The following is a 72089-nucleotide window of genomic DNA, read 5'->3' as shown; positions in this document are numbered from 1 at the left end:
GAACCTTCTCCAGCTTCTACCATACTGACATCAGCGAATAGCCTCTCGAAACTCTGATTCAGGTCCCCATCCATACCAATCAATGGTCCTAGGATCTTCGGGACTGGCGACCCCTTGGCACTGGCTCTGACAAAGGACCTTGAGAGACGTGGCACCGGTTTGGGCAGAAACCAGACCCTCTTCTTCATTTTTCGCGCTTGCTTCCTATCTGCTGCAGTTGGTTTGAACCCCAATCCGAAAGTTTCCAGATTTTTAGGCAGGGTGACAGGTTGGACAATCCCCTGAAGCTCGACTCCCAGGCCTCTTCCCGGCACAAATCTATTACCCAGCATTTCCGAGACCATCATGACTGTCACGACAGCTACCCTAGGGTGCGGGATGATTTCTCCTTCAGAAATTTTGTTTGCCGACACTGTATCGAAAATCTGGTAGACCCAAGGACCTTTGTCATCATCGGTCTCTATGAAAGGTACAATGGCGCCACCCATGGTACATGTCGTGTCCTCGCCGTGTAGCACGACCTCTTGCCTTTCCCACTCGAACTTCACCATCTGATGTAGGGTGGAGGGCACTGCTTTGGCTGCATGAATCCATGGTCGTCCTAACAGAAGGTTATAAGATACTGTGGCATCTAGCACCTGGAATTCCATGGTGAACAGGACTGGACCGATGGTCAATTCAAGTACAACATCCCCTACCGTGGCTGTTCCATTTCCGTCGAATCCTCGGACGCAGATGCTATTCTTGCGAATTCTTCCGTGATCGACCTTTAAATGGTTCAGAGTGGATAATGGGCAGATATTGTCACTTGAACCGTTATCCACCAATGCCCGAGTAACTACCGAGTTTTCACATTTGACAGTTAGGTAAAGAGCTTTATTATGCTCTGTACCTTCCATCGGCAGGTCATTATCTGAGAATGTTACCCTGTTCACCTCAAAATTCTTGTTGGCAATGGTTTCCAGGTGGTTTACAAAAATTTCATTGGGCACATGAGCTTCGTTCAATATCTTCATCAGGGTCCGACGATGCTCCTCAAAATGGATCAGTAATGACAGCAGCGAGATCTGGGCCGGTGTCTTCCTCAGCTGTTCGACCACGGAGTAGTCCTGTACCTTCATCTTTCTCAGGAACTCCTCAGCGTCTTCTTCAGATACAGGTTTCTTGGTTGCAGCCGGGTTGGTTCTTCTCAGCTCCGCCGGAGCAAAACACCGACCTGATCGAGTCAGCCCCTGTGCTTCACAACTAACTTCCTCCACATGTTTTCCTTTGTACATCACTACTGCCTTCTCATATTTCCAAGGCACAGCCTTGCTATCAATCATTGGCAGCTGGGCTACAGGCTTTATAGTGACCAATTCTCTGTATACCCCCTTCAATGCAACCGTAGGTGTGGGCGGAGTCCCTAATATTACCAAGTTGTTTGGCTCGGGTTTGCTTGTTATGGAGGACGGGCTCTTTCCCCATATTACTACTGGCTTGTCGCCTTCTCCCTGCGACTGTACCCCCACTCCTCCACTGGCTGATCCTTCTTTCGGAGCGGCCTGGATCATCATCACTGTTTGCGAGGGCTTTCTCAACTCTCCTCCTTCATACACCAACTCGATCATATGCGTCTCGTGGTGCGCTGGCAGTGGGTTCTGATTGATGTTAGGAGCCTCCGGTGTCTGGACCTCAATTTTGTTAGTGTCAATGAGGTCTTGTATTGCCTGCTTCAGCCTCCAACATTTTTCAGTTTCATGTCCCAGCATCCCTGAGCAATATTCACAGCTTATCGTCCTGTTCACATTTTGAGGCGGGGGGTTTTGCTCTCGGGGTTCGACAGGACTTACCAAACCCAACCGTCTCAATCTGTGGAGTACTGCGGTATAGGACTCTCCCAGCTCAGTAAAGGCTCTATGTTTCTGTAGCCTATCATTTTTAGCTGCTTGACTCCCTCGAAAACCTGTCCCTGGAGGGTTCCTGTATGCTCTGGGCGGAGGGTAGGTATTTTGTGGTGGTGGGTAGTTATTATGTGGAGCTGGGTATGTGTCGTGGGGAGCCGGCGCACGCCATTGCGGGCGAACCGGAGTTTGGGCGTATGTCTGGGCTTGATGGACGGTGAAATGCGGTTCTTGGGGTGGATAGTAGTGATGTGGTGGGTTGTATGGGTAGTTTGTCCTGTGAGGTCTGGGTTGGTTGTAGTGTGGCCTACCAGATCCGGACCAACTGCCTGCCTCGATCGAGGCAACTTCTTCTTTCTTTCTTCTCAGCGCACCTCCCGTGCCGCTCTGAATAGCCTGGGTCGTTGCCTTGAGTGCCGAGTAGTTCAGGATTTTGTCAGACCTCAAACTCTCTTCTATCATGACCCCTATCTTGACCACCTCGTTGAAGGATTTTCCAACCGTTGTCACCAAGTGACCAAAGTAGGTTGGATCCAATGTTTGTAAGAAATAGTCCACCATCTCTCCCTCTCTCATGGGAGGATCGACTCTGGCCGCTTGCTCTCTCCAGCCGAAACCGAACTCGCGAAAACTTTCCCCGGGTTTCTTCCCAGTCCTCAACAATGTGAGACGGTCAGGGACTATCTCGAGATTGTACTGGAAATGACCTGCGAAAGCCTGCGCCAGATCATCCCAAGTGTACCACCTACTGGAATCCTGCCTGGTATACCATTCTAGTGCAGATCCGCTCAGACTTTGGCCGAAATAAGCTATCAGCAGCTCATCTTTGCCACCTGCCCCTCTCATTTTGCTACAGAATCCCCGCAAATGTGCCATGGGATCGCCGTGTCCTTCATATAAATCAAACTTAGGCATCTTGAACCCAGCCGGGAGTTGGACGTCCGGGAAAGGGCATAGATCTTTGTAAGCTACGCTGACTTGGTCGCCCAAACCGTGCAGGTTCTTGAAGGACTGCTCCAGGCTTTTGAACTTTCTCAATACCTCATCCTGTTCAGGGGCTTTAACCGGCTTTTCAATCTCTGCCGGTACCTCCAAGTGCGGATTGTAGGCCTAGGGCTCGGGGGCCTGGAATGTAGGCTCAGGGGGTAGTACTGCGTATCGTGGGCCTGAAACAATGGCTCACTGGTCGTTCTTTGCAAGGTGGCTGATGGGGTCCCACAAAGGTGGGAATATTTGGTGTTGGGAGAGGTTGATGGGGTGGTGGAGCTTGGGAATCATGAGGGATTCTTTCTTGATGATAACGGGGATTCGGGAGGCTTGTGGAAGGGCCGGAATGAGGGTATTCCGGCATGCGCCCCAATGGATCAGGACTCTTTTGTGCTTTGGATAAAGCTAGCTGCATTGCATTCATCTCTAGTCCCATCCTTTCAATCTTTTCCATCGCTTCTTTTAGCAACTGGCTCATCGGCCTCTCTTCCTCATTACTATTCTCTGAAGTAGTCATGCTTATTGCTACCGGTCCTTTGGATCTGGTTTGGTAAGGGTGTGTTGCCAGAATTCTTTAACAACTAACTGTCTTCATCAGACAACAACAAACTTCGTTAGCGTTAGAGTTTAACGGATTTAATCTCAACACATAGAGGATGCAATGCTCCTAGGCAGTTAACCGTTTCTACATGCTTTGCTTTAAACAACATGCGCCATCCCGGTTTGCTCATTTATCCCCTTTTCTTGTTTTTTTTATTATTTTTCTTTTTTTATTTTTATATTTTCTTTTCTTTCTTTATTAAAAGCGGTCGAATCTTATGGGGATTGCCTACGTATCACGTCCCCGCGCGAATCAGACCAGGCGTAGTTCTGCCTTAAAGTAAAGAAACACAAAATTCTTGTGAAATCGTTAAATTCATTCTCAAAATTTTGCTATTACAAATTACTTCAAGCAAGGAATAGCAATAGTACAGACTCCACAGTTCTTAACCCGTTTTGACTAAAAGAAAAGAAAACAACATATGGAAAAGCAACAAAGCCAAATAAACAAGACTCAACCAAAGATTAATTTTCCAATTTAGGGGCCCGCGAGGCATCATTCGGCCTTTCCGCGGCCCTTGGTGTGAGGTCCCTCTGCAGGCTTTTCAACTAATTCATGATTCGGTGGACGCAACCCATGATGGAAACAAGGAGGGTCTTCCGAGGCATTTGCTCGCATGCCAGGCATCTCATGTAGATGTAATGCCCAATCTCGTCGATCCTTCCTCGAATGTTGTCCCTTTCTGCGAACAACTGCCTTATCTGTCGGTTCTTCAATCCTAGTGTTTGCGCATTGTTGGCAAGCTGATCCTGGAACATCTCCATTTGTCTTTCCATTCTGGTCATTGCATCGTAACATCGCCTTCTGTCGGCTTGGGCATCTCGTGTTTGCTTGAAGATCCTCTCTTGAAGAGAGGAATTCGTTTCCCTTAATGTCCCGATGCTCTGTTCATAATCCCTTATGACTTGTTGCAGACGCTGCCTCCGGGCCATTGTACCCTTTGCCCACTTGGTCCGCTATCTTGTTGTGCTAGCCTTGGCTCTTTCCAAATCTTCCTGACATTCTGCAACTTGATCCTTTAACCCCGCTATCAATCTTTTATCCGCCCGGCTTCTCAGCTGGATATCAGCCTCCTTTTTCATCCTCCGGATCTGAGCTTTGAGGATCTCGCCTTCTCTGATTAATCTGTTCTTTTCTCCCTTGTGGGCAGCAGACTGTAATTGGCATTCAAACCTCATATCCTGAACTTGTTGCTTCAGTTTGCCTGTTTCGGCAAGATATTCCCGCTCTTTGGCCAACCAGCCCCACTGCTCTTGTGAAGATTTGGCAAATTCTTGCAGGTGAGGTCTTTTGGTCGGCCTTCCAGATGATGTCTCCCCTTTGTACCAGGCCTGATACCCGGGCGAAACTTCCCCTTTTGCCCGATTCATTACACAAGTATTTGCTTCTAAGTATTGACATTGGCTCCAAATTTGGCGAACCCTTGCTTCAGGAAACTGGCCGTCGGGACTGATCTCAATCACCTGGGTGCTTAGATCCTCGTCTTTCGGCACTATCTGACACCTCCCAAGTTGCCTTAAAACCCGATGCGGCGCGTATGGTTGAATGCTCTTAAGTCCCATTAAGAGAAAATGGGGCCTGGCTGCTGGCATGTATATGACTTCGTCGATCGGTAACCATCCTAGCGCCCACTGTATTTGACTGGCGTTGAGGGTATGGAAATATGAGGTCCATGCTGTGACTCCTTCCGGTAGGTAGGTCTCATTAACTCTGGTATAGAACTCCTCTATGCAGGTCTTTTCAGCGGATCCATGGCTCAGAAACTGGGCTCGGTGACATAGGTGTTCGGTCATCCACATTTGCAACAACAAACTGCAACCCTCGAAAAAGCTTTCTCCGGCTTTGCAAGACGTGAGAGCCCGGAACATATTAGATACTATCATGGGCGCCAACATACTATCTCTCTGTGTGAGCAACGTACTGACGACCCCTGCTATCTTTATGTCAATATTCCCGTCTTTTCTTGGGAATACTAGTAGTCCTAAGAAAGTTATCATGAAAGCAATCCGTCTATGTTCTTCCCACTTTTGACGATTACTTTTGCTGCACAACTGGTTTTCTGGCTTGTCGAATCCTCTTATGTGACCATATCTTTGATATATGAAACTCATGCTGCAACAACCTTTTGCCAAGTCAGGGTTATGAATTGTTCTGACTATCTTTAAGGAGTCCAAAAACCGGTGTATTGCTACAGCTCTTGGAGCAATCAGATATTTATGCCTCAAAGGAGTCTCAGCGCTGCCGATATACCCGGCTATTTCTTCTAAAGTTGGGGTAAGTTCAAAGTCCGAGAAATGGAAGACATTGTGCGCAGGATCCCAGTGGGGGACTAGTGCCCTTATGATATCTCCTCGTGGCCTGATATCCAACAAACTCGTGAGGCCTTTCAGATACTTCTTGATTTCGCCATGCCCTTCTTTGCCTAAATCATTCCACCAGAGCCGCAATTGGAGGGGGATTTTATTCATGATTGAAAAGGGTTCATTTGGAGTCGTGCTCATTCTGCACATTAATTAATAAGATTTTAACAAACGAAACTTATTCTGATAAAAAACAAAAATATATACGATTTTTCTCAAAAGGATTTCTGAACATGACCTCTCAGCACTTCATGAACGAAGATTTTTAAGGTTGTGTGAGGAAAAAACGAGGTGGCCGTCTGTACCAAGGCAGCCTTCCGGAGTTCCTTTCGGGAACATTTGGCCATTTTTGACATAAGCGGCATCACCCGGACTTGTTTATGACTCTTTTATCATTTTTCAAAAATAGAAAATTCAACATTGCAAACACGGCCTTTCAATGCCTCGGGGACGAAGATTTTTAAGGCTATGTGGGTCGACTGGACCAAGTCTTAAAATGACCCAAAGGTGGCTGATTATGCAAAGTCAGCCTTCCGGCGTTCCTTTCGGGAACATTCGGCTATGTCTTGATAAAACAGCGGCACCCGACTTCTTTATGACAATTAAAATTTGACATATTTGTTTTTGCTATTTTTTTTTTGTAAAAAGGAGGAAGTTACATCGCTAGACTTATTTACGACAAAATTAAAAATCTTTGACATTTTTTTTCTTTTTTTTTTATTTGTTTTTGGTTTTTTAGCAAAAAGGTGGGGTTGGACCCGATGAGGGTTGCCTACGTATCTCACACCCGGTGAGAATCAAACCCGCGTAGTTCGGGTAATCAAGAATAAGTAGATGAACTAACTTTTTTTTCTGAATTTGTGAAAGAACTACTTTAAAAGAAGAAAGGAAGTATATTTTTGATTTTTGATTGATTTTCTTTTTAAAAGAAACACTTCTAAGATATATTTTTTGAATTTTCATTTGCATTATTTTTTATTCTAAAGAAAAGAAGAATATATTTTTTTGGAATTTTCCCTTTAATAAAAGAAATGCTTCTAAAATGTTTTTTTTTTGAATTTTGCATTTTCTTTTCAATTTTGAAAGAAGAATCAAAATATTTTCGGATTTTTCTTCTTATTATACATTTTTTTTAAAAAAATAATTAAAAGACTTTCTAAAGAAGTTAATAATGGAAAATATTTTTGGATCTTTTTTTTTGTTTTTGAAAATTGGGAGTCTAAAAACTTTTCTAAACTTTTTGGCAAGACAAATATTTTTGCAACAAATAAAGACATATATATATTTTTTGGAAAAAAAAATTTTATATATATATATATATATATATATATATATATATACATGTATATATTTGTGACAAATAATGAAAGACTCTTTTTTATTATTATTATTTTTTGAATTTTCATAAAAAAACCATTTAAAAATAAGACTTTTTTTTAAAAAAAAAATTATTTTTATAACAAGACAAACTATATATTTCTATATTTTTCTGAAAAACAAAACAGAACAACGATTTTTCTATTTTTCCTTTGCTTTTAATAAAACAAACTAATAAGACGTTTTTTTTTTCATTTTCTCAAAATTTCGGCAGAGTTTTGACAGTATTTGGGTATTGGTTTCTTTTCAAAAATAAACCATCAATTCCTTAACCGTTATTTCCCTTTTTTTCAATTTCACAAAATTCATAATATTCAAACACCGGTCAGCATGCGGGTACGAGACATATAAATGCACGGAAAACAAATAGGATGCATCAGGATGGCCTTTTCATATCAGGTCGCTAGTCCTAGACGGACCCAACCCCTGTGTTGAGTCCCCTGAGTCAAATGCAACGTGATGCAAATAAGCGTTCCTACTAGGGATCCGGCATGAAGTCACGTTATTCTATGTTCAAAAACCTGGGTCGGTGTTCTAGACAGTGTACCCGAGCGGACAACTCGAGCTGAGGAAGGAGCTCCTTTCCGGGAACCAAAAGGCCAGCCGACTTAGAAACTTTCTGAGCCTCTTTTATTCAGGGTATGACACTAACAGAATAGGGAGTCTCAACCAGTAAGCACATCCCCGGAGGTAAGAAGAGAAAGGTTTCGGCACAATTTATATACAGTTCAAATAATATCAAAGCGGTAAAAGCAGCATTTAGCACATTAGGCTCAAACATGTAAAAATCAGATAATAAATAAAGCCAAATAATAACAATTATTCTAAGCTCGAATTCTTAACCCTGAACCAGTGGTTCTGGGTGTTTGTCCCCAGCGGAGTCGCCAGAGCTGTCACACCTCCTTTTTCCGCACCCGAGGGGGTGCAAGAGAGTTTTTTCCAATTAAAGGACAATCGAAACGGGATTTGTTTATTTATTTCAGAGTCGCCACTTGGGAGATTTAGGGTGTCCCAAGTCACCAATTTTAATCCTGAATCGAGGAAAAGAATGACTCTATATTATAGTCTGCGTACCAGAAATCCGGATAAGGAATTCTGTTAACCCGGGAGAAGGTATTAGGCATTCCCGAGTTCCGTGGTTCTAGCACGGTCGCTCAACTGTTATATCCGGCTTGATTATCTGATTTTATACAAATGTGAACTTATGTGCCAATTTTATCTTTTAACCGCTTTTATCATTCACTGTTATTTTTATAGGACTTGCAACGTCGTGAAAACATATCTCGAACCACGTTACATCAATGCACACGTGGTTATTGACATATCTCGACTCGGTTGAGATTTGAATTTGGGTCACATAAATGTGCACCCGAATTTAGGGAGATATCATTATTAAAGTCGCGCCTAAAGCAACTAGCGCATTATTATTTTTGGGATAGGGCCGTGAAATTTGCTAAACGGCCCATCCCGGAATCTAAGTATTTAATACATATATTTTGTGAGGGCCCCGCAGTTTGTCCCTTTTATTTGGCGAGGCTCGCCTCATCTTATTATTATTATTATTTTTTTTTTAAAAAGAATTTGCAACATTATGGAAATGCGTCTCAGACCACGTCACAATCAATGTACCCGTGATTAGAAACACATTTCGACTCCGTTGAGACTTGGATTTGGGTCACATAAATGTGCACCCGAGTTAAGAAGGTAACATTATTAAATACGCGCTTAAAGCAACTAGCGTATTGTTATTTTGGGAAAGGCCGTGAAATTCGCTAAGCGGCCTGTCCCGAATTCTAAGAATTTTAATAGGGTTCCTATTATTCCTAACTTTGCTAACGTATTGTTATTGTTATTAAACCCAACTTCCATTACTAACAAATGAGAAATAAGGTTTAAACGCTAGTAGTCATGATTTTTTCATTCAGATGTTCACATACCCATTACACCGAGAGTACATAATATTTGCGAGCACATATGTTCGCAACAAATCACTGGATGTCAAATTGTTCCCTTAATAAACACAAATATATGCATAGAAGTAGACATTCTCGTACAAAAACTTAAGTTCACAATATGTCCTCACATTTACTTTAAGCATATGCAGTAACTAATCATAAGATGAACATTTTTAACAAAAACGACAAAAATTGCATTGTTGACATTCATCTTAAACCATAATATGCGAATCGAACGAAACGAAACAAAGGACGAAGAACACTAACCTTCGAACCTCGACAAACCTAGAACGACAAATAGCGCCCCCGACGGAACTCAAGCCGGATCTCACTGAACAACGACGGAACCTCGGACAAACGCCTCGACGTACCGGACCTCGATGAACTAAAGACGACCTCGATGGAAATAGAAAGCTCGGACCCACAACTGTCAACAACCAAGGATTATCTAGATATGAGGAGGAAACAGCTATAGAGGGTTGTTTGGGGCTGTGGTCGACGCAGCTACTGGTTGCAAGCTTGCGAGGGGTCGTTTGGGCAGTGGTTCATGGCAGGAGGCATCGCTGGACTGGGGGTCATTTGGCGATGTCGGAGTTCAGTGATGGTGCTTGGACGTGAGGTTGGTGGCGATGGTTGGAGTTTGGACGTGAGAGGGTGGCTGGATAACGCAGCGGCAGTTACTGCTGCTTGACCTGAAATGAGGGGTCGTTTGGTGAAGATGGTGAGGCTACTGGTCGACGGAAGGAGCTCGTTGCGACGGGGGTGCGCCTGGTTTGGACGTGGTGTTTGGACGTTGGCGGAGGGTCAGTGACGACGAACAGCAGTGTCATCGGGGCAGTGGTCGAGGACGGAGCTAGTAAAGGCAACAATGGCGGATTCAAGGAGGAGGAAGGCGATGGTCGTCACTGTCGCGACTGGTTTTAGTTACGACGGGGTGAGGGCTGCTGACGGGTTGACGACGCTGCTGCCGGACTGGTTTGGGTAACAATGGTGGTTTGTCGACGGTGGTGATGGAGGAGGAAGAAGGGGTGGTTGTTTGGGTGGTTTGACGGAGGTGGAAGCAGGTGGTTAGGGTTGTTCTCGTTCTTCTTCTTCTCTTCTTTTTGAAGAAGAAGATCAACAGTGTTTTTTGTTCTTAAAAAATTCCAAAAGTCCTCTGCCTTGGCTTGTTTGTTCGTGCATTTGTATAGTTTTTGCCAAGACAAATGATCCCCACGCGTGGTGGGGTTCGAGACTTGTGTCCCCCACGCGTGGTGGTGTTCCCCGTGTATCGTGTTTCGTCCGTGTTCCCCACGAGTGTCCCCTCATGTGTGGTGGACTCGGATTATTATGGGCTAGGTTCGAAATTAGGCCTAAAAGCTGGTGATTTGAACCCGAATATTATTCTTTTGCCCGGACCCGAGAAATAGGAACACGTTGCTTAACTAGTCCTATGTAAGCAAAATAACTACCAAAAAATAAGACTAGTATTTAACAAAACTATATCTTTTTAAATATTTTTTCAAGATTTAAAATAGCTACAAAATATTAATAAAACTATTTTTTGTAATTTTTGTTTTTTAAATATTAAGATAAAATATGAAGTAATATATATTTTTTTTTGTATTTTTCAAAGTTAAAATGACAATAAAACATTAATAGAACTATATTTTTTTGTAATTTTCGAAATTATATAAAGTACAAAAATAAAGTGCAATTTTTGTATTTCTTTCAAATTTATGAGAGATACATAAACTAAAATTTATATATATATTTTTTGTAATTTTTCTTTTTGCAACGAAATAAAGTAAATATAGTTAAAATAGCTATATTAGACCTAAATTACATATTTATGCTAAAAATGTGAAAATTCTCGGGGAGGGTCAAAAATCCGGTGTCTACAAAGACAACCCCTGATTTCAATCACTAATGATGAAGTATTGGACTTGGGCCTCTAACGTTGGCCCATTTCTTGCGTTCGTATCTCTTGGTGTGTGTAGCAGTATGAATCCTATATTGCTCATGTGGGCTCACCCTTGGGCCCAAATGTCTCGAACAGACATTGGCCCCCCTTTCACTCTGTTTCCCAATTCCCTGGTTAACGGGACTTACCAACCAAGCCCCCTTTTACCGTAAGCTGAGTTCTTAACAATAGCCTGAGGTGAGCTGTTATAAGTAGAATAATTTACGGCCCTCATCAATTTAGATTGAATACCCCCCCTTGATTAGAATAATTCGAGGTGCGCCGCGCCAAATAAAATGACAAATGCGTGGCCCTCGTATAATTACTTCTTTTAAAATACTTAGAATTCGAGACGTGCCATTTAGCGAATTTTCAGGGTCCTCGCAAAGTTAATAACACATTAGTTGCTTTAGGCGCGTATTTTAATAATTTATCTCCCTAAACTTGGGTGCACATTTATGCCACTCAAATCCAAATCTCAACGATGTTAAAATGTGTCAAAGACCACGGGTGCATTTATGTGACGTGGTTCGAGAAGTGTTTTAATAACGTTGCAATTTTCTCTAAAAAGGAACAAAAACGGTTAAAGTTAAAATTGCACATAGGTTTAAATTGTTCTAAATCAGATAACTAAGCCGGATATAACAGTTGAGCGACCGTGCTAGAACCACGGAACTCGGGAATGCCTAACACCTTCTCCCGGGTTAACAGAATTCCTTACCCGGATTTCTGGTTCGCAGACTGTTAAACAGAGTCATTCTTTTCCTCGATTCGGGATTTGAACCGGTGACTTGGGACACCATAATCCTAAGTGGCGACTCTGATTTTTAATTAAATAATCCCGTTTCGATTGTCACTTAAATTGAAAAAAAACTCCCTTTATACCCTCCCAGGGGTAGGAAAAAGGAGGTGTGACAGCTCTGGCGACTCTGCTGGGGATCGAACCCAGAATCTCTGGTTCAGGGTTCAGAATTCGAGCTTAGATAAATTGTTATATTTGGCTTTATCTGATTTTGTTACATGTTTGGGCCTAATGTGCTAAATGTTGCTTTTTACCGCTTTGATATTATCTGAGCTGTATATATAAACTGCTATGAAATCCCTCTCTTCTCTCTCCTGAGGAGTGCACGCTGGTCGTGACTTCTTTCTGTTAGTGTCTTATTCCAAATAGAACGAGGTTCGGACAAGTTGCAAAGCCGGATGATCTTTTGGTTACCGGTACGCAGCCCCCCCTCGGCTCGAGTTGTCCGCTCGGGTAAGTCAGGTCTAGAACAAATAAACTCAAGTTTTAAACCTAGTATAACAAGACCTCATGCCGGATCCATAGTAGGAATGTTTGTCTGCATCACGTGCATTTTGACTTTGGAGACTCAACACAGGGGTCGGGTCTGTCTATGACAGGTGTACCAAAAATGAAAAAGACCATTCTGATGCATCTTACTTGCTACTTGTGCATTTATTTGCTTTAGATTTGCATGCTGACCGACTTTTGAATAATAGGAAAGAGTTTGGAAAAGAAAATAGCAGTGTGAGGGCTAAGGGAGGTAACTACCTGTTTTGAAAACCTATATCCCAAAATATACCGGAACTCTGCCGAAAATTTGAAAAAAAAACAAAAAGAGAATGTTTATTGTTTTCAAGAAAAAAAAAGTTGGTTTTTTGTTTTGTCAAAATTGCCCGAACTACGCCAGTTTGATTCTCACCGGATGTGGGATACGTAGGCAACCTCCATCGGGTCCAACTGCCTTTTTTGCAAAATAGCCCAAAAAGAATAATTTTTTTTTTTAAAAAATAATTAAAGAAATGCCATTCTTGTCAAAAATAGTCGAATGTCCCCAAAAGGGCGCTGAAAGGCTGCTTTTGCAAGAACATCCACCTTTGTTCATTTTTCAAAGTTTTGGCTGGTTAGCCAACACAACCTTAAAATCTTCATGCTGAAAGGTTGTATTTGCAAAACCGGGTTTTTATTTCATTTTGAAAAAATGTGTGTTAATTTTATTTTTAAGTCAAATAAGTCTTAATTTTGCCTAAACACCCTAATAAACATGCAGAATGAGCACGAGTCAGTATTTGCCGGCAACAGTTATGAACAAAATCTCTTTGGAGTTGCGTATGTGGTGGGAAGATCTGGGCAAGTCAGAGCAAGATAAGGTCAATCTGCATTTGGGAGGTCTCACCGGGTTGATGAAGATAAGGCCTAGGGGAGACATCATAAAGGCGCTGGTCACATTTTGGGACCCGGCTCACAACGTCTTGCATTTCTCGGATTTTGAACTCACACCCACCTTGGAAGAGATAGCAGGTTACATGGGAAGTACTGAAGGGCTGAGGCATAAGTATCTGATCGCTCCAAGATCCGTTAACTCTCACAAATTCATGGATTTTTTAAAAATAAGCAAGGAAGTCCCATATTCCGAGTTGGAGGATGGTTTTTCCACTCTATATTTTATATACCGGAGGTACGGGCATATAGGAGGGTTCAACGATCTGGAAAGCGGAGTTTGTAGCAAAGGGAACCAAGCAAAATGGGATGAACATAGGCGTTTCGCTTTCATGGTAGCTTTCTTAGGCCTTGTCGTGTTTCCCCGGAAAGATGGGAATATCGATCTGCGAGTGGCTGGAGTCGTCAAAGTCTTAATTACCAATGCCACGAGCACCCTTGCCCCTATGATAATATCTGAGATATACCGAGCTCTTACAGCTTGTAAAACTGGGGCAGATTTCGTTGAGGGATGCAATTTGCTACTACAAATGTGGATGATCGAACACCTGTGTCACCACCCTTAGTATATGAGTTATGGGTTTGCAGAGAAAAGTTGCATTGAAGAGTTCGACACAAGGATTTCAGGGTTCAAGTTACCGGGGGGTTTGGAGAATGGATAGCCCGTCTTTGCGCCATCACTACGGGACAAATAGAATGGACACTAGGTTGGCTTCCTGTTGAAGAAATTGTGTATATACCCGCCACTGGTCCTTACTTCCTCCTAATGGGTCTTCGAGGTATTCAGCCTTACGCTCCCTATCGAGTGATGAGACAATTGAGAAGGTGTCAAGTGATGCATATGAAGATCTCAGTATTTACGCGGTTGAGATTAGCTCCGACGGCCAAGTTCATGAAGAAACAGTTCGTTCTATTTGGAACGAGTGCCAATATTTGACGGCGAACACTCGAGTGCGGGACCTATATAGAGGCGAGGTCTCACCCGCCTATCTTGCCTAGTATAGAAAGAAGAACACTACAAGGGCCGAACTAGAAAGACCGGCCAAAAAACCACACATTCAGGAATTCATCGAGGCATCGCAAGAACCGTGGGATTGGTTGGCCAAAGAAAATTAGTACAAGGCAACAAAAGCAAAGTTGGAAAAGCAAGTCAAAGACCTTCAATTCGAGAATGGCTTACAATCAGCGGTGGATGAGGGTGAAAAGAAAAGGCTAGCCAAAGAAAATAAGGCCCTTCGAGCCCAGATTCAGAAAATGAAAATAGCGGCAGAAAATCCTGTCAGAAGTGCCAAAGATGAAAAACTCATATATAACCTGAGGCAGAAAGTGGGTGAATATAATTTTGATCTGAACAAAGCAGAAGGTGAAGTAGCCAGGGCTCAAAAGCAATTGGCTAAAATTATGGAAGAACGAGCACGCTCGGTTAAAAAGTTAAAAGAAAGATACGATAATGAGGTTGCGGGGTTAAAGAAAAGGGTCGTCACCATTGAGGACAAAATTATCAAACAGGCGAAAGAATTCAAGGCTGAAAGAAAACATTTGGAAAGAGATTTGCCACAACTTCAAGAATAAAATCAAGCAGCTGAACAAACTCTGGAAGCCAGGGCATGGCAGATTGGGCGTTTGTTGCAAGAAAAGGGTGTCATAAGAGAGAGAGAGTCAGAAAGATCGTTGACTATATCACAATGAAGTGCAGTAGTTGTGAGGATATGACTAGATCTATGTTTTTCGCCACTGTAATGACCTTTGTCCACCGGATAATGGAAGGTCTCTACCACCTCCAAGGGGATTTAGCACGTCGGCCCGAGGCAAGACCGAATGATGTCCCGCGGACCCCAGGAACAGTTGAGGCACTGATGTATTTGTGATTTTTACTCGAGTCTGTATGTTCTTTCTATTGGAGTCTGCCAGTTTGTTTTCAAACTTGTATTTTCTTCTATTGTAATATGTTGGCTTGTTTTTCCTTTCATCAAAGTCCGTTAGTTTGAATCAAAATAGTTGCTTTTGTGAAAATTCGAACATCCAAAAAAAAGTTTTGTTACTTCTACCCCAGAACTACGCCCGGTCTGATTCATGCGGGGTCATGATACGTAGGCAATCTTCATAGGATTCGACCATAACCAAAAGAAAATAAAATAGAAAAAAGGGGAGGAGAATAAAAGATAGGCGTGAGTAACAATAAAAGGGAAAGGTCAGGAAAAGTCGGGATGATACAAGCAACCGAGCAAATACATGATAGAAATGACTAATTACCTAGGCGAATTGCATTCCTATGTGTGGTTGCTTATTTGTTAAAACTCTAATCACTAACAAGTTTGGTTGTTGTTTCAGAATTCAAGCAGTTAGTTCACCTAAGCATACTGGCAACCCACCCATACCAAACCAGATCCAAAAGAGAAATAATCATGTCTATCCCAGATGTAGACACCAGTGTCATCAAAGGAGAAGAGTTGGATGTTAACACCATGAAAGAAGAGATGTACAAATTGAAACAACAAATGGATGAAATGTATCAGGTCTGGACTAAAGGACAAGCGCCATCCGCTTACCCGGCTAACCCTACCTTCACTCCACCACCGGCTCAAACTCAGGATTATCCTGCCACCGATCTATCCCTGAGCTTTCCCATTTACCAACACTACCGGGGCACCACTTCTCATACACCACAATCTCCACCCCCTAAACCAATTCCATACCCTCCTCCACTAGTAACTCCTATCTTCGTAGCACCTCCACCAGCTACACTCCAAAAATCTCCTAGCGAGCCTATGTTCCAGGACCAGGACAACCAATACTACCCCTCAGAGCCCACTTTCAAAGCTCCAGAAACCCATTCCTATACTCCTCGCTTTGACCTTCCGTTAGAAGCTGATAAACCAGTCAAAAATACCGAATAAGAGGAGATGTTCAGGAAAGTTAAAAGTTTAGAACAATCATTCAGAGACATGCGGGGGTTGGGAGGGCAAGTAAGCATGGCCTACAAGGACCTATGTTTGTTCCCGAATGTGCAATTACTGGCAGGTTTCAATATGCCCAAGTTCGATCTATACAACGGGCACGGTGATCCAGTAGCCCACTTGAGGGGTTTTTGCAGCAAGATGAGGGGAGCAGGAGGAAAAGATGAATTGTTAATGGCTTACTTTACTCAGAGTTTGAGTGGATCAGCATTGGAATGGTATACCCGCCAAGACCATGGAAGATGGTACACATGGGATGATCTGGCGCAAGTATTTGCTTGTCACTTCCAATACAATCTTGAGATCATTCTAGATCGACTGTCCTTGACTAAACTGGAGAAGAAGCACAGTGAAAGCTTCAGAGAATATGGTTTCAGATGAAGGGAGCAAGCAGCAAGAGTAGATCCCCCAATGAAGGAAAGTGAGATGGTAGATTACTTCCTACAGGCTTTGGAACCTACTTACTATGGCCATTTGGTCTCAACTGTGGGAAAGTCATTCAACGAAGTGGTAAAGATGGGGGGAATGGTAGAAGAGGGCTTCAAGTCTAATAAAATCATGAGCTATTCGGCTATCAAAGCGACTACTCAGGCTATTCAGGGAGACATAAGAGGGATTGGGAAGAAGAAGAGAGAGGAAGCAGCAATGGTTGATTCAGGAATTTGGTCCGGATCCAGAGGTTCACCTTACCACTACAATCAACCTCGACCCCACCAACAAACTTATCACGACAATCCACCCCAACACTACTATCCCCCACCAGAACCTCATTTTTCCGTCCACCATGCACAAGCATACAACCAACCTCCTGCCCACACAATGGCGTGCTCCCATCCTACAAAATACTTATCTACATCCACGAGCCTACCAAAACACTCCCGGACCAAGTTTCCGGCCTAGTCAAGCATTCAAGGGTGAAAGGTTACAAAAAAAGAAAACCTTTACTTCGTTGGGAAAATCATACACTAGTCTATTCCACATGATAAAATAGCTAGATATGCTAAGGCCGATACAGTCCAAACTGCCAAATCCTCCTCCAAAGAATCTTGACTATACTGTCAGCTGTGAGTATTGTTCTGGTACTCTGGGTCATGATACAGAAATGTACTGGCACTTGAAAAGTGCGATACATGAGCTTATTGATACCAATAGAATTGAAGTTCAAGCTCCCGAGGTGCCTAATATTAACAGGAATCTAATTCCAGCTCACCAGGAGGCAAACATGATCGAAATAGTGCATTATGAGGAAAAGCCCAAGAAGCCATCATAGACCGTCATGATGATTCGGTCTAGTGGAGTCAAGACAGATGAACAATCAGCAGGTGAGAAGTTGGTGCCCAAGCCGAGCAAAAAGAGTGTTGATCCATCTGTGGCAGTTAAGAAGGGGTCTTTAAGCAAAGTTGCAACGAAATAGGAAAGGGTGAAGGTGATTATACCAGGAGTGGCCAGCAATCTCGTCATAATCGTGGAAGGTGCCCGCGTAGATCGGGTTATTATCAAGCCGGTAACCCAGTTACCAATAATCAACAGCAAGGCTATTCCATGGAATTACGAACGGGTAACAGTGATGTACAAAGGGAAGGAAGTCAAACAAGAAATCTGTAAAGTACAAGGTTTGACTCGCTCGGGAAGGTGTTTTACTCCCGAGGAGTTAAGAAGAGCTAAAGATAATCCAGCGCTAGTAAATAAAGCCATAACTGAAGAAGAAGCAGAAGAATTCTTAAGGAAGATGAAGCTACAGGACTACTCTATCGTGGAACAATTAAGAAAAACGCCTGCTCAAGTTTCTCTATTGTCATTATTGATCCATTCGGATGAGCACCGTCAAGCTTTAATGAAGATCTTGAATGAGGCATACGTTCCCAATAATATCTTCGTGAATCACTTGGAAAAAATAGCCAACAAAATCTTCGAAGCAAATAGAGTCACATTTTCCGATGATAAATTGCCTGTAGAAGGTACTGAGCACAACAGAGCTCTTTACCTCACAGTAAAATATGAGAACTCTGTGGTGACCCGGGTATTGGTTGACAACGGGTCTAGCGCAAACATCTTTGCTCTCTCCACTCTAAGAAAGTTGAAAATAGAAGATGAAAGGATCCATAAGAACAGTATTTGCGTGAGTGGATTTGACGGTGGAGGTAAAGATTCAGTTGGGGACATAGTGTTGGAGCTGACGATAGGGCCAGTTGAGTTTACAATGGAGTTTTAAGTGCTGGATATAGTTATTTCTTATAACTTGCTGTTAGGTCGACCATGGTTCCACGCCGCTAAAGCAGTTCCATCAACACTACACCAGGTAGTCAAATTTGAATGGGATAGACAAGAAATAGTTGTGCATGGGGAAGACAGTTTATGTGCTCGCGGCAATTCCATTGTACCGGTCATTGAAGTGGAAGATGTCCAGGGACCATGGGTTTACCAGGTTTCTGACACGATGTTGGTAGAGAAAGTTCCGGAGGGGAAATACATTCCAAATCCAAAGATAACCGCCGCATCAGTCATGGTAGCCTATGATATGTTGAAGAATGGTTTTGTACTCAGTAAAGGTTTGGGCTCATCTTTGCAAGGCATCATATAGCCGGTGTCCCTTCCTGAAAACTTGGGAATATTTGGTCTGGGATTCAAGCCCACTGCTACAGACATAAGAAAGGCCAGAAAGCTAAAACATAAGGCATGAGTCCTTCCAAAGCTAGTCCCACGTCTTTCCAAATCATTTGTCAAGTACGGTACCAGAAGTTGCCCAGTAACAGCAATTCCCAGTTCTGTGATTGATCCTGACAAGGAGTTAACTGAAAGATTTGAGAAGTTGTTCGATAGTGTGAACATGGTGGAAATTGGAGAGGGTTCTGGCAACGCCGAAGTGTAGTTTGTCGGGCCAAAAACAAAGCTTAACAATTGGAAGGCTACTCCTCTCCCGACTCGGAAGGAGTCTTGGTAGTTTATTTTGAGTTTCCTTCAGTTTGTCTGGGTTATTCCAGGGTTGTAATCCAGATTTTTTTTATCTTTCAATCTGTTTGAAGTGTGCAAACCTTGTTATCTTTCATCATTCAATGGAATGCAGTTTCCCTTTCTTTATCATTCCTGATAGTTTTTCTTTTGTTTTTCTTTTCTTTTCTGTACAGTTCTTTTTACGCTGGTTCTAATGACATCGCATGCATGAGGAATCCTCAGCCCAGTCTTAAAAATCAATCTAATTCCAGAAAAATAGTTCAAGAAGTAGATTGTGACTACGAATCAGAATACAATGAAGATAAAGCCTTAGAAGAGATTAGTAAGGAGTTAATTTACTTCGAAGAAAAACCCAACCTGAATGAAATAGAAGCTGTCAATTTAGGGGACACAGATAATATCAGAGAAACTAAAATAAGTGGTCATCTCGAGCCAAAGATCCGGGGAGAGTTAATCAAAGCACTCATCGAATACAAAGATGTTTTTGCATGGTAGTATGACGACATGTCGGGTTTGAACACTGATTTAGTGGTCCATAAATTGCCCACTGATCCAACATTTCCTCCCGTCAAGCAAAAGTTGAGAAAATTCAAAACCTATATGAGTGTGAAGATTAAAGAAGAAATCACCAAGCAGTTGGATGCAAAGGTTATTCGGGTCACTCGATATCCTGCTTGGTTGGCTAATATTGTGCATGTGCCAAAGAAGGACAGCAAGATCAGAGTATGCGTCGATTACCGCAATCTCAACAAAGCAAGTTCGAAGGATAACTTCCCACTACCCAATATCCACATTTTGATCGATAGTTGTGCCAAGCGTGAGATTGGATCTTTTGTGGATTGCTATGCAGGGTATCATCAGATTCTAATGGATGAAGAAGATGCAAAAAAGACGGCATTCATCACGCCATGGGGAACTTATTGCTACCGAGTAATGCCATTTGGTTTGAAGAACGCTGAGGCAACTTACATGAGGGCGATGACTACTGTGTTTCATGATATGATACACAAAGAGATCGAGGTATACGTAGATGATGTGATCATAAAATCAAAACATCAGGCCGACCACATTAGGGATTTGAGTAAATTCTTCTTGAGGCTTCGTAGATACAATCTCAAGCTTAACCCTGCCAAGTGTGCGTTTGGTGTTCCATCTGGAAAGCTACTGGGTTTCATAGTCAGCCGGCGAGGCATCGAATTGGACCCATCAAAGATCAAAGCCATCCAAGAATTGTCACCCCTGAGGAACAAGACTGAAGTGATGAGTCTGTTAGGGAGGTTGAACTACATTAGCAGGTTTATTGCTCAGCTCACGACAACTTGTGAGCCGATTTTCGAGTTGCTGAAGAAGGATGTTGCGGTTAAGTGGACTGATGAGTGTCAAGAAGCATTTGATAAGATAAAAGGATACTTGTCAAACCCACCCGTGCTGGTTCCGCCAGAACCAGGGAGACCTTTGATTCTTTACTTGACAGTCCTGGAAAATTCATTTGGCTGTGTAATGGGGCAGCATGACATCACCGGCAGAAAGGAACAGGCCATCTACTATCTTAGCAAGAAGTTCACAGCTTATGAGGTTAAGTACACTTATTTGGAAAGGACATGTTGTGCCCTAACTTGGGTGGCTCAGAAATTGAAACATTATTTGTCATCCTACACTACTTACCTCATTTCGCGCTTGGATCCATTGAAGTATATCTTTCAAAAGCCTATGCCGACAGGAAGACTTGCGAAGTGGCAGATCTTGCTCACAGAGTTTGACATCATCTATGTGACTCGGACTGCAATGAAAGCCCAAGCATTGGCCGATCATTTGGACGAAAACCCGGTCGATGAAGATTACGAGCCATTGAGAACTTATTTTCCCGATGAAGAAGTGATGCATATCGATGAACTGGAGCAAATTGAAAAACCAGGCTGGAAACTTTTCTTTGATGAGGCTGCCAACATGAAAGGAGTCGGAATATGAGCTGTGCTTATTTTTGAAACAGGGCATCACTATCCTGTTACGGCTCAGCTTCAGTTTTATTGCACCAACAATATGGCTGAGTATGAGGCATGTATTTTGGGTCTAAGGCTAGCTGCAGACATGGATATCCAGGAAGTCTTGGTCTTGGGAGACTCAGATCTTCTAGTACATCAAATTCAAAGAGAATGGGAAATATAAGATTTGAAGCTCATACCGTACCGACAATGTTTGTATGATCTTTGTCAACAGTTTCGATCAGTGGAGTTCAGGCATATTCCCAGGGTCCATAATGAGGTCGACGATGCTTTGGCTACCCTGGCGTCAATGTTGCACCATCCGAACAAAGCTTATGTCGATCATCTGCATATTCAAGTCCGAGATCAGCATACTTATTGTAACATGATTGAAGAGGAACTTGATGGCGAACCATGGTTCCATGATATCAAGGAGTACATCAGAATGGGGATATATCCAGTGCAACCACGGGGGATCAAAAGAGAACAATTCGACGGTTGGCAAGTGGATTCTTCTTAAATGAAGGAGTTTTGTATAAAAGAACACCAGACCTTGGATTATTAAGATGCATAGATACTAGACAAGCTACGACTGTCATGTCCGAAGTACATTCGGGTGTCTGCGGACCATATATGAGCGGATATGTGCTGGCGAAGAAAATTCTCCAAGCAGGTTATTATTGGCTCACCATGGAGCGAGATTGTATCAGTTTTGTGCGCAAATGTCATCAGTGTCAAGTACATGGAGATTTGATTCATTCTCTACCATCGGAATTGCACACAATGCCAGCACCATGGCCCTTTGTTGCTTGGGGCATGGATGTCATTGGACCAATTGAGCCAGCAGCATCCAATAGGCACAGTTTCATTCTGGTAGCCATTGATTATTTCACCAAGTGGGTTGAGGCCAAAACTTTCAAATCGGTGACCAAGAAAGCAGTGGTCGATTTTGTTCACTCAAATATCATCTATAGATTTGAAATCCCAAAGGTGATCATCACAGATAATAGTGTTAATCTTAACAGTAACTTGATGGAAGAGGTATGTCAACAGTTTAAGATTACACATCGCAATTCTACCTCATATCGTCCCAAGGCGAATGGAGTAGTCGAGGCAGCCAACAAAAACATAAAGAAGATACTTCGAAAAATGGTAGAAGGTTCGAGGTAATGGCACGAAAAATTACCATTTGCGTTGTTGGGATATCGCACTACTGTCCGTACTTCGGTAGGTGCAACTCCTTATTTGTTGGTATATGGCACTGAAGCAGTAATACCTGCAGAAGTTGAGACCCTTCGGATTGTCGCTGAGACTGAGATTGATGATGATGAGTGGGTCAAAACCCATTTGGAGCAGTTGAACTTGACTGATGAAAAAAGATTGGTAGCAGTATGTCATGTCCAGTTATATCAAAAGAGAATAGAAAGAGCATACAACAAAAGGGTGCATCCCCGAAAGTTTGAAGTGGGTCAGCAAGTGCTGAAACATATCCTTCCACATCAGGCTGAAGCAAAAGGCAAGTTCGCCCCGAATTGGCAAGGGCCATTTATTGTAACCAGAGTATTATCCAATGGTGCTTTATGTTTAACAGATATCAAAGGAAAATGCATAGACATGGCTATAAATTCTGATGTAGTCAAGAGATATTATGTATGATTTCTTTGGTATAATTGTTGATTGTTTGTATTTGGCATTATTTCGAAGATTGAAATGACGAAGGCAATTTATTCTGCTATCTAAACACTTTACCCTTTATTCCCCCTTTTGAGCCTTATTTATTTCTTTCATACCCCTCTTTTAGAATCAATAACGAAAAAGAGAGAAAAGAAAGAAGAGGAAAAAGAGAAAAGAAAAGAAGTGAAAAGAGAGAGTATAACAACAAGGAAATTCAGGTGTGAACTACGTTTGACCTGATTCCTGTTAAGGATACGTAGGCAGCCTCACGGCTCGGTCATAGTAAAATAAAATATCAAAAGACCCCCAAGCAAGAAACTGGGGCAGAAGTTGTGATTGTAATAAGAAATGTGATTCCAAAAGTTGTAATTCTGACCCGTTTGAAGTTATTTTGAGCCCATTTTATACATTTTTTTTTCAAACATATCCAAGAACCCACATTGTTGTCCAAAGAAAGACTTCCCAATCAGTCTTCGAAAGATGCCAAGTCAAGCAATGTAAAGAGAATTCATATCAGGGGCAACACTCTGGTTTAAGCAAGAGAAATCAAAAAATGAGAGAGTCTTCTTGGTGAAAACCCTCATGGGCACCATGAGGCGACGAAAGCCAAGAGAAAATAAAAATGAGAGAGTCTTATTGGTGAAAACCTTCATGGGCACCATGAGGCGACAAGGAATTGAGGAATGAACAAATGAGAGAGGTTTGTCGGTGAAAACCCTTCAGGGCACTGCAAGTCAAACAAGGTCTATAAGTTGGCGGAAAGTAAATTGGGTTGTGGAGATATTGGAGCACAAATTAAAATAATTGAAAAGGAGATTGGTTAAATAGACTGGGCTGATTAATCCAAAATGCATACCATGATCATTGGTGCCAGTGACTCCACTCAGATAAGTTCTTTTTCCTATCTCCAACAGTCATCCAAATTTGGATTTTCTTCTTTATTCTTAATTCTCAAAATCGTTGCATTTCATTGCTGTTAATTCTTACTCCTCTAAATCTCTCCCAAGGTTAGCTTTATTTCAACAAATAAGAAGGAATGTCAAAGTGTACTACCAGATTCAAAATTGCACAAAGCAACGGCTAGGACACGCTGGAGATAGTATGATGAAAAGTGGGACATAGGGTGTAAGCAAAGGTTAAATCGGTGGAATGGTTCAGTAATGTCATGGGAGATATATGGTTATGAATAAAAGGGTCAGAAGTGAAAAACAACAGTTGGGGATCATGCAGTTAAGTATTAGTCGGGAGGTCAAAACAATTCTTGACCAGTTCAAGGCAGTCGGTCGAAGCAAAGCATGGCAAATAGAAAACCATCCCCAGCAAGAAAGCCACAACTAACCACCATATTTTAAACTGACAAGATTTTTCTTTGATTTGAAACAGGGGCAAAGATGACATTTGTTTCAGGAAGCACTCGGCACCCATATGGAGGAACGAGGGAGAACAAGCCAAAGGAAGGTAGATGTTAAAGATAAGAGCGTGACCAAGTACTAGCAATCAGGCATCCACCTGGAGAACAAGGAGTAACAGTTAAAGATTCAGCAGTCAGGCATCCACCTGGAGAACAAGGAAACGCAGTTAAAGAATCAGCAATCAGGCGTCCACTTGGAGAACAAGGAAGAATAGTTGAAGTATCAGCAGTCAGGCATCCACCTGGAGAACAAGGAAACGCAGTTAAAGAATCAGCAATCGGGCGTCCACCTGGAGAACAAGGAACAACAGTTGAAGTATCAGCAATCAGGCGTCTACCTGGAGAACAAGCAAAAGCAATTGAAGATTCAGTAATCAGGCGTCCACCTGGAGAACAAGGAACAACAGTTCAACAGTTCAAGTTTCAGCAATCAGGCGCCCACCTGGAGAACCAGGGAATACATTTCGAGTTTCAGCAATCAGCAGCCCACCTGGAGAACAATGGAATACAATTCAAATTTCAAGTAGTCAGGAACCCGCCTGGAGAACGAAGGGAAGAAGCAATTCATGTTCGAGTAATCAGGAACCCGCTTGTATAACAGAGGATAGGCAACAATGGTCAAAGGAAGACATTTAAAGGTTCAGCAATGAGGTGTCCGCCTGGAGGAAATAGAAAGGATAGAAAGTCAACAAGGCAACAACAGTCACAAGACCAAGTTTGAAAATAAATCTTTGTAAAGGATAGATTATAGCTTAGTCTAGCTTTTTCATGTTTGTCATGGTGTAATAAGAAGGTCAGTAAGCAGCAGCAGCAGTAGCAACAACAATGAAATCACAGCTTTATGGTAGTCCCACTACCGAATTTTTTCAAACTACATTGACCTGATTTCTTTATAGCCAAGGATATGCAGGAAACCTTTGAAGCAGAGGTTCGGTCAAATCTTTCAAAAAATGCTTCCCACGGAGTATTCAAACTGGCAAAAAATTGCTCTTATCCGCTCACTTTATCTTTGCACGAAAACTCTTCGTGTTTCCGGGCAAAGAGGGGCAGCTGTGAGCACGTGATTTTTGTCTCATACGAATTACTCTAAAAGAATTCCCAAAATTAGGTCTTTTCTTTAATTATGTGTTATTTTTAGGAATTATTGTGCGATTTTCCTGATTGTTTGCATATGTTTGTGTGCATGTTTAATTTTATTAATGCATTAAAAATACAAAAAATATAGCATCTACATTTAGGATTTGATTTTTACATTTTTTGGAATTAATTAATAATTAGGTATTTTACAAAAATAACATATTTTTTATTTTTAGTCAAATTGTGTGATTTTCTTTTAATTTAGTATTTAATTATTTATGATAATTATTATTTAGAGTTAATTAATATTTTTATAGCTAATTTGGGTTTTTATAATTTAATTAGGGTTTTAGTTTTAATTATTTGAAAAAAAAAAAGGAAAGAAAAGAAAAGAAATTGAATTAAATAAAGGAGGGAAATCCAGTTTGGGCCAATCTGGCCAAAAACATTCTAAGCCCAAAGAAAATCAGTCCAAACCCACTCCAAATCCAATTAACCCAACCCAATACAAGCCCCTAACCGGTCCGTCTCAACCTAGACCCAAAACGGCGTCGTTTTGTAATGGCTAACCCTGGCCGTTGCTTTGATGATCAAACGGTCCAGAGCTTCGCCCGTTACCGGACCCTAACCCGCCCCTGAACTGGTCTGGCCCCATGAAACCGAAACGACCCCATTTTAATTATTGATTCAATCAGAACCGTTGGATTCCAATCATCCAACGGCCCTGATTGAATCAATAATTTTAATATGTCAAAACCCATCAGACCCCCTTACCCCCTCAAAACCCGCCTCCTTCGTCTCTCGTCTTTCTTCAGAGACCAATCAACACACCACCGCCTTTCGCCCGCTGGAAATCACCCACGGCGGCGGACGGTGGCCAACCAACCCCAAATTTACACCGTAGAACCCCCCTCACTCCCCACTTCACAAATTCGTAACCCGTTACCTTCGAACATCCCTGGAGCCCTTCGAATATCGATTCGAAGGGATGAACCCTAGTGGCACCCTAACTTTCTCTGGTGGCAGCGCCACCTCCAATCGACCCCAAACTAACACCCCATAACCTCCACAACCCCTTCATGCCCAATATATCATTAGTTTCCCTCGAATGTATCCAGAACTCTTCAAATATCGAATCTGAGTTCGAGCCTTAGAACCCTAAAATTCTGATCAGTGTATGAAATATCAAATTTAGCTGGATTTCTGGGCTTATTCAAGCTTGTTTCATCACAGAATAATGACGCTCGTTTGTTCTGCACCAAACAAACGTTTGGTATTATTTTAGGTTGATTTAGAGTGCCAATTCCAAGTTCGAGCCTGTCCGGTGAGTTCTTTCCTAGTTTTTGTTTATTTTCATTATTATTATTCTATTGTTCGTCTTTCCCCATCTCTTTTTCTTTTCTCTGGTCAATTTCAATTGAAAACTCGACCAATCTTCTGGTATAAACTATCTTTTGATTCGTTGTTTTATTTTTCAGAATGTTTGGTAAATTTGTTTTTGGTTTCATAAGTTCGTGTGGTCAGTTTGATTAGAATTTGGAAATCGTATGTCGTTTAATCACTTAGTCAGAATAATTAGGATTAGTTCAATAGTTTGGTTTAACTTCTTGTTTAATTATATTGATAAGAACTGATTAATATAAGTATAATTCAAGTGATTATCTACTTAAGAAGCTTCTAATAGTGGTAGGGTTGGGATTGCAATAGCTGTTTAAATTAAGAAAGCACTAAGCTAGTGGGTAGTTAAAAATGAAAAAGTGAATTGATAATGGAGGATACACTAAAATGAATGCTTATTTAAAGGTTGAACTTTAGAGGTGTTAAGCGAGACAGGGTAAAAAAACACAAGAGAGAACAATAGAGTTAAGAGCTGAAAAATACAGAGATAGAGGCGGTTGGAACTTCAAGAGAGAAAATCTAGAAAAATCAAAAATAGCTGAAAACCAGAAAAAAAGATGGGAAATGTACTGTTCCATTGAAAATTCTGCTTGAGTCTTGAGATTTTGATCTTAAAAGTTTGATGTTTTAATTCAAGCTGGGAGTATTGTTTCATTGAGTTTTTTTTTCAAGATTTTCTGATTTCTTTTCCTTCTGAAAACAAGAGTCTTTTATTCTAAGATTTGAAATGGAGTGACAGTGATTTCGAAAGTTTTTCTGATCCAAGCTTTGATAAGGATCACTGTTTCGGTGGAATTCTGAGTTGATTTCATCTGTTTTGGGTACCGAATTTGGTTGAGCTCTGTTGCTGTTACTATTGATATCTCACCCTCTGTTGGTTTTGTTGTTTAATCTCAGGTATACCTTGACATTTATGGATATTACTTGTATGTAAAATGGAGCATGACTATGGAATATGAAATTGCTACTAACTTGCCCTGAATCCTCTGTTTTTTTTACTTTCATGTTCTGATTTTTGTGTATTGAAGTTTGTCTAAGCTACCCGGCCTCATAGTGGCACATTGGTTGGTGGTAGGTTTACTTGAGAAGGCTGTAGCCAATTTATTTTCTGTAATGACTCACTCTTCTATTGCCATTTCTATAGTTAAGTGTTTGGTTTTGTAGTACAGAGACTTTCATTATAAGTTCTGAATATGGTCTGCTGCATCTGTGAGTATTAAGGAGGCTGAAGTGAGCCTGAGAATTTTCATTTTGCTGCTTGCTAGGCAGATCCTTTGTGGGATTTGGTAATCAAAAGGTGATAGATTATAGTACCCCGTAGCATATTCATTAGGTGCTTAATTTAAGCATGGTTCTGATTCTCCGTATTGTTGTACTTTGCATTTCATTTTGTGCCAAAACTACTGACCTGGAATTTAGAGGGGGAAGCATGCTCTTACATTTCCATTTCAAAAACATTTTCTTGTTAGGCATAAACTGGAAATGAGTGCCTGTAATTTGCATGTCTTTAAACTCGGGATAGAAATCACAAACATTTGTCTACGAATTGTTCTCATCCATCATATGGCGTGTTAGCTTTGTTTGAGAGAAATAGCATTCTGAATCCACTCACGATTACGAGTATTTAAGTCAAAATTGACTCAGCTTTAGTGAAGACAGCCCCTGATTTCAATCACTAATAATGAAGTATTGGACTTGGGCCTCTAACGTTGGCCCATTTCTTGCGTTCGTATCTCTTGGTGTGTGTAGCAGTATGAATCCTATATTGCTCATGTGGGCTCACCCTTGGGCCCAAATGTCTCGAACAGACACTGGCCCCCCTTTCACTCTGTTGCCCAATTCCCTGGTTAACGGGACTTACCAACCAAGCCCCCTTTTACCGTAAGCTGAGTTCTTAACAATAGCCTGAGGTGAGCTGTTATAAGTAGAATAATTTACGGCCCTCATCAATTTAGATTGAATACCCCCCCTTGATTAGAATAATTCGAGGTGCGCCGCGCCAAATAAAATGACAAATGCGTGGCCCTCGTATAATTACTTCTTTTAAAATACTTAGAATTCGAGACGAGTCATTTAGCGAATTTTAAGGGCCCTCGCAAAGTTAATAACACATTAGTTGCTTTAGGCACGTATTTTAATAATTTATCTCCCTAAACTTGGGTGCACATTTATGTGACTCAAATCCAAATCTCAACGATGTTAAAATGTGTCAAAGACCACGGGTGCATTTATGTGACGTGATAACGTTGCAATTTTCTCTAAAAAGGAACAAAAGCGGTTAAAGTTAAAATTGCACATAAGTTCAAATTGTTCTAAATCAGATAATTAAGCCAGATATAACTGTTGAGCGACCGTGCTAGAACTACAGAACTTGGGAATACCTAACACCTTCTCCCGGGTTAACAGAATTCCTTACCTGAATTTCTGGTTCGCGGACTGTTAAACAGAGTCATTCTTTTCCTCTATTCGGGATTTGAACCGGTGACTTGGGACACCATAAATCTCCCAAGTGACGACTCTGATTTTTAATTAAATAATCCCGTTTCGATTTTCACTTAAATTGAAAAAAAAAACTCCCTTTATACCCTCCGGGGGTAAGAAAAAGGAGGTGTGACATGTCTGAATGAACAAAATCATCTTGAAATTTGCTTATACTTAAAAGCAAATAACGATTACAAATCGAATAATTGTGTCTGGATGAACAGGAGACGTCATTTTTATAAGCACCATAAACATAAGGGCCCTCTCTTATAAAGCCATCCAGTCAAATGACTAAAGGTTGGATGCCTTATTTCACACTCACAAAGTTAACCGGATGCATTATATTTTCGGACTTTATCAAAACCAGAGGTACATCCCCAGTCTCTAAGGCTGTGATATTATAAAAAATTTCGGGTATAACTAAAAATTCAAGAGTCAAAACTCAAAAAAAAAATCGGGGACAACTAAAAGTCCAATAGTCAAAACTTAGAGAAAAGTTTTTTGGCACAACTGAAAAATCCAAAAGTCAAAAAAAAAGTTTTTGAGCATAACTAAAAACTCAAGAGTCAAAATTAAAAGATTAAAAGTTTCGTGTGGACACTAAAAATTCGAGATCAAATTTTTGTGATGGTGATACTTCTTCAGCGCCAATTAGTCATCAACAAAAGAATAATAAGTGGTGGAGTTATCATCTAAATCCTTAAGTTTTGCACTCTTTTTTTCCTTTGCCCGATTTTTGTCCTGATTGAGTTTTTCCGGCAAGGTTTTTAATTAGGCAGTAACGAGGATGGAAAGGATAAATATTTTTACTTTCCGGTCACATCACAGTGAGTAACCGAAAAGTGAGGAAACTATTTGTATATGATAAAAACCGATCTCAAGAGTTATTTGACTTGGAAAACGACATGTGTCAAGGATGGCCCCTCGGTAATGACTCAACCATGATGACACCGGATATGAACCTATGATCGGATAAGAAGCAATTCAAGATATGACCTTTATGAAAATGTTATAGAAGACTCCAAGACTCCTCCGGCCTTTATTAGCCTTTACTCCCTTTATTATTCTTTATCATCTTTTAATAACCTTTTATTATAATATTAATATTGATAATTAATGGGGCATGATTTGTAATCAAGCACCTCAGCTCTAGTATAAATAGAGGTTGTCATTCTATTGTAAAGGGAGGAGAAGACACGATCAGGAAATACTAATAGCAAAAGACATTATTTTTTCTCTCATTCTCTTAAGCTTTATACAAGCGTGTTCGAGATTTTTCAATTATTATCGATCCCAGTGGGAATATTCTAAAGATCATGCTTGTTTCTTCTTCAATTATCTTTATTTAATCTGCTTGCCCTTTGTTATTTTACTTTATCGGATCAATTTAATTCACGTATTATAAATTACGTTATAAATTCAATTGTACCGTTTTACGGATAAACACCCAACACAACTTCATTTTCACAATTTCAATTTTTTTTATAAATATGTATTTTTTTAGCTTCAACTGGAACGCCTACTTAATTCCCTTAAAAATATTTTTCTGAAATTGAGTCTTTTGTCTTTTCTCCGTTATTGTTTCATTCTACTTAAAGTTAGGCCTTTTAATTGAATGGGTATAGAGAAAAATAAAAAGATGAAGAAATTAAAATTTCGTAGTTTTATCCCAAAACACAAAAAAAAAAATTCGATCAAACAGACATGTCAAGTTCAACACTCTCCATAGTTAGATTTCATTACAAATTCCACTAAGACCTGAATTACGATCCAGGACAAATTTTAAAGTAGAACGATTAAAATTTTCTTTCTTTTCTGTTGTCTTATTTAATCTCCAAGTAAAATGAAAGCACCAAATTCATAGCGACTAAAACAATTCAAAATTTAGTTTTTGAAAGAAATTCCTTAACAAAAATAAAACTCCATGTTCTAGAATGGTACGCTAAAGCCAATGGTAATGTCCAATTTAACATATGCACAACACATTACATGTCATAATACAAGTGGCTCCTCCGTCATAATTCAAAAATGAAGAGAAATTCTATTAAAAAAGATTGGTATTACTATTTGGTAAGCGATATTTATTGGTCCGATTAATTTAGATTTAGTTCATGTAGATCTCATTAAAGGAGAACAATTCTTATAAGGAATTTTTTCATTTTTGGAGCTCGAACTAAAGACCCCTGGTTAAGAATAGAGGAATCCCATATATCTCACCATATACTTTTTATAAATTAAATAGGAAATATGAGTTAATCAGGGGTACTAAATTTTTTTGAAATAGGATTTAGGAATTGAGATGAATTAAAGAGCACCTTCAAACTTTACTTTATAGACTAGTGGTCAACATTTGCTGACAACTATTATTAGAATTGTTATGAAATAAAAGCAATTTAGTAAAACATGAACAAGAAATAAAAGCAATTTAGTAAAACATGAACAAGAAATAGAGATAGAGAGAAGGAAGAGATTTTCTTCTTCAATTGTGTGTATTTTCCTATCTATTACAAGGCCTTTATATAGGCATGAAAAGTGAAGAAAATATGTCATGGAATATGTCATTGAACATAGAAAATATGTCATTGAATATGTCATTAACCATTTGAGATAAAGATCATAACACTTCCCCTTGGATGTCCATAAATAATGTGCCTCGTTAAAACCTTATTAGAAAAAAACCCTATGGGAAAAAAATCCTAATGAAGGAAAAAGAATACACATATTTAGAAATACGCCTTTTGGTTGCCTCGTTAAAAACCTTGCAAGGAAAACCCAATGGGATAAAACCTTGTAAGGGAAAAAGAGTACAACGCGTATTAACTCCCCCTGATGAGATCATCAGTTCACATCGTTGAGCCTTCGTATCCCAATCTTGTACACTAGTTTCTTGAAGGTTGACGCCGGTAGATATTTGGTGAACAAATCAGCCATATTATCACTTGAACGGATCCGTTGCACATTAATATCACCATTCTTTTGAAGGTCATGTGTGAACAATAATTTAGGTGAAATGTGCTTTGTCCTAACTCCTTTATGAATCCTCTCTTTAATTGGGCTATGCATGTTGTATTTTCTTCATACAAAACTTTGGGTAGTTTATCACACTTCAAACCACATTTGTCTCGAATAAAATGTATAGTAGACCTCAACCATACACATTCTCGACTTGCTTCATGAATAGCAATTATCTCAGCATGATTAAAAGAAGTAGCCACGATTGATTGCTTAGTCGATCGCTAAGATATGACAGTGCCACACATGTAAACACATAACATGTTTGAGATCAAGCCTTGTGTGTGTCAGATAAATACCCCACATCGACATAACCAATAAGATCGGTATTGCAATCATTGCCATAAAATAAGCTCACAGCGGTAATCCCCCTTAGATAACGCAATATGTGCTTGATTTCATTCCAATTTATCCTTGAGCGGAGCTATATCTTGCTAAGACATTAACTGAAAAAGTTATGTCATGCCTTGTAGTGTTAGCAAGATATATTAGCGCACCAATTGCATTAAGATATGGTACTTTAGGACCAAGAAGCTCTTCATTATTTTCATGAGGTCAGAGTGGATCTTTATTTATATCGAGTAATCTCACAACCATCGGGGTACTTAATGGATGTGTTTTATCCACATAGAAGCTCTTTAAAATCTTTTTAGTGTATGCTGATTGAAGGACAAAAATTCCATCTTTCATATATTCAATTTGTAGACCAAGACAAAATTTTGTCTTTCCAAGATCTTTCATTTCAAATTCTTTAAACAGTCTACTGCTTTAGGAAGCTCTCCGGGAGTTCTAATGATATTTGAATCATCAACATACATGGCGATTATAACAAATTCAAATCCATATCCTTTTATAAGGACACAAGGACAAATTGAATTATTCTTATACCCTTCTTTCAACAAGTATTCTCTCGGGCGATTATAGCACATGGGCTCTGATTGTTTCAATCCGTATAAGGATTTTTGAAGCTTTATTTAATAAATTTCTTGGAAACCTTAATATGCTCCAAGACAATTTAAATCTTTCAATGATATCCACTATACACATATCAAGTTTTTCATATATTGCCAGATTAAAACCTGAAGTGACTATATCCACTATAAGAGAACATGTCTCCATATAATCAATGTGAGGATATTTACTAATTTTCTTGTGCCACAAGTCGTCTTTATGTCTATCGACTTGAACCTTTCGCACAAGAAAACATTTATACCTCAATTGACTTTATACTTTCAGGTGTTGGACTATCCGTCCAACTTCACATTTTTCAAGTGAAGTCTATTTCATTGCGTATTTTTTATTTGGCCAATCTTTTATCCGTCCAAATTTCATGACAGATTTGATCTCAAGATCCTCGTCAATATTAATCATATTGAGCGCTACATTATATTAACAATATCGTCGACAATCATTTTATGTCGGTTCCAATATTACCCAATAAAGACATAACTTATTGAGATCTCTTTATTTCATTATTTTCAGGTACCTGAGCCTCTCCCATGAGGTCTTATGAAGTGTTATGTCGTGGTGCTCTTCTAGGGCACTTGCCTCCTTATTATGACCATTTTGAATATTTGCCCCTCTCCTTCTTCAAGGAGTTTTATCTTTGGAACCGATTGGTCTGTTACACTTCATGTGTGCCATAGACTCTGTCCCTCATGGACTTTATTCTATTTGGAGCATTAGCAGCTGAAATATGACATTTAGCTTTGGGTCAACAAATGCGTCTGGCAATAATTTGTAAATGAATTATCACTTGAACTTCAAATTTATATTTTCTTGTACGAGAATCTATATGTATTCATAATAATTCATTTCACGTATCACTTTCTCAGCTGCCCATTTTCTCCCCCTAATGTTGGGATCACCAACACATTTCCCAACTATCTTTGGGAACTCATATTTGTGCATTTTGGTGGCATAATTAAATCATATAGCACATCCATATTTCTATATAGAAATTATTTGGTTCCTGACCCTGAACCGATTGTGATAGGGAGAAATTTTTATAACTTGGCTAGATGCGTACAAGTGCTGCTGTATATTAAATAATAAATCTCATACCAAATTTTGTTTTTAGAAGTTTTGTTCTCATAACCAATGATTTAGCTATAATTGGAGGCATACAATTTCTGCTAAACCAACTTGGATTTAAACCAATATTATTAAGATAAATCATCATAATTTATATTCTGGAATTGTGCTCTAATAATTTGAGCAAAAAATCTTGCAAAAACCAAACTGCAAGTTGATAACAAATGCACATGTGACCATAAAATAGATGCATCTATTAAAATCATATAATAGTAAACGGTCCACATGGCAGGTGACTGGGCCCATATATATATCACCTTTTATTCCTTCTAGAAATCAAAAGATTCAATCCCAACCTTTAACTGGTATATCATGAGAATAAGCAGTACAAGAGAATTCTTGAAGAATCTTCTATTCTTCAATATGTGTCAATGTAATTCTTAATTAATTTTTCGCATCATAATTGAACCGATATGGTCAACCAGTCATGCCAATTAATATTTATTTTAGTAAATCTCTAGTTTACTTGTGGCATATGATTCCAGCATCATGCTTATATTTGTGTAGTACAAATAGAAAGAAGATCGGGTAACCTTTTATATTTACCCGGTATGATTATAGAAATATGAAGATATTCAATCTTCCTTTCATTTATAGTCTCAATATGCCAATCACTTTGACTTATATATTTGAAACTCAAAAAGTTTCTTTTGAGACTTTACAATATCAATGTCATGAATAAGTTTATTCATCCGGGTAGTAACAAATTAGTTTTTCCGGAGTTCTTAACAACTTTTGTACTACAAGATCTTTTATCATACCATTCATATGGTAAATGTCTCCTTCACGGAGAAAATTATATCATAATAAATTGTCATGGTCAAAATCATCATAAGCAAAATCATTTCTTGCTTTAATTTTGCCTTTAATAACTTTTATAAGGCATGACAAAATAATATTTGGCATATCACATGTACGCGACCAATGACATATTCATGTAACCACACAATAATATTTATTCTCTTTATTTTACTCAAACCTCCCTTAGAGGTGAGTTGTGTGGTATTCATATAATCATGAATTGCATGTCTTTATTCATTGCTTTTATCACATATTGCCACATTCAACTTTAGGAATGAGTTTGCATTCTCAATGCTTATCATAAGTCACATTCTCTTCAAGGAATGGATCATAATCAGCGACGTGCTTTATTATTTTCATACCAATTTGATGGTAAGCATTGCTTTCACATTTTGAAGGACTATTTTGAGAACCCTTATTGTTCTCCTTTTATAATCATAGTGATGATTATTATTATTTTGATATTTGGAACGCCCACGTTCATTGTTCAACCAATTGTCTTCATTGAAACTTATTATGCATTGTTATCACATTCACTTCAAGAATGGAACAAATCAAGTGGGACAATTTTCATGCTTTTTCATGAAAAATATATTATTTTTCTTTAGTCATCATTATATCATCAATATGGTACATTGGGACTCAAACTGAATGTCTTACCAATATAAAGGCATGTTAGGCCATAATAAATTGGGACTCAAACCCAACTCTTATCATTATGGAGCATCAGGACTTGATCCTCATGTCTTACCCTCAATCAATGGCATAATAGGCTAAACAATATTGAGATTGATTCTCAAGCCTTAATTTCAATCACATGCCAAGAAAGTTATACACAACTAATTTGCAACTTAGCAAATCAAATTTGCTTTCTTAAATAAGTGTACAAATCTCAAATTAGTGTAAATCTTTATTAATTAATTTGTAGCATCTATATGAAATACAACCGTTTGTAGTCAGAATATTTCTTCTAAATTCTATAAGAGTTTAAAAGGATCATAAAATCATTGTCATAATATTTATTGAGTCTCTCTCAAAAATATTATTGTTTTCGGGGTATACCCTATTGGATTTGATTTAACGCCATGACTTTTCTTCACTCAATTCAACCAAGCAATTAGTGAATAAATTTATCAAAAGTACACCTAACACATATATAATACTAATACATAAATTCAGCATTTATATTACCTGAAAAGTGACATTATAGGTAACAACTTACCAGTTGTAGCTTGTGCATCATTCATATAAAATACTTAAAAATGGTAAGTCAGTAGCAAGCATCAAGTAGGTCATGGATACTCAAAAATACCTCTTCTAGTAATCATACTAATCATTGTTTGCTTTCAAATGATACGACCATAAATTATGAAGTATACTTTCAAATAGCTGGTTTGTTTTCCAAATATCAAAGAAGTACTAATTAATCAACCTAGATAAAGATGTGAAGTATTTCTTGTTTTCTTCAAGATGATTTATGCTTTTAATCAGTATGACCAATTTTATTTTATTTTTTATTCCTTTTTTTGGTACTATATGCAAGTGTAAAAATCCAAAAGGAAAAAAAATATTCATCCAAGTAAAAGAAAATGTTTAAAGCGGCAGGACAGATTGAAGATAGTTAACACATAAATATGCATTGGACAATTTATATAAAATATCCTTGGTTACCATGACATGCATCATATCAACAATTAACTGCTACTATGATTTTCACATATAGAACTTCGAAAATTTTATTCCATTCATGTGATATAAAAGATGTAATATTAATATGTGCTTATGCAATACAGGTGTAGTACGAAGTTGTGTGCATATAAGATTTTAAAGGAATGACAAGTATAAGATAATCATACCTTCTTACATTTCATTACTTACCATATGTAGTTTCTCTTTACATTTAACCATGTGATGATATGTATGACTTCTAATTGTAATCTTTCCGGATGTAGAAAAATTTTTGTAGATATATATATATATATACAATTAGTTAGAGACTCGTGCTGATAATGTGTTATGAAATAAAAGCAATTTAGTAAAACATGAACAAGAAATAAAAGCAATTTAGTAAAACATGAACAAGAAATAGAGATAGAGAGAAGGAAGAGATTTTCTTCTTCAATTGTGTGTATTTTCCTATCTATTACAAGGCCTTTATATAGGCATGAAAAGTGAAGAAAATATGTCATGGAATATGTCATTGAACATAGAAAATATGTCATTGAATATGTCATTAACCATTTGAGAGAAAGATCATGGAGGAAGAGTAGACATCCACCATATTTTGATTTTTATCATAACAAGAATCATAAAATTCCTATCATGATATTGGAGTTTTCATAACAGTGCATTTCCATCATATGTTAGTTGGTGCTTCAAACCGTAAACAAAAATAGGTATTATCACTTTTAGGCCGCGCCAAAAATTATTTATATTCAAAAGGCGAAAAAGTATATATAAAATTTATACGGAAAAGGTTCTGAAATATTCCTCTACTATTAGAAATTATTTAAAATTATCCTCCGTTATACTATTAGTTCTGAAAAACCCTTACCTTATTTACTATTAAGACACATATATCCCTAACTTGATGGACAGGATACGTGGCACTCATCCAAGGCTGTTAGTCCCTGCGATATTAAATTAGATGTGACCCGCCCAATTACCCGTGCCTGACCCACCCTACTATACCCTTCAATTAAGTAAAAAATAGCACGGTATAGCTAGTTTTCGGACTGGTCATTCAAAAATAGTCAGCGTTTACGAAGTCAATGAAAAATAGCCATTATTTTGCTGCAATAAAGACCGATCCAGCATAATATACTGAAGTTCGGTGCACCTGTGTATGAACTCCAACATATTATGCTGGACCGGTATACTTTGCTGACTCCAGTATAATATACTGGAGACTGGAGCACCGGTGCTCCAAACTCCAGTATATTATACTGGACAATTATACTTGCTGGAATTCCAGTATATTATGCTGGAGTTCTACTGTACTTATGCTGGAACTCCATCATATTATGCTGGAGTTCCAACATTCTTATCCTGGAACTCCAATATAATATGCTGGAGTTCAAGCATGCTTATACTGGAACTCCAGTATAATATACTGGCATATTTTTCGGGTTTTGAATAGTGTTTTCGCTCAGATTTATCTTTACATGAAATATGGCTAAATTTTAATTATTTTTGAAACTAAGCTATTTTTGAACGACCGATTGTAAATGTGACTATTTTTGAATCTCTCCCTTCAATTAAAGAAAGATCATATAGTACAAAATACTCACACCCCACCCTATCGTATCCTTCTTCTCCCCACCCCTCCCCTCATACTCTTGGCTTCTTTCCCGCTCCCCCCTAAAACCAAATTTCTAAATTTTCTTCACTGCTACACCTTCTCCCCCAGTTCTTTTCTATTTCTCCGTCAATTACTTTTTAAGGAGAAACTTATAGGAGAGAGTTTACAAGTAAAAGAGGAAACCACCATTGTTAATAAAGCTTGGAGTGTTTTTGGGTTTAAATAATTTTCGAAATCTGAAATTATATATTATTTTGGAATCTGAATTTTATGCCTTTGTACCATAGTTAAAGGATGAAAATCCTGCGATCGAACTTTTAAAATTTGTAAATCCCATTTTGTAGGAACAATAGTTGCTCATATCGTTGAGGTAGATCTGAATGGCGGGAAAGAGTAAGCTCTGGAACCTCTTGTGTTTTCCGACTACTTTTCGTTTATATGAAAATAATATTGTCCTTGTTACCTTTTTTTTATGAGGGCAGAAAGTTCTAATATCTTGAATATTTTGTTTTATTAATTATTGACTAGAGAGTGATACATGTGGCCTTAGTTTGGTGGTGGTGTTGCCGGAACTACTATTCTGTTTTGCTGGTGGTTGTGCTAATTTGAGAAGCTCTCTTAGCTTCTAAATTTGGGGATCACAGGCGTTGCTGACCCTTTACTAATTTTGAGCTCCTTATTAAGTTTAGACCATGATTGTCATATGTTGAAATCTCTATTATGAGTTTGTGATTGTTTATTGATGAAATCCTTTACTATTAAAAAAAGATGGCGGTGTTTGACAGAAAGGGGGAGAGGGTCAAACTTTATGGGTCGAACATCGGGTAATCGGGTGGGTCACATTTAATTTAAGACCAGATGGACCAACATCCTTGGATGAGTGCCACATGTCCGTCAAATTAGGAGTATGTGTTTCAAAAATAAGACGACATGAGCTTTTTTGAGCCAATAGTATAATGGAGAGTTATTTTAAACAATCTATATATCTATATAAAACAGGGACACAAAACAGTTACGTGGAACCTTCTATAGTTCAGGATTAGTATTTATCTTTTTTCCTTTTTTTTTTTTGCTATTTTTTTAATTTTTGTTATCTGCCTAAACAAATCTGAAGAGTCACATCTCTTAACCACAGAGCCTTATGTTCCTTTTATTAGTAAAATCAATAATGAAATGTTTCGCGATATTAATAATGAAACGTTACCTTCCTTGATAGTAATAGTGGAAGACACTGGAAAAGTGATTGTTGACAACGTTATTCCCTTATCTCCCATTCTCAATCCGTATTTGTTTCTACTATTATTTTTTGCCTCCACCAGATACTTATAGGTAGTATTGTCCGATGACCATATTGAATATCGTTGATTTCTTCAAACTTTCTCTGTATTTAATTCGCCTTTGTTGATATTCTTGGTGTTAGTTTATCTGATGAATTTGTGGGTCTGTTTGAGAGAATCAGTGAGAATAAAATGTAAATGAAAGTTTCAGCATCAATAAAAATATTTTGTGCTCCAGTATTTTTGTCGTAATCTATATAAAATAGGGACACAAAATATTTACGTGAAACCTTCCATAGTTCAGGATTCGTATTTATCGTTTTTCCTATTTTTTTGTTGCTATTTTTCTAATTTCTGTGATCTACCTAAACAAATTTGAAGAGTCACATCTCTTAACCAAAGAGACTTATATTCCTTTTATTAGTAAAATCAATAATGAAATATTTCACGATATTAATAATGAAACGTTACGTTCCTTGATAGTATTAGTGGAAGACACAGGAAAAGCCATTGTTGACAACGTTATTCCCTTATCTCACATTCTCAATACGTGTTTGTTTCTACTATTGTTTTCTGCCTCCACCAGATACTTTTAGGTAGTATTGTCCGATGACCACATTGAATACTGTTGATTTCTTCAAACTTTCTCTGTATTTAATTCGTCTTTGTTGATATTCTTGGTGTTAGTTTGTCTGATGAACTTGTAGGTCTGTTTGAGAGAATCAGTGAGAATAAAATGCCAATGAAAGTTTCAGCATCAATAAAAACATTTTGTGCTCCAGTTTTTTTTATCATAATCTATATAAAACAGGGACACAAAACAGTTACGTGGAACCTTCCATAGTTGAGGATTAGTATTTATCTTTTTTTCCTATTTCTTTTGCTATTTTTCTAATTTTTGTGATCTGCCTAAATAAATTTGAAAAGTCACATCTCTTAACCAAAGAGCCTTATGTTCCTTTTATTAGTAAAATCAATAATGAAATGTTTCACGATATTAATAATGAAACGTTACGTTCCTTGATAGTAATAGTGAAAGACACAGGAAAAGCTATTGTTGACAACGTTATTCCCTTATCTCCCATTCTCAATCCGTATTTGTTTCTACTATTGTTTTTTGCCTCCACCAGATACTTATAGGTAGTATTGTCCGATGACCATATTGAATATCGTTGATTTCTTCAAACTTTCTCTGTATTTAATTCGCCTTTGTTGATATTCTTGGTGTTAGTTTATCTGATGAATTTGTGGGTCTGTTTGAGAGAATCAGTGAGAATAAAATGTAAATGAAAGTTTCAGCATCAACAAAAATATTTTGTGCTCCAGTATTTTTGTCGTAATCTATATAAAATAGGGACACAAAATATTTACGTGAAACCTTCCATAGTTCAGGATTCGTATTTATCGTTTTTCCTATTTTTTTTGTTGCTATTTTTCTAATTTCTGTGATCTACCTAAACAAATCTGAAGAGTCACATCTCTTAACCAAAGAGCCTTATATTCCTTTTATTAGTAAAATCAATAATGAAATGTTTCACGATATTAATAATGAAACGTTAAGTTCCTTGATAGTATTAGTGGAAGACACAGGAAAAGCCATTGTTGACAACGTTATTCCCTTATCTCCCATTCACAATACATGTTTGTTTCTACTATTGTTTTCTGCCTCCACCAAATACTTTTAGGTAGTATTGTCCGATGACCACATTGAATACCGTTGATTTCTTCAAACTTTCTCTGTATTTAATTCGTCTTTGTTGATATTCTTGGTGTTAGTTTGTCTGATGAATTTGTGGGTCTGTTTGAGAGAATCAGTGAGAATAAAATGCCAATGAAAGTTTCAGCATCTATAAAAACATTTTGTGCTCCAGTTTTTTTTTATCATAATCTATATAAAACAGGGACACAAAACAGTTACGTGGAACCTTCCATAGTTGAGGATTAGTATTTATCTTTTTTTCCTATTTCTTTTGCTATTTTTCTAAATTTTGTGATCTGCCTAAATAAATATGAAAAGTCACATCTCTTAACCAAAGAGCCTTATGTTCCTTTTATTAGTAAAATCAATAATGAAATGTTTCACGATATTAATAATGAAACGTTACGTTCCTTGATAGTAATAGTGGAAGACACAGGAAAAGCCATTGTTGACAACGTTATTCCATTATCTCCCATTCTCAATCCGTATTTGTTTCTACTATTGTTTTTTGCCTCCACCAGATACTTATAGGTAGTATTGTCCGATGACCATATTGAATATCGTTGATTTCTTCAAACTTTCTCTGTATTTAATTCGCCTTTGTTGATATTCTTGGTGTTAGTTTATCTGATGAATTTGTGGGTCTGTTTGAGAGAATCAGTGAGAATAAAATGTAAATGAAAGTTTCAGCATCAACAAAAATATTTTGTGCTCCAGTATTTTTGTCGTAATCTATATAAAATAGGGACACAAAATATTTACGTGAAACCTTCCATAGTTCAGGATTCGTATTTATCGTTTTTCCTATTTTTTTTGTTGCTATTTTTCTAATTTCTGTGATCTACCTAAACAAATCTGAAGAGTCACATCTCTTAACCAAAGAGCCTTATATTCCTTTTATTAGTAAAATCAATAATGAAATGTTTCACGATATTAATAATGAAACGTTAAGTTCCTTGATAGTATTAGTGGAAGACACAGGAAAAGCCATTGTTGACAACGTTATTCCCTTATCTCCCATTCTCAATACATGTTTGTTTCTACTATTGTTTTCTGCCTCCACCAGATACTTTTAGGTAGTATTGTCCGATGACCACATTGAATACCGTTGATTTCTTCAAACTTTCTCTGTATTTAATTCGTCTTTGTTGATATTCTTGGTGTTAGTTTGTCTGATGAATTTGTGGGTCTGTTTGAGAGAATCAGTGAGAATAAAATGCCAATGAAAGTTTCAGCATCAATAAAAACATTTTGTGCTCCAGTTATTTTTATCATAATCTATATAAAACAGGGACACAAAACAGTTACGTGGAACCTTCCATAGTTGAGGATTAGTATTTATCTTTTTTTCCTATTTCTTTTGCTATTTTTCTAATTTTTGTGATCTGCCTAAATAAATCTGAAAAGTCACATCTCTTAACCAAAGAGCCTTATGTTCCTTTTATTAGTAAAATTAATAATGAAATGTTTCACGATATTAATAATGAAACGTTACGTTCCTTGATAGTAATAGTGGAAGACACAGGAAAAGCCATTGTTGACAACGTTATTCCCTTATCTCCCATTCTCCATCTGTGTTTGTTTCTTCCATTGTTTTCTGCCTCCACCAGATACTTATCGGTAGTATTGTCCGATGACCACATTGAATACCGTTGATTTCTTCAAACTTTCTCTGTATTTAATTCGTCTTTGTTGATATTCTTGGTGTTAGTTTGTCTGATGAATTTGTGGGTTTGTTTGAGAGAACCAGTGAGAATAAAATGCCAATGAAAGTTTCAGCATCAACAAAAATATTTTGTGCTCCAGTTTTTTTGTCATAATCTATATAAAACAGGGACACAAAACAGTTACGTGGAGCCTTCCATAGTTCAGGATTAATATTTGTCTTTTTTCCTATTTTTTGCTATTTTTTTAATTTCTGTGATCTGCCTAAACAAATCTGAAGAGTCACATCTCTTAACCAAAGAGCCTTATGTTCCTTTTATTAGTAAAACCAATAATGAAATGTTTCGCGGTATTAATAATGAAACGTTACATTCCTTTATAATAATAATGGAAGACACAGGAAAGCCATTGTTGACAACGTTATTCCCTTATCTCCCATTCTCAATCTGTGTTTGTTTCTACTATTGTTTTCTGCCTCCACCAGATACTTATAGGTAGTATTGTCCGATGACTACATTGAATACCGTTGATTTCTTTAAACTTTCTCTGTGTTTAATTCGTCTTTGTTGATATTCTTGATGTTAGTTTGTCTGATGAATTTGTGGGTCTGTTTGAGAGGATCAGTGAGAATAAAATGCCAATGAAAGTTTCAGCATCAACAAAAATATTTTGTGCTCCAATATTTTTGTCGTTGCTAGCGACATGATTTTTATTAGTAATAATGTTGACATTAGTAATATTTTTTCTTTTAATGACATATTGTCGTGAAAATCTTAAAGAGTTTGCATCTTATTATAGGACCATTAGAAGGAGCACCAGATTAAGACATCCAAACAGAAGATTGGTTGATTATATATTGGACCCAGGGTAAATAATTCATGTGTTGTGCGTGTAATAGAGCAGGCTATTGATGTTATTGAAGAATTCTGAATATTCACATCCCTTTTTATTCTATCTATCACTCACCTCCTTCCTTTAGTTACCAGTACTTTTTTTATTGTTATCCTTCTGCAATTGTAATTTGACTTTAGTATATTTAAACAAAGTTCAGTTGAATCCCAATTTTCCTTGTATCCATAAATTCAAAGTGTTCCCTCTTTTAATTTATTTTTAAGAATTTAACATTTTTTTAATGACTGAGTTTTGAGGATAAACCAGATTATGTTTATCTCAAAAGAATTTTCGGTGACCTTTTCATTCTTGAAAGTATAGTTGTTCTTTCTTTTCATCCCTTTCATTTTGTTGTATAGACTTTAAAAGTAGCATAGTGTAAGGAGGACATTTCGGGTGTGTTTGTATAAAGGAAAATGTTTTTCGTGGAAAATATTTTTCAAGAAAATATTTTCTTGGAAAATAAGTAGTAATTTTATTCATTTTTCAGTGTTTGGTACGCAAATTAAGGAAAATGACTTCTCAAGAGTATTCATAAATAATTTAAATATCATAAATATGAAGCCATAAACTTTCAAATCAATAACCTTCTAAGCCCACAAATTTCATAAACTTTCGAACCGCTAAACTTTCAAAACCGCGGAATTTTGAACCAATAAACTTTATAATTTCTAAACACGTAAACTTCCAAACACATAAACCTCCGAACTCATAATTTTGGAACTTGTAAAATTTTGAACTTTTAAACTGATAAATAAAAAAATTAAAACTGAAAAATATATTTATGAGTTCAAATAATATATTTAAAAAATATATTTTTTCGGGTGTGGGGGTGTGTGTGTGTGGGGGGGGGGGGGGGTACAGAAAAACGAAAAAATAAAAATTTAAAATTGTAAAAAAAATTAAGTTAAAAAATATTTTTTTTTGCGGTGGGGGGTAGGGTGGGGTGGAGAGGTAGTAGGGTGGGTGGTAACAGAAAAACTGAATTTTTTAAAAAAAACCTTTTTTGGAGAGGGGTGGAGTGGGTTGGTGAGGGTGGGGAAGGTTGAGAAAGAGTGTTGGAAAATGTTTTCCCTTCTCTTGATAAGGAAAACATTTTCCTCCAATTGGAGGAAAATGAGTTCAGGAGGAAAATGTTTTCCAAAACATTTAAGTCAACCAAACACACCCTTCATACTAGAAAATGTTTTCCTTCATACCAAACACACCCTTCATTCTATATTTCTATCCCCTTTTTCTAGGCAGTATCATTGTATTCTGGCCAAGGACTGCCAATAGATAAATGGAAAGTTCATAATATTTCCACTGGATCTTCTATTCAGGGAGTGCGACAGTTGATGCTAGAAAGAAAAAAAAAAAGATGATGGTTTACAAATTGCTCCGCTGCTATTGTCTTGCCCATGCAGCAAATTATGTGATTAATCCTTTTCGGATTTCGTTTATTTAGAAAGATAAAAACTTGTGAAAGAACTTATTATAAAGGTAGTTTCACTATGGGAAATTGTAATGTATGGACTGTACTTTTTCTGTACGAAACATCTTGAAAATGCTTTGTTTACTCTTGATTCTGCTATGACTTATTTGCATTCTTTTATTTTGAGTAAGTTATTTATGTACCTTTTAAGTTCTCAAGTAACTTCTTGGCCTGCTAAAAGTTGAAGCTTAATGGATGAATTCTGTGCTAGAATTATCTTTTATATGCATGCATGTACATGAAAATTTTATGTCTTCTATTCTGATCAAATTTATATATAAAACTATTTCTATATTCGCTAACATCTTTTATGTTGCGCGAAGCGCGGGAAAATTCTCTAGTTTCTAATAATAGAGGGGTATTTTAGGACCTTTTCTGAAATTTATATAATTTTTGTATATAACATACAAATTATATATATATATATATGCAAAAAATTATACATTTTCCTGCTTATTATTTTGAAAGCGGTTATACATTGTCATTTTCACAACAAAAAAAAGCATTTATCTTATTTCAACGGTTTATAAGATCAGAGTTAATATCAGGAAAGTGAAGAGGAGAGAAACTTGGTGGGCTATAGTCCAAGACCAGGATAGAATAAGGAGTGCTTCGGCTGAGCCCAACCAAAGTATCAGATATGGGCTTTGACTCATGTTTGACTTGGAGCTGTTGCTTCTTCTTCAATGGCAGACCCAACAACCCACCTCCTCCTTAAACCCTTGAAAAAACCCAGGAAATTTTATTTAATTTTTTTTTGAAGATTTACCCAATGGATAGCAGAGCTTGTTAAGGGATTCGAATTTGTACCTCTGCAGTGATCAGTAAGTGGAAAATAGTAAACGACAAAATTCTGTTGAATACTTTATTCAGTCATGCATGCCTCCCAGATGTTTGATGAAATTCCACTGAAAATATTTCAAGATTTTGCTCCTATTATACTGCATGTAACTTATTACATGGTTTATGTTTTTGTTTTGAAATGTTAATGCAGAAATGGCGGGTGAGGATAAAGCTGAGTTAGGGAGTTTGCTTGAAATTCTACCCCCTGTTGAGTTCTGCTGTTTATATGGTTCCAAACTCCATCCCAACAATAAAGATGAGGTTTTTTTATACTTCTTCTTTCTCTGATATCAAAGATGTGATTTTCTTCTTTAAAGTGTTAACCTGATAATGAATGCATCTTTAGTCACTCCACTTATGGTTTTGTTTGATCAAGAAGTTCTGTAGCATGCTGCAATAGTGCATTACTAACAACTTCATTGCTAGACATCTATGATAGATTACATTATTGGAGTAGCTGATCCTAAGCAATGGCATTCTGAGGTAAATTGCTCAATTTTAAGCAATTCTCGACCATCTTTGATGTCAAAATCTAACGTCTTTCTACTATGCAGAATCTAAAATTGAACAAGGATCACTATGCTTCATGGCTCGTTCACCTTGGTGGAGCAAGGATGGTGCTTTTTTGCTTTCTTGAATTTACTTTAATTTCGCTCATTCTTTCACAACTTCATATATATATATATATATTTTGTACTAAAGAACAAGTCACTATGCACTCGATCAGATAACTGATATTGCAAATGACATTGGTGTTGGCGTACACTTCAACCCATTTGTGTCTTGCAACAACAAGGTATTGACCATTTAACGAAGATGCACTTTTTGTTAACACATCAGAAATTTCACATTGAGATATTTTTTCAGATGTTCAAGTACGGAGTTGTTCGAATGCATGACTTGATTCAAGACATATTGGGATGGGAGAGGTTCTATCTCAGTGGTCGTCTGCAGAAACCCGTATGGCTTGTTCTAAAGTGCTATTTAAATAACATATTTGATGGATTTCAATTTCATTATTAGTTCATTGATGAAAGAACGGGATGGATGAACTTAAGTTGGTCAGAATTTTTTGTAATCCTCTTGTGCCTCTTTATCATTATCGTAGTACTGACAAGTCAAGTGAATCTTATTTACTGTTGTAACTGAATTTGATAAAAATGATGGTATTAGGTTAGGTCTTTATCAATGATTGTCACTCCCTTGACTCACTATAAATACTTGTATTCTTAAAGTAGCAAGGAATCATCATTTAGGAAATGGCAGCTTGTTCTTAGTATAACAAAAGTTAGAAAACTTCGTAATATGTTTTTACTCCTATTTGGCGGTTAAATAAACTTAAGTTGATCAAGGTAATATCCATTAGTTCTTGTGTGCTCTCTTAGCCTTACGATCTCACCTTCAAGTTGCCTAGAGACCAAAAGAATACAAATTTATCATAATGTATTTGTGTTATAATCCTATGTAGAACTTCATCCAAAAAAAATAAATTATAATCCTATTTTGAACCGATGCTAAATTAGTGGATGCTAGGTATTTGCTAAAAGTATATCATGATATCACCGGTTCTGTACGTGAAACTCAAATATCTCAGCCTGCATTTTCATACAAAACAAATTGGCACGTGCTTTTGATTTTTGATGGCACACCATTGCTAGCTTTTAATCTCTCTCTCTCTGTCCCTGTCTCTGTCTCACTTGTATTGACCTGAAGATGAAAAAGCCATTCAGTCAGGAGAAGTGAAAAGTACAGTGAGTGTGGTTAACTTGTTATACTCTCAGAGATACACCCAACATGAGCTATTCACTCAGCATTTCTTATGAGTGTCAAAAAGAAGAATTTCTGTTGAAAATATTCGATTGAGATGCTTTGTTTTCTTTTGTGTATGTCTGCTCAAAGATTTTAGACTTGAACAAACTTGACATTTGACCGCCAAAGCTCTATATAGCATCATAGTTTGCAACTCATTGCGGAACCTACATCCCCTACCCTGTCTGGTTTGTGTTTCCTCCTTAATCATAGTGGCTTGGGGCTTAGTACCTATTGTTTAACTTTTATCAGGCATTTTTATGCATTCTAGTTGGGCAGTCAATGCTTAACTAATGTGTGTCCTGAATAGAGAGTCTTAAGTCTACTGTGGATTGAAAATATAGAAAGGCTTTGTCTGATTTCTTTGAATTATATTCTGTGATGCATTCAACAGATATCCTTCAACCTACCTTAGTTTCATACTCAACCATAACATTCTGGATTTATTTGTTGGTCTCCTTTTTGCTTCTAGTGGTGAGCCGGGTGACTGTCTTTCAGTCATAACTTATGTTTACTTCTAACTCAGGTGAACATTCTTGTGGATAACTTGGATGTAGAAAATGTGAACACTGTGAACCTAAAAGCTGCAACTTCTGCCGCTCTTCTCCTTTTGCCATCAAAATTCACAGAGGTTCGTCTCTTTATTCATTTCTTGTCAATTAGTACAGGCACATAACACATGCCACTTGGAATTTGGTGTTTATGCAGGAAGATTTATATGCCAAAATCTGCAGCCTCTCATATATGGGTGACTTGCGTATGCTTTTTGCGGAGGACAAAAATAAGGTAGAGTTGAGACTTGAGTGGAGCCTAAGTTTTAGATTTTTGTGTATGTTACTTTACGTGTAACTGTACCACAGGAAAGCATCACTTTACGTGTAAGTTCCAGATGTAAATGGGTAGTTTCTCAATTTTATAGTTGATATTACTTCCAGCAGATCAATTAATTTATATTGAAAATGTGTATGTTATCTTATCTACAGGGTACCTGTTTTGGACTAGAATTCCAATCCCAACTTTTAGCATAGTATACCATAGTGCATATGCTATTTTCATGCCACATTAAGTGATTGAACTGATTCTTCCATTCTGTGGACATGAAATTCTTCACTGCATATTGATCCAGGTCAACAAAATTGTTCAAGGACAATATCATTTATTTGAGAAAATGTATAAGCCATCTCTGGAAGAATATGCGGCTAAGAACTTGTTGCGATTTTCATCAGCTGGGGATAAGCAAGTAAACATATTTCAGGTCTCTCTCCTACTAAATCTTTATCTCTTGTTGCTTCCTTGTCATGGTTAATTCTGCTGAATGATGCTGATAAATCTTTTGTAATCTATATGTGTCTTAATATGTGCACGTATCAATATCCGCGATAAAACACGTTTCTACTGAAGCATAAAAAATCATTATTGTGTCAATGGGTAATCAAGAATATACAGCATGAGTCATGCTGACAGGACCCCTATGTTGTTGCCCATTACTTTCCATTTTTAATACTAATTTTCTGGCCTTGAATGGTAACTTCTGTGATCAGATATGTTAGTCTTTCTATTCTAGACGTTTTTCAAATAGCTGCAAAGTCATTTGGTTGCACGACTTGTCAATTAGAGCTTTGGACGTCACTAGTTTCCTTCCATGAAAATTAGTTTGTACTTTTACATGATTATAACTTGTGCACTTTTCTGGTTATTGAGTCATTCTCGATCCTTGAGTGTTTTCTTGACTTTTTCGTATTGCTTTTAGTAATACATCTGTATGAGATTCTTTGACTACATTAGCGCGTTTTTTCTTTCTGATGGATCTGAGAAGATTGATTTTGGTTATCCTCTGTCGAGAATATGTGAATTGGAAAATCAAGATCAAGTCAATCTCAAAGATTGACATGTTTTAGTGTATCAAAATCAGGATTGTGGATTATCTGCTGCTTCCACCTTAGTTTCTTCTCTTCCTCCATCAATCAGAAGTGAGATGGGCATGAAACTTGGAGAAAAGAGGATTCTCAACGACTCTGGTACGTACTTCAAATGCAAAAAGAATGGATTTCTGGAAAGGAAATTATCTTAAAATATTGCCTGTTCTTTCAGATTTATTTCTCCTTAGTAGTTCCTGTTGAATTGCATCTACTGCCACGTTAGCGAAGGAACACTTTTGTTTAGTTACTTTCCATTTGTAACTCTCACGTGTCAATCCTTTTCTTGGGTCAAAGTACGCAAAAATATTTTTTGTTAGTGGGTGATGGTGAGACTCGAGATATCTTTGTCTATCCTAATTGCACGTTGAATTGTGTGTTTGTCTCATCTAAAAATTTGAACTTCTAAAAAAAAGATACTTTTATGCAATTATTTTAGTTCTTATTATAAGCTTTTATAATGTTCCCTCCTCAGCTAAAGCAGATCATTTCATTTATGCCATATTGTCTTGTAGGTAGAGTTAGGCAACAAGTAGTGATTGGTTCAAAAGAACAGGCTGCTGAGTGCATGAAGAGGCTAGTTAGACGTAAGGTTATGGTTTCTAGCACGAGGCAAGCTATTGCAGGTTTATTGACTGCTGGTGCTGTTCATGGAGTCAGATATGTTGCAAACAAGATGCGCAAGGCTTGGAAATCATGGGTATAATGCGTTAACCTTGCATCCTTTCTTTTGGGTGATATCACTGCATGTTAACTGCTTCAGACATGGGGATATACCCACTGCTATAGTACAGCGGATGCCAGGCGGTTCAACCATAGAGTTCAATGACATGGATAGATTTTGCCAACTTTCCTGCTGCTTTTCAAAACCATCGAATAGAATGGAGAGGCAATAGAACCAAACAACCTATTGAAAATGCATTCAATTGTTGTATCTTTTCTTTTACCATTTTGGAGTTGGGAAGAGTTCTCCAGGAAAGGTCAGGCTGTTCTATGATTTAGAACATCCTAATGTACCAATTAAAGAAGGAATTGTAGGGGTGGCAAAATGGTTAAAAGAAAACAGTTAACCACCCATATTATCCATTAAAAAAAGGGTTGGATAATGAACTTTTTAGAAACGGGTCAAATATGGATAAGAACCATATTATCCATTTTCAAATGAGTAACCAATGGATAACCAATGGGTCTAACTTTTACATTTGTAAAGCCTCAAATTGGGGGTTCCTCAAGTTAGGGGGAATAAGAATTCTCCCAAAAGTGATCATATACAAGAAGTCATGGATAATATGGGTAACTCATATTATCCGCCGGTTAATCCGTATTAAATATAGGTTGGGTTGGATAATAGATCCATTTTTTCATTACCCGTTTCCGACCCGAACCATATCCGACCTGACTCGTCCGTTTGCCACTCCTAATGTTAATAAATGGTTCTAAAGAAGGAATTGCTATTGTTACTGTGTGTGTGCATGCGTGCGCACGCGCTATTTTTTCCTTCTTTTCGCAGCACTCGTAGAAGTGTCCTCCTACATTGCGAGGACTGATCCTAACAATCCAGAGAAAAAGAAAAGTTGCTTGGACTGATCTCATGCTTCATTAGCTGTGGTTACATTGCTCTGCTATATTTTTCCTTCTGTTTCTCTGCTATATTTTTCCTTGGAATTTTACTCCAACCATGATTTTCTATTTAACTTGATTTTTCAAAAGGTTGTAAGTTGAGCAGAAGCTGGTATCATTCAGATTTTATCGCTGTCCCCAAAGGCTGTCATCTTTGTTTCTCCTCCTGCTTTTGGAGATAACAACTGATGGTGTATGACATGATATGCTAAAAAAGCTACCCATCAAAATCTTCAATCTAATTTTCCCTTAACTTATTCAAAGTTTGGCACATCTCAAATGTCTACTAACAAAAGTTTTTTTTTTTTTCCTTTTCTGAAGTATCAAACTGTGCCTTATTAATTACAGATTAAGATCAGTTATTAAGTTAGGACAAAGATATGAACGCTTCACAAAAGATTAAGCAACTAGGATGCTATTCTTGAAGAGAACAAAATCTGCAGTCCAAAAAAAAAATAAAAAATAATAATAATAATAATAATAATAATAATACAGTATCCGAGTGAGCTCAATAATGAAAAGTAACACTAGTAAATCCTCAGGAGGAGGAAGCAGAGGCGGATCCAGGATTTAAAGGTGGCGGGTGCCAAAATTTCCTTTAATGTACATCTTATAATAACTACTAATATATAGTTTTTTCGGAACGTTTGTCCGGTTCAATTTTTTAGTTTATTCGTGCAATTTAATAAGCACTTTATTTGCAAATATAAAAATTACATTAATTTTTCAGACCCTACTTATGGAATTTCATTGGGTATATATGTTATTATTGTCGTATAAAAATTACATTTCAGGAATTAAGAAGCAAAAATAATTAACATTTTAAAGAAGGAATCACACTTTTATTATTAATAATACAAGTAAAATCAATATTTTCACCAGGGAACTATGTTTTTTTGTATGCTAAAAATAAATTTGCACAAGTAAAATAAAATCTTTAATAAGGGAACTCCACTGATCAGAATAAGGAAAAAAAAATCTTCAACAGATAAATTATACCCCATAAGTAAATGCAGAATTAGATAAACTACGAGATCTCAAAACTTAAAATCATAAATATAATGCTTGCGAAATATTTATCATAATTTATTACTAAAGAGATATAAATTGTATTTAACAATCATAAAATAACACAAATTTTCATGTTATAATAAAAAAAAATTATAAATTAATATTGATCTCAATCTAAATATCAAAACCCAAGTTTTTTTTATTTTGAAAGAAGAAAACTAAAAGATTTGAGAATAAGAGAAATGTTTATATTATGAAATTTTAAAATTTGGAGGCTCTTTTTTGAGTGTTCTTGCTAAATATCACAGATAAAGTAATAGAATAAATAAAGGGGGAAAAATAAAAATAATAAACAACAAATAAGAAATTAGGAGGTAGCCAAAAAGGAAAATGACTGGGATAAAAGAAATAAAAAGCGCAACGAAAAAGGAAAGTCAGACAAGGTTCAAGATAAATTCGAACATGAATTTTACACACAAGAGAAAAGCTTTCAAAAAGGTCTACCAGTCATGGCACCTATGTCTAGTTTGCGGATGGGGGTGGCAGGATCATATATTTAACCTAATTTAAATTTTTTTATACATAAATAGATAATAATTTTACCAACCGAGCGGGTGTCATACCACCCCACCCAGAAGGGTGGATCCGCCCCTGGGAGGAAGTAGATGTCATTCCAATAATATCAGCGAAATCCTGGAGTACTGCAAGTGATATAGGACAAAAAATCCAGCCTGTTACTCCTTCTAGCTGCAGGCTGATGAATTGAGATTGGCCCTCTCTTTTTACATAAGACGTATTCCACGTTAGGCCAAGGGAGCTTAAAAAGAATGTGGATGTTTTCAAGGAAGATACAAACTATTTCACTCAACTAGTAACTATCATACATCACATGCCCAATTATCCATTGGCTCCATTTTTATAATTGCCAGGACCATATGGCATAAAACAAAAAATAACAAATTTAGCAGAACTTCTTGTTTAGACAGTAACCACTAGGTTCCAATGTCACCCTTATCAATAACAATAATTGAAGATATGGGACCCTCCATCAAGAAAATGAACCTATAAACAGCAGTTTGATGGATATCCCATATGAGCTAGTAATTACTAGCCTTCTATAGCAGTTTAACAAGTCCTAAAGGAATATAACAGTAATGGACTCCGTTGGTGAAATGGAAGATGAGATTCAACCAAGAAGTTACTGGAGATGGAGCAAACACGATTTCTTCCCAGAAGAGTCTTTCCAGAATTGGAGCACATACCGATCAGCACTATCACAGACATTTACCAGATTCAAGGACCGAGTTGCAAGCCGTTCTGAGGACGCTGATGAGATTGAGGAGCTAAGGAAACAAAGTGAAAACGAGATGAAACATTGCCTTAGTTGGTGGGACCTCACCTGGTTTGGCTTTGGCTCGGTTATTGGAGCAGGCATCTTTGTACTCACTGGCCAAGAAGCTCATGAGCATGCTGGACCAGCTATAATTTTATCCTATGTAGCTTCTGGCATTTCAGCAATGCTCTCTGTATTCTGCTATACAGAATTTGCGGTAGAAATTCCTGTAGCAGGAGGGTCATTTGCGTACATCAGAGTAGAACTAGGAGATTTCGCGGCCTTTATCACAGCAGGAAACATAATTCTTGGATCCATTGCTGGAGGCGCAGCAGTAGCAAGAGCCTGGACTTCTTACTTTACAACACTCCTGAACCTTCATCCAAACTCTTTACGTATACATACAAAACTCGCAGATGGGTTCAACTTATTAGATCCAATAGCTGCTGCAGTTCTAGTAATTACATCAATAATTGCAATAAGCAGCACTAGAAGAACTTCATATTTCAACTGGATAGCATCCGCAGTAAATATGATGGTAATTTTATTTGTCATAGTTGCTGGATTTGCTCATGCCGATAGCTCAAACTTGACACCCTTTATGCCACATGGTGCCAAAGGTATCTTTGTTGCAGCAGCAATTGTGTATTTTGCATATGGGGGTTTTGACAACATTGCAACCATGGCAGAGGAAACAAAAAATCCATCAAAAGATATACCACTAGGATTGCTAGGGTCGATGTCAATTATCACCGTGATATATTGCTTGATGGCACTTTCACTGAGTATGATGCAGAAGTATACCGATATAGACCCTAATGCCGCCTACTCTGTTGCATTTCAAAGCGTGGGAATGAAATGGGCAAAATATCTGGTAGCCCTCGGAGCTCTTAAGGGAATGACCACTGTCCTTTTGGTAGGAGCGATTGGGCAGGCACGCTACGCCACTCATATCGCACGAGTTCACATGATCCCGCCATGGTTTGCTCTTGTTCACCCAAAGACAGGAACTCCCATAAATGCAACTCTATTGATCAGACTTGCAAGTGCCTGTATAGCCTTCTTTTCAAGTTTGGATGCCTTGGCAAGTTTGTTATCTGTAAGCAGCCTTCTTATATCGATGATGATGGCTGTTGCTCTGCTTGTGAGGAGATATTATGTCAGAGGTATCACCCCCCGAACGAATCTTTTGAAGCTAACCTTTTTTTTACTGGTCATAATTCTATCTTCCATAGGGACTTCTGCTTACTGGGGACTGAACCCTAATGGTTGGCTTGGCTACACGATAACTGTTCCCCTTTGGTTCCTGGCAACTTTGGCAATATCAGTTCTTTTGCCACAGGAAAGAACACCAAAAGTCTGGGGAGTCCCACTGGTTCCATGGTTCCCATCCCTCTCAATTGTGATAAACTTGTTTCTCATGGGATCATTAGGAGCTCAGGCATTTATAAGGTTTGGCATATGTACGGTTGTAATGCTGATGTATTATATTCTTTTTGGACTCCATGCAACTTATGACATGGCTCATCAACCAAAGAAGGTAATGTCGTCAATGATCTCGGAAGAAGACGTGGAAAAAGCCAGGTCATAAGTTTTTTTACACCTACCAAGAAATCTTGGACTTGAGTCCCAATCGCACTTATTCCTGAAACCATAAGATTTATGTTAGATGAAGTCATTTGCTAAAGAAATAGCAACACACACAATTCTACCATTATGAATAATAAGAACTGTCAACTACAGCTCATGTTAGAGGTACATTCTCAAGAATCTGAACTACAGTCAAGTCCACAAATAGAGTAAAAGTATAAACGTTACAGGAGGGAAAATATGTAAAGTAAGAAGATAAACATCAGCACATAGGAAACACATTCTAAATCAAGATTAAAGATAAATTAAAAATTTGAACACTCACTTCAAGGAACTAGTAGTGTTTGTATCATTTTCATATTTTCTTGAACTTTTCTAAAACCCGAGCAATGCTTCTCAGAAGCTTCGGCACCAACTTCCATGCCACATATCCGAGTGCCACTTGACAAAATATGTCCCCCAAAAGTTACAATTTCTGCATAATGATCATTCATAAAAGCCAAAATAAGTTGGATCCATATCATCCCAATGAAAATCATGTAGCTTCATGTCCATAAAAAAAAGAGTGTATTTGATGGATAAATGAACCTAGAAAATGGTAATAAGCTTAAGAATTCAGAAACTGAGAAACATCTGAATTTTGAAAACTTTCAAATGAATATTACTAGACTAACAGTAATGTCACTAGCTGCAACCACCGAGATTTTGTCATCTTCTACTGCTTTTTCATGCTTCAACCACTTGCACATCATGAAAGCACATGTGATGACCCTGTGGAGTTCTCACTACCATTTTCAACTTGAGTTTCAAGCTTCTCATATGCAACCACCACACTCACAATATCTCTTTCACCCACCATTGTCATCCCAAGTTAGTTGCGAAAAATAATAACTCTAATCGTTGTACCACAAGAAAATTAAAATTACATATGCAAGACGCACCAGCAGATACGTTTAGTTCCTTTACCAATCAAAAGAACAGTAGATATTAGTTTGTGCATTCACCTACTAACTTAAACAACTTAAATAATCAGAAAAATTGCAAATCTGGCTTCTAAAGTTAGGGGGGAGGGGTGCTGCTATTACAGGAACAAATATATAAACAACTAGTAAATGCAAATCACACTGAAGCGCAGCATATAGGAAGAGAAATTTACTTCACGTGAGTACAGAGAGCACTTTTAGCTTGAGATGGAATGGTTGAGAGAGCAATGCCAGAGGAAATCGCGCAGAAGAGAGACTTGCAGGACGGTAGTACAATATTATAAATTCAACTAATTAATACCTAGTAGCTTCAGCTCAGTAGTAGTCACACTGTAACAACTATTCTTTGTTTGACGACTTCTATCTGATTGTCTTTTGTCCTTAAGATAAATGTTCTGGTGTTCTTTTGTAGCACCATTTCTAGAGGAAATTTGAACATTTTAAAATTAATAAAATGCTGGTTTTAACATCAAAACTGTTCGTATCTCTTGCAATTCCAAATAAGAACTTGTCTACGATAAGCACCAACCTCTATATAAAAGGAATGCTTTCAGAGAAAGCGCACACGCTCAAATATCCTTTTTTAATATCTTAAAGCAGTGTCCTTCTGCTATCATTATCGGTTAAGTACAAATATTACAGCTTATTTTAAGTCCCAAAAAAAAGTTGTTAAGAAAAGAAACTGCGTCGATTTTTTATGCTGACTTCTTTTCAGGAAAACTCCAAAGATTTGGCATCAGCATGTACACTGGAAATTGATAACCCCTGCTATTGCCGCTGTCTCCGACCACAGGGAATATCATATCAAGAAGAAATAAGCAAACAAAAATTTGAACTTATTTTCATAAGCCATATACAACAACAAACTCTCATAATTTAACATTATAATACACAACTTGAAAATAACTTATATGAATCTGAATTAGGATTTAAACAACCATCTTGATAGAAATTGAAACAAAGAGGAAGCAAAAGGTAAGTAAGAAATGTAAACAACTATAAAAGAATAACCTAAAAATGAACTCGTTTTAGACTCACCAAAATGATCAGGCATGACCAGAGGTATTGAAGTGTCGTAAAAACAGACATGTAACAAATTTATAGATTAGAACTTTTAGATTCAAATCTAGCATATCGTAAGAAAGTGAAGAACAAAATATTCAATGACATTTTGCTTTCTTTTTAGTATCCTAACAACTTATCTATCCTAGATTAAGATAATTGCAACGTTCTGTATCCATTTAAGAGCTTTGCCGAAGTAACCGATAAAATATGTCATTTTTTGTTGCTTACATGTTCAACTGACATGCATTCAAACTAAAAGAAAAGCAGAATGTAAAATTATGGATGCAAGTGTCTGTTTGGAAATAAGCAGTTATCCCCTCATTGTATAATTGCTGAAATATACAGAATGGATCTTGTGAAAGAATCTCACGTCTGTGTCCTCTTTTGTCCCCTAGGAGCAATGTGCCCATGGGAAACAAAGTTTCAGGATATTGCATTTTGCAACCAAAAAAAAAAGAAAATATCTAACCTCTAATATCAGATGAAAAGGTCACTCCAACACTTGTTAATAGCTCCTTGAACCTTCTTTGGTTTGCAGAGTTCTCGAATAATCATTTCCCAAGTAGAGGACTTGGGATAAAGAAAATTTTGAAGCATCACTTCTATAATTCTTGAAGCTCCTACAATTCTCTGTCGCCTGTACAGTTTCAGCACCAGCTTATCCAGGAAGTCTTCCCCATCTCGGGATACATTTTCTTTTTCATTTAAAGTTTTCAAGAAAATATTACATGTAACTGCGTCAGGATCACAACCTTGATCCAACATAGTATTCAAAAGATCAATTGCTAGAGAAACTCTATCCACCTTGCATAAAGCATTAAGAATTATGTTATATGCTATTACATCAGGCTGAGACTCAGATCCTCTACATAGCATCTCATTGAAAAGTCTCAATCCCTGATCCACAGACCCAGCATTGCAAAGGCCGTGAATCATTGAACTATAAGCCACGGCATCAGGGACCAATCCTTTGCCTAACATTTGCTTCCACATCATCATAGCCTCTTTGAGCTTCCCGTCTTGACACAGTCCGTGGATGAGTACACTGTAACAGATTTCATTACATGTGATACCACTGGTCGCCATTTCTTTCCATACAAATATAGCCTTGTTGCTGTCACCGGTTTTAAAGTACCCTTTCATTAGAGAGCAGTGAGTGTAGGCATTGGGAGTGCAACCCATTTTAATCATCTCAGAAAGGATCTCCTTAGCTTCGTCAGGTCTGCCTTCTTGACACAAGCCATCTATAAAAGCAGAATAAACAACTGTATTAGGCTTCACTCCCTTTTCTATCATTTCCGTCCATATTTTTAACGCCTCTTCAGGTTTTCCCTCTTTAAACAGCCCACTAACTAGCGCTGAGTAGACATATTCATTTGCCAGATGTCCTTTCTCCTGCATTGCCAACAAGATCTGCACGCCGTCACTTGCTCTTCCTTGCTTAATGAACCCATTGATAATAGTTCCATAGGTTACATCAGTCGGGACATACTTATTTGACACCATTCTATCCAATAAACTAACAGCTTTCTCCAACTTACCTTTGAGGCACAAACCATGTATAAGCGTGTTATAAGTCACTTCATTGGGGACACACCCTTTAAGAAACATGTTATCCAAAAGCTTTGCAGCTCGAGCCAAGTCACCTTTCTTGCAAAGCCCATTAATCAACACATTAAATGTTACTGGAACAGGAAAACATCCCTCTATCTGCATTTCATCCAAAAGAATAACCGCCTCATCAATCCGGTCATCCTTGCACAAGCCATCCATCAAAGTGCAATACGTATAAACATCCGGCTCGCATTTCCAAGAAGGCATTTCTCTGAACACCTCCATAGCTCTATCAACCATCCGAAGCTTGCACATAGTCTTCATAACTAAATTAAAAGAAAGCCCATTCGGCATAATGTTACTATTATTTATAACACGAGCATAAAAATCTAATGCACGACGATATAAGCCTGCCTGAACTATCACATTAAGAACAGAATTAAACGACTTCACGGTTCGTTTACATTGAAACTCATCCACCATTCTATCAAACAATTCGACAGCTTTTTCGGGCAAACGGGCTTTTCCATAAGCTCTAAACACTAAGATAAAACTCTTCTCAATAGAGACTCTTTTTTCGCGCTTCATTCTATCAAAAACCATCTCCAAAGACCCGAAGTCCCCAGAACTAGCATATTTCTCAACAAGGGAATAGAATGTAGAATCACCCATTTTGAAAGAACCTAACTTTGGGGCCTCTTTGAATAACTTATCTGAAATTGGTATTTCCATTTCAGTTTCACAAGAACCCAACATGGGTTTTGGGGCAAATTTAAATGAATTATCAAAAGGGGGCATTTTCATTTCAGTTTCACAAGAACCCAACTTGGGTGTAGGTGCAACTTTAAATGAACTATCAAAAGGGGGCAAATTTATTTCAGTTTCACAAGAGCCCAACTTGAGTTTTGAGGAAAAATTAGATGAATTATCAAAAGGGGGAATTTTTATGTCAGTTTCAGGAGAACCCAACTTGGGATTTGGGGAAAGTTTAAAAGAACTATCAGAAGGGGCAGCTTCTATTTCATGGTCAGTATGAGAGGGGTTGGAAAGAGCTGAAAAGAAGTGGTAAATGGTGAAGTTAGAGAAAGACTTACATGGGATTAGGTTTGAGCTGATGAACTGTTTGGTAGTGAAAGTGTTAAAGGGCATGCCTTTTTTATAAGGATGTTAAAGGGCATGCCTTAGTCAACTCAGATTCTCACGAAGTGGAGAGAACAAAAAAACTTCTGGAAATGATCATTTTGGGTTTAAATTCAAGAATCTTAGGCTAAGGTTCAAGAAAATGAAGAAGGTCTCTGCACCTAGAGAGGCTGAAGAGGAAGAAGAAAACACGAGAGGGGCAAGCGTAGGTAGGACAGAAGACCGGGGTGGGGGTGGGGGTCGGGGTGGGGGTAGAGGGTGGGTGGGGTTTGGGATTTGGGGTTTGAACTTTGAAGTGAACTCGGCCCTAAAACCCCTTTGCGGTTGGCTCTTTTAATTTTCTTTTCATCATTCTAGCGAGAGAATTTCGTTCTCAAAAATAAACAACCAAACGTGTTTTCTCTTTCTCTAAAAGGAAAAAAAAAAATTGTTTTTCAATTTTTGAGCTTCGAAATATTCTTCAAATTAAAAGCCTGTGTTTAAATTTGTAAGAAATTAACAAAAAATTTAAATTGTTTAGTATCTGTTGAAAAGACATGTATGGTCACATGCAATTATTTTTTGAATCTTTATAATACAACATTTTTAATAGTCTCTCGGAGTCTAGGGCAAAGATACTTTCGGCTCGCGCCCAAACTAGTTATATTTGGTAGTTATAAAAATGTATAAAATTTGTATATTTTTGGTATAGAACATATAGAAATAGTATATATATATATATACTAGTCTTAAGATACGCGAGTTACGCGTGTGCCCTATTCAATAAGTATAATATTTTTTTTAAAAAAACTCATAATATTATATTAAAATTATAATATAAAAGTTTAAGAAAAAGTATAAGTTTTAGAAGATGATGATTATCGATCCTATTTAGCTAACTCAATAAAAGAAGAAATTATGCCCCGTAGAAATACTCAATCTTTTCAGTAAATATATTGAAGTTAAAATTATTCCAGTTATATAATTTTATAATTTCAATTTCGTAAGTTATCATATTTCAATTTATAAAGCTTCGTTTTAGTCTTCAGACATGTGTTTTGCGTGTGTAACTTATATCAATGAATACACAATGTATTTGGATACAAAAATAAAAATTAAATTAAAAGTATACATTTCTAAAGATATTGAATATTAATCTCATTTAGCTTGTACGAAGGAAGAAATATTTTTATTGTGATTTTTGACGTTGTCACTTATCGAAGTGATGTGATTCCCGTCTTTCTTCCTGTCTCTCTCTATGTTCATCTCTCTTCCTCTTTTATATTCTTAATTATTTATATATTGGCGAGTGTAGTTTATAGATAGTATACTAACAATTCGATGAAGAGAAGTGTGTTGTTTGTGTACTAAATTAAAATTGTTAAAATATAATACCAAATGAATTATAGTTATGTTATATTATTCAAATGATAAAATAATCTATATAGGAAAAAATCTTAGCTATTTTTAGAATCCACATAGTTGGAATAAGGATTCTTAAATAGACTTATATATAATTTTGTTTTTGGATATGAAAATAATATTTTCCAAAACCATCTATCTTTCAACTTCTTGATTTTGAAGTCCAAAATATTTCGATTTTTATATAATACATACAAAAAGATTTCATAAGCAACATTTTTGTTAATATTAAGTCTTAAATATGAGAAAATAATTACATGAAATTTTGTTCGACGTGAAATTTATTTTACAAAAACACTATTATTATATAGATATAGATAATCCATAACGATCTAGTAGTTGCAGCATAAACTGCATATACATTCCATTCGTGAGAGTTATTCTTCGCCAAAATAATAATAATTATACAATGGCATATAACGAAGTGTAAGGTCCCGTAAAAAATTTTGCTCAAAACCCGAGATCTCGTAGTGCTAAGTTAGGAATATGTGTTAAAATTTTGTAAAATTCTTTACGGCGAGCTTGCGAGCCTCGGTTCGGACCCTTTGGATTGATCTATGCATTAAAGAGTTAAGGAATAATATTTTTCAGAAGAACACATTTTTGCGGCCCATTATGCGGTCGCATAATAGCTATGCAAACCGCATAGTCGTCGCAGAGTGAGGAAGTTTGATGGTTAATTTTAAGGTCACTATGCGGCCAATTATGTGATTGCATAATCAATATGCGGGCCGCATAGTCATCGCATAATCTCCTTGGAATTTTGCTAGGGGCAGTTTTGCGGTGCATTATGCGATCACAAATCAGGTGTGCAGACCACATTCTTGTCGCATACCTGGACAGTTTGCTCATGTTTTGGGGGAAATTTTGCGGTCCCTTTTGCGGGCCACATGTTAATTATGCGATCGCAGATTGTGTGAGGGCTCCTATTTTTTAACTTTTAAAACCCGACCTCATCCCATTAAAAGCAACCCATTAGACCCATTTTATGCTATTTTACTGCAAATAGAGTGAGAGAGGGAGTCCTAGAGGGAGAAACTAACTCTCACCAAATCACTACAATCCTTGCCCAAATCTTTGAAGACTTTCAAGTAAAATTTGCTAGGCCTTCATCCTAAGAGGTAAGAACTTGTGCCCTAATCTACGATTTCGAAATTTCTATTAAAATAAGTGATTAACAAGTAGGTTCATGGGTATAATGATTGATTATCTCACATGCATAAATGATAATAAGGTATGGGGAGATTGTGAGTTAAAAAAGATAGCAATTGGGGTATAAGATGATAAAAATCTCTCACAAAAGGGTCCTAAAATCACAATGCACACTTAGTACTTGATAATATACTCAAATGAGCTAGAATCTTAATCATGTCTCTAATTCTTGGTTCAATCTGTAATTCTCATAAAAGAGATTGAAGTTGCTAGGAGTTCCAGAATTATTGTAAGAATTTAAGGAAAGCTCTATTGAGGTATGTATGGCTAAAAACCCCTCTTCTTAGAAATTGAGCTCCCATGGTGTCCATATAAATGTTGTAAGTCTGAAAATTTATAGATGTGGTGCTTGTTATTTCAAGTGAATTGGTGTTGCTAGATTATATGTGGAAGGTGTGTTTCAATGTGCACAATATGCTATCCTTGATAAATTGAGAATGTGTGAAAGATGCGAACTATGTGCTAAAATGCCTCGATTCGAAGTCAAGTTTAAATTGAGATTGTTATGCCACACTATGTGAAATTCTCTCCATGCTTACAACTTGAATTGCTCATGTATGTGTCTATGATCTCAAATGGCAATGTTAATATTGAAAATAGGAATAATGTGAAACGCGAGTTATGAAGTGTGGCCTAGTGCCAAGTATGATGTGGTAATTGTCCCCCCAAGTGCCAACGAACTAATACGTGTGAAGCAAAAATGGAAATAAGATGATTAATGGACAAGGGTAACGTCTTGGTAAGACGGTCTAGCCGATTGGGCCGTGATCGGATGTCATGCTACACACATGGTGGTATTTGTATTGATATTGAAACCAGAAAGTGGGAATGAAATAGTGATTGAGGTATATGTCTCAAATGAGGCAGCTTAGCCGATCGGTCCGTGATCGGACTCCGCACAAGGAAAGCGGTGGTACTATGAATGATGATGCAACAATATGGAATGCCCCAACCTAAAGTTATGAAAAATATGTGAAAGCTATGTGGACCTTTTATTTGATAACGTGGTGATTGTTTGAAGCTTTGTTAGTCCTTATGATTTCTTTACTCTTGTATGGTTGTTCTTTCTAACAAGATGGTGTTTAGTTATACATACTAGTACTATTCCATGGTACTAACGTCCCTTTTGTCGGGGGCGCTACATTTTTGAATGAATGTAGGTGATTCTAAAGCAAACAGTGCCGATCGCAGGTAGCAGAGTAACCTCCTCTCAGAAGTCTTGGTGAGCCCCTTTCCTTCAGGGGTTATGTTGTACACGTTTTGTTATAAAATTTTCACTTTTGAGGTATAGCGGGGGCCTTGTTGCCGGCGTTATCATAACTGTCTTTTGCATCCTTAGAGGCACCGTAAACGTTTGTGTGGGTTATGTTCGGGTATTGGATGGGTCACTAGACTACGTTATAATTCTAAACTCTCATTTCCTCTAAACTGTAACTGCATAATATTTTGGAAACATAACTATGGTTTAAGGGTTATAATAGAAAATGAACTAGCGATGTTGTATGAATGATCTTTCTTACTGTTTAGTTTAAATGAAAGTATGGTTTCTTGATCATATTGAGTTGGGTAGAAGGTGTCAAAAAGGCTTGTTTGGTCGGGTTCACTCGATTGAGCGTCAGTCGCGTCTCCCGAGGTTGGGGTGTGACATGAAGTCATTGTGATTTGTAATATTGTTTGAGATAAGTGTAAAATGAACGTGGAGTAGATATTTGTTTTTCTCTCTTTTTAATTCTGATAAAAATCGTTAAAAAATGCTAGCTCTTCTTTCACTTTACTATATTGTATAGTATTTCTGAATGATTGAGTTGATAATATTTTGGACAATAACTTTAATAGTAAAATTACATAAAATTTCTTAGCAGAGATGGTGAGAACTTTTACTTCGAAATATAATTTGGTTAGCATAACTTTGACTTTGAAACTAATAGATACTGATTATTTACGTCCAGTATTAAAAATAGAATCATGTTAAACTTTTATAGAAGTGTGAATATGTATTTGTAAATAGCTTGTTTCTGCAATGAACTAAAATTAAAATATAATTGATTTTAACCTCCTAAATATAAGTGAGACTAACGTGAAATATATTATACTTATTCGCACCCAAAAAAGAAATATATTATACTTATGCTATATTGTTCAAATAAGGAAAAGAGTTTATGTAATGTAGAGTTTAATCGATTTTAAATTCCCAAGTATTATGATTTGTACATACTTCAAATAAGGAAAAATTTAACAACCAAAATTTTAGTTGATTTTAAAATCCTAAATATTAGAAAGTAACTAAATTACAATTTTGTCCTATGTGAATTCTATTTTAAAGGGGTAAAAAAGACAAACAACATTTCTCTAAGGGCCTTCGTCCTTTTAATATTATATAGATATAAATAAATATTTCGATTATTATTTTGAGAGCGGATACACAATGTCATTTTCCTGTATTAATTTTAATGAACCAAAAATGATGGAGTCAATTATTCAAGGAATTTTTACATTCCTATGCCATATAGGAAATTATATTACCCTCAATGTTTAAGGTTTGATATAATTATATTTAGTATACTTAATTACCAATTATATACCATTCGTGGTTTTTATATTCCTTCTAATACCCCCCCCCCCTCCACGTTTCTCTCTCCAATTCTCACACCTTCACCCACGTTTCCCTCCCACACCCATGATTTTTGTATCAAAATCCCATTATTTCTTCCATAGCCAAGGCACTGTCGGCACCTCTGCAATCTTGTCCCAATGTTTTTGTGCCCGGGGAAGATGAGCACAAGCCTGGTCGATTTGATGGTTATGATTTCGGGTTCCTTCAGTAATATAAGAGGGAAGGAAAAGAGAGCAGCAATTCCACCATTGACAGCCATTAAAAAGCTTTGAAGCTTTGAATTCAAATTTGGGTTTTTAAAAATCATTATTTATTTGAATTGGGTGTTGTTGTAAATAATTGGGAATATGGTTTGGAGTTTATATCTCAATTTTGAGGGGTTTTATTGAAGATTAGACTTGGTTTTGGCTGAATTTCAGATTGAAACTCAAAGAAGAAGAAGATGTGATATGAGCACGTAATTTTTGCCCTATGTGAGAATTACTCCCAAAAATTTAAAATAAAATAATTTTCCTTTGTGCGCAATTTTGAGAATTTTCGCGGCATTTTTGGATAATTATTTGTATTTGTCTGTGCATGTTTATTTATTAGATTAATAAAAAATACAAAATATGTCGCATTTGCATTTAAGATTTAATTCTACAATTAGGAGCAATTAAGTTTGTTTTACAAGAACAAAAATCATAAAAATAATGTACGTCGTAGTTTTAGCATTTAATGTCCAAATTGTGTGATTTTATCGTTAATTGCTATGTAATTGTGTCTTAATTGTTAAGAGTTAATTAGTACTTTTATAAATTAATTTAGTTCTATAGGTTAACTTAAATTTTTTAGAATTTTAGTTTTATTTTAAGAAAAAAAAAAGCAATGGAAATAAAAGAAGAAGAAAATCGGATTGGGCATTTTCTTCACCAAAGAACCACACCCCACCGGGTGCTCACACCATCACATGAGTTTGCAAGCTTGGAATCTGCAAATTGTTGATGATCGAGAAGGAAGCATGCTACATGTGGAGTTGGCCGGATTTCGAAGAGTCAAATGAGCATTAAATAAATCCCATACTAGTATTAATTTGCACGACTATGATAAAATATGGGAAGGAGGATTGGAGTCCACTGGAAATCGGCTGAATGGTCTGGACAAACAAGGCCCTATTGGAATTTTAAAAAAGCTAACATTGGGGGGAGGAGTTGGTACAATTTTTAATACATGGATCATCTCCCAATCTTGGTATACACAAGCCTCAAAGCATGATCCTTGGAAGAATCACAACATGCTCCTTGGAGAAAGAATGGGCACATGCAAGAGGAAGGCATGTGCTTTGGGAAGCAAGCCTGAAGTCTTCAAAAGCTAACGTCTGCTACAGTGACATGCTACAGTGTCGTATGCTACAGTGCCGTATGCTACAGTACCAAGCTACCAAATTGGTGGAGTCGACGTGAAGTTGCTAAAAAGGGGCTATTCACGCAAATCAAATTTAACCCCAAACCCCCATTTTCTATTTTTCATTTTTTCATCCCCTAACCAAAAGAAAACCCTAAACCACCCGCCCCTCTCTCCTTTCATCTTCTCCAACCCCCCCTTTTCCCTCACCTCCATGGCTGTCTTTTTCTCCGTCTTCGTCCAAACGACCACCCCCCCATGGCAGCCCTCATCGCCTTCACCCACCAAACCAGCGACGCACCCAACCAGCCTCCCGTCGCCATCCTACAGCCCAACGACCCTCCAGGCGCGAGCTCCAGCCAGTCCGCCATGGTTGTTGCTTCTTCTTCTTCGTCAGTCACTGCTCAACACGCACACACACAGTCCGTCGACCACCTGAAACAGCCCCACCCCTCCATTCCCGTCGACGAACCACCATAACCCAACGTCCAGCCCCACCATGAACATGTCCCTCTCCAAACCACCACGCCTGAGCTTTGTCTTCAACACCCTCACGACCAGCAGCTCCGTCACATGCACACACACAGTCCGTTGGCGAACCACCAAGTTGGCGACGAAACCAACTAGCCTCACCATTGTTACCACCCCAGCTCCCCCACGACCTGAAATAGTCGTATCCCAAGCCGTCTCCAAACACCATCCATCCGAGGTCATGCTCAGTCATACGTCGAGGTAGTACGTCGAGGTTCCGTTCGAGTCCGTGTCTGTTAGTCAAGCGTCGAAACAGTGTTGCGAACGAAGTTGTGTTTCATCGGAAGTTCAACATTGTTCGATGTCGGATCGTTAGCATAAAGGTCAACCATAGTTCGTGTACAGATTTTTGTTGCTTTTTCTTTAGTTTAGTTTTAATATGTGGTTTCATGTTTGATAAAATTTTCGCATGATATTCCTACTGCATATTCGTTGAAATTGTGTATGTGTGCGTTTTGACGACTTTCCTACTATTTTGAGTTCGATTGATGCTCAAGTTTAGTGATTGAAATCTACTCGCTTGTTCCGTTAAGTTTGTTCTGATATGAATCTGACTCTGTTGTTAATTCATGAACGTTGTCTATTAAGAGTTTGTTTGGCGAGTTTGTTTATTTAGAGTTTGATTATTAATTGGATAATTGATTAGATGAATTGATTATAGCTGATATGGTTTGTAATACAGATCAAAGGGGATGGGGTAGAATGGTAATTTTAGGGGTAATATGGGAAATGAGTCTTAAAAAATGATTAATTTGAGTGTTCCGTCCACTAGGCATTAATAATATTAAAATAATACCTAGTGGGAGACAAAACATATGATGGTGGGAATTAATACATTAGTTAATACATAGTGGGGGGACAAGACATATGGTAGTGGGCAATAATGCATTGTTTAATATAGTGGGGGACAAAACATGTAGTAGTGGGGAATAAGAGAATTAAATAAAGAAAAGACATGTAGTAGTGGGGAACAAGTGAATTAAAAAGAGGACAAAACATATAGTAATGGGGAACCAAGCATGTAAGTGTGGGGAGAACATTTTCGGATTAATTTAAGTGTTTCAAGGCAGATAAAGTTAATGGAGTTTTTGGCTATAAATAAGGGGAGCAAAACACAAGAAAAGGGGTGGAAAGGGTTGAAGGTTTTGGGATAAATATAGAGATCAGTAGAGACATGAGGGGAGGAGAAAAAAGATTCTGAAAATCTTAAAAGAGTGCTGGAGAGTTTAAAAAGAGGAAAACAAAAAAGAAGAGAAGGTTTTTCATTGCATCCGTAGGAATAACTCGAATTCGTGACAGTGAACCTGATTTCTTTTTGAATGCTTAATTGGTTAAGTGGTCCACGAGTTCAGTTTTGGGTTTAATACATGCGTGGTTGAATCTGTTTGTGGTGATGTTGTTTGTTGTTGTTTAGTCTTTTACAAACTTTTGGGGCTGTTCTATCGAGCTTGTTTGGTTTTCTTCAAATTTTTCTGAGCCTCGAATTTGGTTTGAACTGCTGCTGTTGGGTTGCGGTTGTTTTGTTGTGTTACTACTGTTGTTGACTGCTCCTTCATCTTCTTATATTTCCATTATCCAGATACATGTTCTAAAGCTCTCAAATTTAATGGAAAGGCAGTAAAGAGTTGTTGGAATGAATTTCTGAATGTCTCCTCTTTCTTTGTGTTTAATTTAATGTATAAGCAGTAGTTCACTTGATATCGCATAACATGTATTAGAATGATTTTGGAATGCATAAACTGGACTGTTGAATCTATTTCTACAAACATGTGAATATCAATTGTAATTAATCTTAGTTTGTGATTACTAGTTATGAAATAGTGTAGTTAATTCTTTTTTCACTAGTCGTGTAATAGTTTCAAATAGGTTATGCTACGAAATAGGTTCAAATAGTTCATGGAAATCAGCATGTTGGTTTAATAGGGTTAGTTCTGAAATTGCGAGTTCGCTTGAGTAAGCAACATCATTTTAAATAGCAATGTGAATAATGATAGTAACTAATATTCTCAAATGTTAGTGATTGATGTTGGCCTGATGTCAGTTTTTAAGCATTGACGCATTTCTTCGACAAGTCGTAAAAAGAGTTAAAAAAATGGCTTTGTATTGCACATAGTTAATTCCAATAGTTCAATTCATCTAATAATGTTAGTTTAAATTAATTAAAGAATAGTTAGTTTGTTTTGATGTTACTGGTGTCAACCTCGTGTTCTATTCATAATCTAAACTTTAGTGTTATTAACTAATAGAATAAGGAACGATACAATCTCCCTTGAGTAAGCTCTGTTGCAATTTTCCGTTTGCATTTGTCTTAATCTAATAAACAATAAGAGGCACGAGCTTATAAACATGTACCTAATTAGGACCTCTTCTCTTTTATTTTAGAGACGAACTTAATAGAAAATGTAGTCACTTTAGGATTGTCTTTTCAAAATAAACGAGATGAGCCTCGCCTCGTAAAACTCACCGATTGCGGGGCCCTCATGATTGTATATATATTAATGACTTAGAACTCGGGATCGGCCGCTTAGCGAATTTCACGGCCTTTTTCCCAAAAGTAATAATGCGTTAGTCACTGTTAGACGCGTACTTTTAATAATTTACTTTCTTAAACTCGGGTGCACATTTATGTGACCCAAATCCAAATCTCAACAAAGTCGAAATGAGTCGTTAATCACGGGTACATTGATTGTGACGTGGTTTGTGATACATTTCCATAACGTTGCAAATTCCTTTAAAAATAATGAATGAGACGAGCCTCGACAAACAAGAGTACACAAACTGCGGGGCCCTCAACGGACAGGTATTTTAAATTCTTAGATTTCGAGACAGGCCGCATGGCGAACTTTACGGCTTTTCTCAAAATAACAACGTGTTAGTATCTTTAGGCGCGTATTTAATAATGTTATCTTCCTAAACTCGGGTGCACATTTATGTGACCCAAATCCAAATCTCAACAAAGTTGGAACGTATCGAAAATTGAGGGTACATTTATGTGGCGCAATTCGAGATGTATTCTCACGACGTTGCAATTCTTTGAATAAATAATAACAAAAGCGGTAAACAGTTAAAATTTGCACATAAGTTCATATTTGTATAAAATCAGATAATCAAGCCGAATATAACAGTTGAGCGACCGTGCTAGAACCACGGAACTCGGGAATGCCTAACACCTTCTCCGGGTTAACAGAATTCCTTATCCGGATTTCTGGTGCGCAAACTGTTAAACAGAGTCATTCTTTTCCTCGATTCGGGATTCAACCGGTGACTTGGGACACCACAAATCTCCCAAGTGGCGACTCTGAATCTTTAAATAAAATCCCGTTTTGATTGTCCCTTAATTGGAAAAACTCCCTTTTACGCCCCCGCAGGTAAAAAGGAGGTATGACAGCTCTGGCGACTCTGCTGGGGACCGAACCCAGAATCTCTGGTTCAGGGTTCAAGAATTCGAGCTTAGAATAATTGTTATTATTTGGCTTTATTTATTATCTGATTTTATTACATGTTTTAGCCTAAATGTGCAAAATGTTTCTCTTACCGCTTTGATATTATCTGAACTGTATATATAAACTGCTACGAAATCCTTCTCTCCTCTCTCTTGAGGAGTGCACGCTGGTCGTGACTTCTTTCTGTTAGTGTCATATCCCAAAATAGAACGAGGATTCAGAGGAGTTGCAAAACCGGATGATCTTTTGGTTACCGGTACGCAGTTCCTATCCTCGGCTCGAGTTGTCCGCTCGGGTAAGCCAGGTCTAGAACAAACACCCAGGATAAACCTAGTATAACAAAACCTCATGCCAGATCCCTAGTAGGAACGCTTATTTGCATCATGTGCACTTAACTTAGGGGACTCAACACAGGGGTTGGGTCCGTCTAGGACAAGCAACCTGAAATGAAAAGATCATCCTGCTGCATCCTGTTTGTTTTATGCATTTATTTGACGCAGACTTGCATGCTGACCGGCTTTTGAAAATACTGGAATATTGAAAAAAAATAAAAAAAAAATAGCGGTGTAGAGAGAGAATTCTGAGTTACCGGCAAACTCGACCAAAATTTTGTGAAAATGAAAAAAAAATGCTTTTTTTAGTGTAATTTGTTTAAACAAGTCTTGTTGTCAGAATTCGTTTATTGTCGTGGCCCGAACTACGCCGGTTTGATTCTCACAGGATGTGAGATACGTAGGCAGCCCTCATCGGGTCCAACCTCCCCTTTTGAAAAAATAGCCAAAAAATGTCAAATTTTAATTGTCAACATAAATAAGTCAGGTGATGCCGTTTTTTTGCAAGAATAACCGAATGTTCACGAAAGGGATGCCGGAAGGCTGACTTTGCATAAACGGCCACTTTTGATCATCCTTTAGAATTTTGATCGGTTGACCCTCACAGCCTTAAAATCTTCATTCCCGATGTGCTGAAAGGCCGTGTTCGGTATCGGATCTTTCTTTTAATCTGTGAAAAATTAAAAAAAATAGCCAATTGGTTGAGTCAAATAAATTTTATTTTTGCTTAATCACCTTAATAAATGTGCAGGATGAGCACGATGCAAAAGGAACTTTTTTTTAATAAGGATTTATGTTCACCAGATCGTGGAAGATTTTAAGGATCTGCAAAGGGGC

General features: G+C 37.4%; 3 protein-coding genes across 5 annotated transcripts; 2 read left to right on the top strand and 1 right to left on the bottom strand.

Moving 5' to 3' along the window:
* Positions 1-46025: 46025 nt before the first annotated feature.
* Positions 46026-51015, top strand: LOC107800774 (uncharacterized). 2 transcript variants are annotated; one of them, XM_016624007.2, is made up of 11 exons: positions 46026-46296; positions 46467-46576; positions 46742-46798; positions 46870-46932; positions 47043-47111; positions 47183-47275; positions 48651-48755; positions 48833-48910; positions 49251-49379; positions 50037-50142; positions 50556-51015. In XM_016624007.2, the coding sequence occupies exons 2-11, from the start codon at positions 46469-46471 to the stop codon at positions 50744-50746; spliced, it is 999 nt and encodes a 332-aa protein (XP_016479493.1). In that variant the 5' UTR covers positions 46026-46296; positions 46467-46468; the 3' UTR covers positions 50747-51015. The 2 variants fall into 2 exon arrangements, with proteins under 2 accessions (XP_016479493.1, XP_016479500.1); XM_016624014.2 differs by lacking the exon at positions 46026-46296 and having other exon boundaries at positions 46695-46798.
* Positions 51016-53552: 2537 nt separating this feature from the next.
* LOC107800787 (uncharacterized) lies at positions 53553-60691 on the bottom strand. Of its 2 annotated transcripts, XR_001651498.2 has the most exons (3): positions 58112-60691; positions 55920-56069; positions 53553-55649 (listed from the first exon to the last, which is right to left on the bottom strand). XR_001651498.2 is itself a non-coding variant. In XM_016624026.2 (2 exons), the coding sequence occupies exon 1, from the start codon at positions 60343-60345 to the stop codon at positions 58120-58122; it is 2226 nt and encodes a 741-aa protein (XP_016479512.1). In that variant the 5' UTR covers positions 60346-60566; the 3' UTR covers positions 55512-55649; positions 58112-58119. The 2 variants fall into 2 exon arrangements, 1 of the variants encoding a protein (XP_016479512.1); XM_016624026.2 differs by lacking the exon at positions 55920-56069 and having other exon boundaries at positions 55512-55649; positions 58112-60566.
* On the top strand, positions 53826-55744 carry LOC107800798 (cationic amino acid transporter 5-like). Its single transcript, XM_075249676.1, has one exon. It carries the CDS (start codon positions 53826-53828, stop codon positions 55593-55595), a length of 1770 nt encoding a protein of 589 aa, XP_075105777.1. The 3' UTR covers positions 55596-55744.
* Positions 60692-72089: the final 11398 nt, after the last annotated feature.

The sequence above is a fragment of the Nicotiana tabacum genome, chromosome 3 (assembly GCF_000715075.1).
Source record: "Nicotiana tabacum cultivar K326 chromosome 3, ASM71507v2, whole genome shotgun sequence".
Lineage (NCBI taxonomy): Eukaryota > Viridiplantae > Streptophyta > Magnoliopsida > Solanales > Solanaceae > Nicotiana > Nicotiana tabacum.
The sequence above is the reverse complement of the archived record's forward strand: the minus strand, read 5'-3'. Positions and strand labels throughout refer to the sequence as shown.

Excerpts from the sequence above, each read along its gene's own strand:
- LOC107800798 (XM_075249676.1), top strand. The coding sequence starts at position 53,826 with ATGGACTCCGTTGGTGAAATGGAAGATGAGATTCAACCAAGAAGTTAC.
- LOC107800774 (XM_016624007.2), top strand. The coding sequence starts at position 46,469 with ATGGCGGGTGAGGATAAAGCTGAGTTAGGGAGTTTGCTTGAAATTCTA. Across the intron at positions 46,933-47,042 it reads ACCTTGGTGGAGCAAGGATG|ATAACTGATATTGCAAATGA; the intron begins GTGCTTTTTTGC and ends GCACTCGATCAG. Across the intron at positions 47,276-48,650 it reads GTGGTCGTCTGCAGAAACCC|GTGAACATTCTTGTGGATAA; the intron begins GTATGGCTTGTT and ends CTTCTAACTCAG.
- LOC107800787 (XM_016624026.2), bottom strand. The coding sequence starts at position 60,345 with ATGCCCTTTAACACTTTCACTACCAAACAGTTCATCAGCTCAAACCTA.